General features: G+C 39.1%; 1 protein-coding gene across 4 annotated transcripts; it reads right to left on the reverse strand.

Annotated features, from left to right (window-relative positions):
• Positions 1 to 1,542: 1,542 nt before the first annotated feature.
• Positions 1,543 to 59,959, reverse strand: LOC121917516 (probable ATP-dependent RNA helicase DHX35). Of its 4 annotated transcripts, XR_006101052.1 has the most exons (24): positions 59,835 to 59,959; positions 50,636 to 50,769; positions 49,888 to 49,980; positions 48,497 to 48,574; positions 45,584 to 45,688; positions 44,326 to 44,387; positions 42,411 to 42,480; positions 41,754 to 41,813; positions 38,590 to 38,702; positions 38,142 to 38,366; positions 36,851 to 36,947; positions 31,194 to 31,352; positions 29,904 to 30,114; positions 28,749 to 28,873; positions 27,485 to 27,539; positions 26,676 to 26,771; positions 25,688 to 25,782; positions 23,903 to 23,980; positions 22,988 to 23,117; positions 21,149 to 21,230; positions 19,930 to 20,001; positions 17,871 to 18,009; positions 6,761 to 6,883; positions 1,543 to 5,402 (listed from the first exon to the last, which is right to left on the reverse strand). XR_006101052.1 is itself a non-coding variant. In XM_042443548.1 (23 exons), the coding sequence occupies exons 1-23, from the start codon at positions 59,872 to 59,874 to the stop codon at positions 6,839 to 6,841; spliced, it is 2,337 nt and encodes a 778-aa protein (XP_042299482.1). In that variant the 5' UTR covers positions 59,875 to 59,959; the 3' UTR covers positions 6,137 to 6,838. The 4 variants fall into 4 exon arrangements, 3 of the variants coding, with proteins under 3 accessions (XP_042299482.1, XP_042299481.1, XP_042299484.1); XM_042443548.1 differs by lacking the exon at positions 1,543 to 5,402 and having other exon boundaries at positions 6,137 to 6,883; positions 17,898 to 18,009; XM_042443547.1 differs by lacking the exon at positions 1,543 to 5,402 and having other exon boundaries at positions 6,137 to 6,883.
• Between the last annotated feature and the right edge of the window lie 8,641 nt (positions 59,960 to 68,600).

The following is a 68,600-nucleotide window of genomic DNA, read 5'->3' on the forward strand; positions in this document are numbered from 1 at the left end:
TGACCCCTCTTCATTGTCTAGCTATCATCCAATTTCTCTTCTTCTTTTTCTTCCTAAGGTTTTGGAACGGGTTGTTTATTTTCGCTGTCTTGAGTTTCTTGAAGCCAACTCCATTCTCGATCCCTTTCAGTATGGTTTCTGCCCACGGCATTCTACAGAGAAGGCTCTCGCTAAGATCTCGGATGATCTTTTGTGGGTCAAGGCTAATGGCCTTAACTCTGTTCTCATTCTTCTTGATTTGTCTGTGGCCTTTGACACCATTGATCACAGTCTTCTAGTTGACATACTTTCTGACCTTGGCTTCTCGGACTCTGTTCTTGACTGGTTTAGATCCTATTTGTCAGACAGATCTTTTGCAGTGGTCATGAGGAGTCAGACCTCATCCTCTGTTCCCTTATCTGTTGGAGTACCCTAGAGCTCTGTTTTGGGTACCCTTTTGTTTTCTCTCTACACATTGTCCCTAGGAAAACTTATTAGCTCTTTTGTTTTTTCCTCTCATCTGGACGCCGATGACACTCAGCTGTATCTTTCCACCCCTGACCTTTCTCCAGGGCTTGAACATCAAGTTTCATCTTGTCTTACAGCTGTATCTCAGTGAATGCGCCATCAGCGTTTGAAGTTCAACATGTCCAAGACGGAGCTTCTTGTCTTTCCTCCTAAGTCCACCCTTCAATACTCCTTTTCTGTTTCTGTTGACGACATCTCTATTCGACTGGTCCAGGAAGCCTGCAGTCTTGGTTTCATTTTTGATTCTTCTTTCGGATTCTACTGACAAGACTCTAGTCCATGCTCTGGTTGTCTCACGACTAGATTATTGTAACCTCCTTCTGGCAGGGCTTCCTCTCTCTCACCTCCATCCTTTAATTTCTGTTCAGCATTCAGCTGCACACATTATTGCATCCACTCACCGCTCTGACTATGTATCTCCTCTATTATCATCCCTTCACTGGCTTCCCTTACCTTTCCGTATTCAGTATAAGCTTCTGCTGTTGACTTTTAAAGCCCTGCATAGACTTGCCCCTCCTTATTTATCTAACCTTCTTTCTCCTCACATTCCCACTCGTGCCCTCCATTCTAGTAGTCAAAGTCTGCTGTCTCAGCCTAGGCTTTTCACTGCTCCGTCCCAGATATCCCTTTTCTTGTTGCCCCTCACTCCTGGAATCTCCTTCCCACACAAGCATGGGTCATCACTTCTTTAACCAGTTTCAAAACTGAGTTGAAGTCCATCATGTTCAGAGAAGCGTTCCCAGGCACTGCGTGACTTTTATTTGTTACTTGACGTTTTTAATTTGTTGCCTGCTTTACTTTATTGTACCCTTTCCTGTATTGTTCTGTATTATTTATATGTATTATGCTATTATTTCTTAGATTATACGCCATGGGCAGGTCTACTTTATTTATTTTATTGTTTGTATGTACAGCGCTATGTAAATCTACAGTGCTATATAAATAAAGCATAATAATAATAATAATAATAATAATAATAATAATAATAATAATAATAATAGATACATTCTAATTTAAGGGTCAGTTGATGCTAAAATAAATTTTCAAGTTTTCTACAATAATAATAATAATAATAATAATAATAATAATAATAATAAATATTTATTTATATCCTGCCTCTTCCGATAGGATTGAGGCAGGTAACAACAAAGTACCATAATGCCTGAACATTCTCATTACATTGATTAAACTGTAGCCCTTTGCATGCATTTCAAAGAAGACTTAAAAGCTGAAAGTGGGGACAGTGATGTACTCCCCTCTGCATGTCCCTGTGCCCTCCTTGCCACATAGTGTGGCAAGATCTGAATGGAGAGCCCACCCACATTCAACGAAACACAACCAAAATGCTTCACATGATTGAGGACCCTGTTTTATCACAGAAAACCTCCCCATTTGGTCAGATAGGATATCCTTTCAGAGTTCCTTGTTCATGTATGGAGACTGGAAAATGAAGGTGTGGAGCCAAAAGCACCCAGGGATTTGAGGGTGGGACAAGTTACACAGCTCATTCCACTTCTTATGCATTCTTTCAGAATGCCTGAAAAATGCTTAAATTTCCCAACAGTTCCCTTCATTAAATTCTGAACAGAAAGTCTTCATAGTGAGAACCAAAAAACAGCCAATATTGAAAAGTTCTGCAAAGAAATGTCTGAGATACAACTGTTTAGATTTTTTTTCTCCCAAGCACAATTTTCATTTTTTGCACCGCCATTATCTAACTCTACTTGCCAGTTTAGATTTCATCAAAATTTCAGGGCAGTGAAATGGCTGCTTGATTTGTGTAAAATGGACATGATATTAGTTTACCTCTACTGTGAATTCAACAGAAATGTTTAACATGCCAACATAAAAACTGAAATAAAAAGCAGATTTATGAAAATAATAAAGGGCAGTTATTCTAAGCTGTTTCTGTAGCTATAAACCTTTCATTGTCTTATTGCAAAAGGTTGCATATGTTCCAGTTTTAGTTCAGATGTAGTGACTTGACAAGTCATTTTGAATTCTTAAATTTCCACTTCCTCAGCATTACAAGAGGATTTTGATTTACATACTGAGTTTTGGCTTAATTACTCCTCTACAACAACCACCTGTGGTTTCATGACATATTCTGTATAGCTATTATGCAGCTGACACAAATAAATTTAAATTGGCCATTTCCTGTTTTGTATCCCGTTTCCTAAAACATTTTCAGAAATATGTGAAAACACATGTGTTCTAATAAACTATTCATGTAATAGTCCTGATCTCTTATGGAGACAAAATATGATTTTAACATTCACCTCTCCACAGACAGTGTCATCTACACCTCAAAACTCACGAAACCTCTTCAATGATACATTTCTGAATTAAGGCAGACAATATTGAATAATATGTCTGGACTTCAACATATATCCCAGTGTGTGGATTCCTATTCTTTTCTATTTAAATATTTTTACTTGAGTACCTGGATTTCCTTCAGGAATTCCAAACAGCAAGTGTTTAAAACCATTCTATATCATATACCAAATGAAAGACAGAAAAACACAGAATGTGGTAGCACAGAAACTATGCTCTTTCCGTTTTTAAAAGCAAAACTTGTTCAGATGCCCATCTTTTGAGTATTGTTATAGTCACATAGTATTGTTGTTAAAAGAGCTGGATGTATACATTTTTTAAATAAAAATGAAAGATACTTTTAGCTGTTTGCAGACAATGCATGACTATCTCCCTGTTCATTTCCTGGCATTGCAAGTGAAATGTTTTGTATGGCCTGTGTAACAGAATGAAAACCAAACAGTTTTTCATTTCATTCTCAATCCCCAATATCTATACAACACCAATAACTATCTCTTAAAACTATTTTTCCTGTTTCTTGCTTAGAGACACCACTGGGACATACGACACTTATACAAATTGTTGGGGAAAACCATCACTCCACATACACCCCTCAAAAGTAAACAGTTCCTATTGATCCAAAACTGTATCTTTCCTTCTGATTTCTTACATGGTTTTTAAAAACTAGGGTCACTTTTTTCCTATAATTTTCATAACTAATGTTCTTTCCACCTTCACCACTCCCCCCCAAATTAAGGTAAGCACATTGTTGGTGTTCTGTGCCTTCAAGTCAGTTCTAACTTATGTGGTTATTGCCTAAGGAAAACCTCTCATGGGGTTTTGTGTGCGTGTGGCAACATTTGATCAGAGGCGAGATGCATTTGTCCTCCTTTGAGGCTCAGAAAGTGTGACTTGCCCCAAGTCACTCAGTGGGTTTTCATGGCTGAGTCATGTAATACTAATGTCCTAGTTCATCACTCAAACTACACCACCACATTGGATCTCAGGATAAGCATATACTTTTTTCAAAACACATAAATTAAGACTCATGTTGCACCTATTCTTTTGAAATTTATCGGGCATAATTTTTATAGGACGAGCAAATAATACTATAAATGCCATTCATTTCTGCCTGGGAACTTTTAAAAATAGTTCACTTTGGGGAAGAGATATTGAAGAAATGTCCTATATTTTTCCCCCAACAAATCTATTGCCCCCCGGCCACCCTGGCATGTCTTTTGGTGCAAACACAAGCTGAAAATTCCTCAGCACAGAGGTTCTCCTTCCTGTGAATATATGCATTTGAATACAATGTAATTAATCTGATTCTTCACATGCAAACACTCCTGTACATATGCAGCATTTTATACCCAAAATACACTGGAATTTTCACTAGGGGAGTCAAAAAATTCTGCAAATTAAGGGACTCAATGGGAGGCTTTTGGATTGTTTGTTTTGTTTTGTTCTGTAATCTGCCTGGATGAAATATAGTGTATTTTGGTGATACAGTTTGTGGGTCATGAGAAGGAAGTGGTGAGCATGGCGGCTGAGTCTCCAGGACATTCTGTGACTGCTTGCTAGGGAGCACTGGTGATGCAGTGGTTAAAATGCCCATACTATAGCCACAAGTTTGTGAATTCAATCCCAGGGCCCCAAGGTTGACTCAGTCTTCCATCCTTTCGTAGGTCGGTAAACTGAATATCCAGATTGTTGGAGGTAATTGTAAACTGCTTAGAGAGTGATGAGTTCACTATTAAACAGTATAGAAATGTAAATGCTATTGCTATTATTTGGAAAAGGCAGTGTTGATTCAGATAATGCTGAAATTAACGTTGATTAACAGGCACACATTTCCTAGATTACTTGATTCCACAACTTTATTTTCCCCCTAGAGTGTGTTAACAGAGGACAAAACAACATGGATGTTTACACACTTTGCATCCAGGACTTTCTAAGCTCCTTTAAAGGGAAAACAGCTTTACAATTAAATGCCCATTATGGCGCACCAACAATATTCTGAACACCACACATTCCACAAGAATAAAAGACAACCCCAGCTCAAAAGAGCTCAACTACCATAGGGAAGGAGAAGGGAGGAGGAGAGAGAAAGAGATCTGCATCAGAAATCCAAAAGATGGAATGCATTTTGTGAAGCTGATGATATATACAGCACAGAGAAACTGCACAAACCACATATTGACAGAACAAGCTTTTCTGAAAATTTATGGAGAGCAGAATGAGAAGGAAGATTTGAAAAGGTGGCTTATAATGCACATCCAGGTCAAGGAAAACCCTTATTCTGTGTAAAAACAAAAACAAAACCCTTAATCATTTACATACATTTAAAACAGGGGGAAGAGAACAAGTCATTCAACAAAACAAATCTTCTAAAAACAAGCACAAATCCAAGCATTCAAAAAATCATCCTAAAATAAACAATATTTGAAAATAAATATATACTTATCTAAAACTATACTTCTGGTACAATGAAGGGAGTTTTTGTAGGAAGGCAAGCCGATGCAGTTTAATCAGTGCCTGCTGAACATATCATTTCACCTTCAAAGAAGGCAATCTGTGAACTGCTGTAAAAATTACAGTGTTTTAATAAAAGTTAAGAGGGCAGGATATAATTTTTCCAGATTTAAAGAAGCACATTTTGGCATGTATTAAACTTGGCAAAAAGCAGAACCACCAGGTAGACGTCACTAGGTTAAATCACATGGGCTAGTTCTATTTACATGAAAGGAACTGAATCTGTGAATTTGTTCTAAATCAGATGCCTTCACAGAACATCATTCTTTCATATATCACACTAGCAGGATAGGAATTTTCTGATATAACAGAAAATGTTTTTAAGAGTAGAAGGCCAAATAATCTAATACCAAGAGGTCTCCCACTGTTCTGCTAATCTAGAGTACCCTTCAGTGTCTGCACCCTCAAGAAAAAAGAATATCTTTTAAGAGAGTCATCCTGTCCCTGTCTAAAGGAAGCATTCTTTCTTCTCAATGCCATGCAGTTACCACTGTTTTCCTCTTATCAGACTGGTGGCAATCACTAATCTTAGCCCAAGAAAGATTCCACAAGACCATCCACATAGCACAGGTTTTCCCAAAGTCCATTATAAAATAAGTTGAAATAAATATGTACTGTATGGATATTTCTGTATAGATTGGACCTATATTGTAATTTCTTTAAAATTACTGGAGTGGAGAATCCACTAAGAACTGGCATCTAGCTTGTTTGTGAAGAGAATGTATATCTCTCCTCTATATATACCACTCTGAAATTGCTTACAGAATGACATTCTTGGTGGGGATTAACACAATTTTACATTTATGTGAAGAGGTTCTATTGAAAAAACAGAATCACTACAAAGGAGGGGGGAAGATACAAGGGAAAGAAAAATGAAATAAAAATTGGTAAAAGATTAGAAATCTATTGCTTCAGAGCAAAAGCAGAAAAAAATCACAGCAGTTAGGCACAATCACAGTTTCAAGGTTTTCATTACAATCATTAAAGTATTGCAAGGCTCGTGATCCTAAATCTGCCTACAATTTGCAAGTAGATCCAGGATGGCCAACAGCTTTCACAGTGATCTAAAGGATCCTGAGCTCTACTTTGTCACTCTGAAGACGTTACATCTTCCCCCTCCCCATCTCTGCCCTACGGATGCAAGGCAGCTATCCACACACTGCATAATCTCACACAGTTTTGTCAGTCTCCTTTTGCACTGATCATTTTTCTACTTAGTTTAAAAGGAGCAAAACACCCTGGTGAGCAGGAGCAGTCAGCACAATTAAGACTGCTGGATAAAATGTCCACAATGCAAGCTCTACTTCAGTTACAATGTATTGATCATGCATAAATTCCTACAGGAATCTGGCAGGCGGGCATTTCAAATGTTATAGTTGATATGGGATCAGGTTGCTAATCAACTAACTGTTGGATGGACAGTAGGAGTTTCAAATTGGTAGCAAGTTCAGCATCACACACTGTAGACTTGAACAGCAATGGCGAGTCAATGGTCATCAACTTTAGTCCTTTTGGCTTTCAGGGAAAGGTGCTGTAAAGAGAAAAAAGTATTGTTTTCAATTTTAGAATTTCATAAATGTTTGGATAAATAGACTCTTCTATTTGCATCTAAGGATATTATCGCAACATGAAATCCTGCCAGAATAGACGCAGGATTGAAAAACCAAAACCATGTGTTATCGCATGCAGATGCAGCCAGACAAGTACAACTCCTGTTTTTGAAAAGCTGCTGGATAAGCACAGCTGAGGTCCAGGCTGCATAACATAGTCCTACCACTTCTTACTGCTTGCTTTATGTTATTGGAAGGGGAATGCTTATTTTTGAGAGCACTTCTTGTACAGTGCGCCCTCGCCTTACGCGGGGGATCTGTTCTGGATCCCTCCGCGTAAGGCGAATTCCGCCTATGCTCGAGCCCCATTGGAAACAATGGGGCTCGTGCGCGGCGGCGCAGCAGCACAAGCACGCGTGGGGCGCAACGGGCGCGCGTGCCCATTCAATTGAATGGGACGCGCCGCCCCTTCTGCCCCACGCACGCGCCGCGGCTTAAGCGCGTATGCTCAAGGCCGCATAATGCGCGGGCGCACTGTATAATACATCTATTTTGTAACCTGCCCTCACTTTTAGCATTTCATTAGTACTATTATTTCAGTATAATTTTAACTTTCCTTGTGTGATTTAAAATAGTTGAATCTACATATTTTATTTTCTGTAAGTCATTGTGACATCATGGAAAGGTAAAGGGTAAATACCTAACATAAAACAAAGTCACCAGAGTCACCATAAGAAGCCATTTAAGGGAACGGGTGAAATAAACCCACCTTTATCTCCCAAAAAATATTGTTCTCCATTAACTACATGAGTGAGAAGTCAGCTAGAATTTCTAGTAAAACAAAGAAGGAAGCATCTCAGGACAACATGCTCTAATGTCATATAAGTAATTGCTACAGTAGTTGCCAATTGCTTCTGATAATTCATAGAATAATAATTTGTGTAACTGCTGTGCAGTTAAATACACTTCTTACGTGACAAACCTAGCCTGTAGGCACAAAGGAAGATACAATGTCAGCAGATTTTAAGACTACCTATTCATTTAGGCATCAAGACACTGGATTCCAAACAGATTTAATATTAACTGTAATGTTGGCTCATTTCCTTATCATACCATAACTGAAATATTTGGCCAAAAATCTTCTATTAATTTTTTAGCTTGCCATATCATCTATATGAATGTGAGGAATTTTGTATTATCTCAAGCCAGGTTCACCCCAGCCTCAATGTGGCAGCTTGAATAGAACAATCCTTTTGGTACTTCTGGACCTCCCAGAGATATTTATTATAATAGCTGATCATCAAATATTTGTAAACAGCAGGAGGCACTGTATTTCAATGGTCCCATTCTTGTCTGACCAATGGACAAGGACACCAAAAGATGTTTCCAATCAACAGTATTTTTACTATTTGGAGCTTATATACTAAAGGGGTACTGGTTGTTAGGCATAGTCATTTGGAGCATTGGAATGGAATGTCACCCAGTGGTAACAACCCGTCTGTTTTACTAGCCTTTTTCAGAACATTTTACAGTTGAGATAAGAACAAGAAAATGAGTCCCTGATTGATAATACAGACACTCAAAGCCCTTCCAGTCAATTTCATGATAGTTGAAGCAGTCCAGCACTGAAGAAGAAATCAAACTGACATAAGCTGTCAACAACAGAGAATGAGTTGTACAGATTCACCGATAACTACAGAAAAAAATCAGTTGCAAGTAAGCAACTTGCCCTTTTCCATGGTCTGTGTATCGCAACCATAGTGTATCACACACTGACAGGTAAAGAGCATAGTATGAATTATGTGTGTTTTCAATAACAAAACAAAAGTCTCTTGCATGATGGCACTGCAAAGTCAACACAGAAAGCTAAGCTGACTCTGACATCAAAAATTTACTTCTAGGTTGACGGAGGTACCATACAACCTGCACGAATAAAAAGCAGGGTGCACAAGAACAGGGAGCAATTTGTTGGTTGGGTTCAGCAGTGGAAAGTTTCGTATACAATAGTACGCAAGAGCAACAATCATAACTGTATCTCCTGTGGCTCAGTGAAAAATAATCCAAGTCATGATAAGAATCCTCTAGACCAGCATAAGTCTGGCAATCTCTATATAAGCTTTAGGTAAGTAGTAGTACACAGACCACCAGTGGATCTTTCAGGCATCAGAAGGTCAGAAATATACAGTCATTCCTCTGTTTTCATGGGGGATCTGTTCCAGACACACACACACGAAAATGCAAACTTGCATGTATTCAAGCTCCACTGGCACGGGCATATGTGTCATTTTAGCCAATGGGGCTTGCCACTCTATGAATAAACGAGACTGTGGACTTCAAGTCCATGAAAACGGAGGGGCTGGGTGCATTCAGAGGCTAGTGCCATGCACAGCCATTCAAGCCAATGAGTCTTGATTATATGAGAGTTTCCGTTTTTGGAGGTGGTGGTGGTCTGGAATGGATCCGCTATGAAAACAGAGGGATGACTGTATATGCCACTCCTTTTTGGAGTGGGGAAAAGGCATCCTTTCCATGGTGGCAGCGGCTTTTCAGCGTTACTGACTGCGTGTAAACGTTGCGCTGCAGAAACACTGTGATGCCAACCGCGTGATGCCAGCATGGGGCATGTGCCATGCATACGCCACGCCCCCAAGCCAAACAGAAGGTGGCATTTTTTGCCGGTCTGTTTTGGCCCCAAGTCAACAATTTGCTGCTTTCTGTCCAATACTGGTTTAACTGATGATTGCAACAATGGAGGTAGAGAAATCTGGAGCACAGCCTGACAGAAGAGGCATTAAACTGGACACTAATGCAGATGGAAACCAGGCTAGAAAAACAGTTCTCACTTTCTTCTTTCATTTATTTTTGGATGTAGAGATATTGAAAAAGAACTATGGTGGGATATAGACCGCCAATTTGGGGCGGTCTGGCCCCGCCCCTTTCCCCGCCGGAGCGGGGCCTCAGTGGCCAGAACGGCAGCCGCTGAGGCCCCGATCCGCCGCTTTTCGGGCTGCGGGGGAGCGGCAAGAGGCCACTTCCCCGCAGCCTGAAAAAGGGGTGTCCCTGGGGCTTCAAGCCCCAAGGACACCCCGCGGCGGCGGGGAGCAGAGAAAGGGGCTCGTTTAGTCCGCTGGGCACAGCCATCTGAAGGCTGCGCCCAGCGGACTAAACCCGGAAAGAGCTCCGAAATGGAGCTCCTTCCTGCTCCGTGTCCAGGGCGCACTAAGCGCCCTGGCGTGGAGCTACTACGTCATGGACGCGCCGCGCCGCCCCGTCTAGAGGCGGCGTGGCCATGATGTACTCATGGCGGCGGCCGTGTGGAAGGGCCGCCGCCGTTTAGTGCGTGTTCGCCACGCACTAGGGTTAGGGCGGTGCGGAAGCACCACCCTTTCGTAACCCTAGTGCGTGGCGAACACGCACTAAACTGCCGGTCTGTAACCGGCCTATGTGTTTCCTTGACTTCTTAAATCTCTCCAACCTGAGAGACCTCACAGTCAGTGACCATTCACTGATTTCCTCAAAACCTACCACAGGATCAGGGCTGGTAACTATGATTTCCCATGACTCAGCCACTGATTCTGAATTCATTAGTAATTGCAAAGTGGTAGGAATCATGTTTTTGCTATAATTCTGAACAAAGCAAATTCCAGCCTCAAGCAGATACCTGAGGGAAAGCAAGGAGGTTTTTCACTTATCTGTGTTAATGACAGAGGTGGAAGAAATGTGTACCCACAATTTACACAGTTGCAAAAAGGGGACCTTGATCACCATAGATTTGCTGGGTCACTAAAGTACAACAAACAAAAGACTGAGAGCAACAAAAGGATGAAGCCAATAACAACGAAACAAGAAAACAAAAGTGAAGTCAAAGGCTTTCATGGCCAGCATGAATAGTTTGTTGTGGGTTTTTCGGGCTATGTGGCTATGTTCTAGAAAAGTTTATTACTGACATTTCACCAGCACAGATGCTGGCGAACGTCAGGAATAAACTCTTCTAGAACATGGCCGCATAGCCCGAAAAACTCACAACAAACTAAGACAACAAAAATATGCTAAGGAGAGATGAACATTCTACAAATCCTGAACTCCACTCTATGAGTACACTTTCCCTCAAGGAAGTGAGTCAGATAACATATTCAAATTGTACTGCAGAGGCCATCAAGGCAGAACTAAATGCAAAGGCCAGAAGCATACTTTTTGAACATTGGTACTAGCGAGGGGTTGGGCCTGCTGACCAAGGTCAACTCCGCACTGTTCTGAAAGAGGTCTAAACAGCTGGAGAAATGTAATATACCAAGAACAGACTATTCTTCTTCTTTTATTCATAAAAACGTAATCTCTCATTTAGAGCAATATAATCCACTTGTGCTGCCTTTGAAAATGCCTTGAACACTTTTGCCAGTGCCAAACCTGGCAGATCACCTTCTAGTTGGAGTAGATTGGATGGTTCTGTTTTTAATGCAATAACAAGGGCTACCAAATTGGCTCCAGGGTAAATACAACTTTAGCTTTTACCAGATGGATGTTATACTACAACTACTTCTCTCTTGGGTTAAATGGAGCCTTATCCAATAGAATTGACACATATAGAGGGGTACGACAAGGGTGCTTATTAGCCCCCTTGCTATTTAATTTGTATATAAACGATCTACCAGGACATTTGAAGGACTCAGCACTCCATATGCCTTGTGTTTTACATACTTCCTGTAACATCTTGCTCTATGCTGATGATATGATACTGTTATCATATTCACAAGTTGGTATACGAAGGCTGTTAAGAAAACTTAGCTGTTATTGCCAGAATAATTCTCTGACCATTAATAAATCTAAGTCAAACATAATGGTTTTTGGTAAAAGACAGCAGAGACACAGATGGCAATTAGAGGGTGAACCAATTGAACAAGTAAAGTCCTTTTCCTATCTTGGTGTAACATTCAATGAGAATGGATCCTGGTCATGCCATCACCATAAAAGCTCACTTAGAACAAAGGCACGTATGAATCTCATTCTTAAACTAAAAGTCAACAAGTACCCAGGCTCCCTAGCCCCAATAATTAATGTATACAAAGCTAAGGTTACACCTATGCTTTTATATGCAGCAGAAGTATGGGGTCTAAATTCCACCACAGTAGCAGAACTAGCCCAGTCTCAACATCTGAGAAGTATCCTAGGAGTAGATAAAAGGACCTCAGCAGCTGCTGTGAGAGCGGAATTAGAAATTTATTCTATCTGCTCTCAAGCTAAAATCAGAGTGCTCAATTACTGGTGTAAAATTAATGAAATGGAGCCAAACAGACTTCCTAGACTATGCTTATTAGAACAGTTGCACTCTCAATTGCAATCTACATGGTCCTGGCAACTGTTAAACTTTATAAAGAGCTGTGGCCTCCCTGTAGCTTGTACTATGAATGATCAAGCAAGAAAGGGTGCAAGACAGAGAATTTTGGACATTGCGGCTCAAGAAGACATAACCACACTCAGTAGGGTAGGCAATTTAAAATGGTTGAGCCAATACAAACGGTCCTTTCAAATGCCATCTTATCTAAAAATACAGATCCCTAAACATCTCAGAGAGGCATTTACCCGAGCAAGATTCGACCAACTTGATACCATGGTAAGACATGGAAGATTCCAGGGTATCCCTTATAACGAACGAATTTGTATTTGTGGGGATCATGAAATTGAGGATCTAGCACACATTTTGTTTAGTTGTAATTTGTACCAAGCAGAAAGGGATCAATATCTTCATCCCTATATTAAACGAACAATATACTGGGAGACCCACATCAGAACATCATACTTTATGAGTGGACAAGATTCAAAAATCTCTATTGCTACAGCTCGGTTCCTTCATAAAGCATCGCTGTTGAGATCTAGATATGTTGGAATGATTGGTGTTAATTGTAAGGGGGATGAACAGATTTGATGTATGTCGACGGATATTTTATGTTACTTTTGCCTCCCATTTCAATTCCAATTTTAATTCTGTTTTATTCCCTATGGTAACTGTCTTACATACTATTGTTTAATTGTTAACTATTTTATTTTATCTGTTTACTAGTATATCCTTTAGCACATATTGTATATCTTTTAGATATACATAAGCTGTAGACAACTAGTGCATGTTCTGGTTCTGGTGCACGCTTAGGTTATGCATATGTATTTATATTGTATGGAGGTTTATTGCACCTAGTGCACTGTATTTACATTTTATATATAGCTGTGTGATACTGCTTTTTATTATGTTACTAGTATTTTGAAACGGCCCTTGGGCTACTCAATAAATTGTATTGTATTGAACTACTTCTCTCTATTAATTTGATCCCATCTAAAGTGACCTTGGTATTTCATTGTTGTAAGAGCTGAGAAAGTCTAGAGCAAGAGCAAGAGCAAGAACTATGCAGTGGTGGTACCTATAATACTAAATGCTTTCTCCATCCAGATACTGCTTTACAATTTCCATCATCATAGAAATATCTGTTTTCCAAGCCACACCCTGTTTTATGCTGAACTGTCCCATACCATTTTATATTTTTTAAAAGATATATTTTTTTGGAGAGTCGGCCCTCAGTATTTGTGGGGGATTTGTTCTGGGCCACCACCACCCTGTGGATTCCAAAATCCATAGATGCTCAAGTCTACATTGTCCCCAATGGCAGCAATGGGACTCATCCTTCCTCCCTCCCGGCTCTCACCGGCAGCAGGCAAACAGGCGGCTCCTTCACTGCCACTGCTTCCACTTTCTCTTCCTCCTCCTCCTGCTCTGCCTCTTCCTTCTCCTCTGCTGCTGCCTCGCCATGGGCTTGCCATCCGCAAATGCTTGAATCCATGGGTGACAAGTCCACAGATACAGAGGGGCAGACTGTATACTAACCTGAGCCATAGTATCTGAATGGGAAGATGTCACACAAATACTTTTACAGTCAGCCCTCCTTATTCATGGATTTTTATCCACGGATTCAAGCATCCAAAAAAAGTATAAATTCCATTTAGCAACCCTTGATTTTCCATTTTATATAAGGGACACCATTTTACTATGCCATTGCATTTAATGAGACTTGAGCATCCACAGGGGATCTTGGAACCAAACCCTAGCAGATAACAAGGGCCCACTGTAATATATTTGTTTAAATGCCCCAGAGTACCCACCCATGAATCCATTCTATACACTCGTTTTCTATTGCAAAAGGAAATAGAATGAACAGTACAAGTAGAGCCTGCATAGCTCAGTATTTCCAAACAGAAGAATGGTTTACATTTAAAGTTATATGCTCTGCTGACATGGATATACAAGTTGTGTTGTTGTTGTTATGTGCCTTCAAGTCACTTCCAATTTATGGCAACCCTGAGGCAAGCCTATCATGGGGTTTGTTTGGCAAATTTCTTCAGCTAGGGGTTAACATTGCCATCCTCTGAGGCTGAAAGATTGTGACTTGCCCAAGATCCCCCAGTGAGGCTCCGTGGCTGAGCAGGGATTCAAACCCTGGGCTCCAGAGTCATAGCCCAATGTTCAAACTACTACACCACAGTGGCTCTCATAAGGATGAAACTCATTGTCATACTCACACATTTTGTCATGTGTACAATCTATATATTTGGACAAGTGAACTAGCCCTAGAAGGCTTTTTATGGTAGAGTCAATGTGTACAAATGAGACATTGTCTAAATCTTAATAAAATAAAGGGGACTGATCATATGCTATAGCAAAAGGTACAACAGATTCTGTTAAGAAATCTCAATTTGTGTCTCACATTGCTTTTGGAAAATATATCTTCATACAGTGTAGTGAAAACACCCTTAAGTTTAGAGCCAGCATACCTATGAATGATAATTTGCAGAGAACAACAGAAACAGAGGGCATGTTCTCCTTATGGGCTTCCCTGCATGTAGTTAGTCATCATGCTGGACTAAACAGGCCATTGGTCTAACATCAGAGCTGTTAGAAAAACTATCAGCTATTAAACCACTCTCTTTCTGAATAAGCATGGTATTAATGCTTAGATTAAACTAACTAATTAATAAAGGCTGTCATCATGGCTGCAGGTAGGCATGCTAGCAAAATGCTTGGGCTTTCCACATTCAGTGAAGAACAAACGCGGTTTTGGATCATTTATGATCTATAACCAAACATTCATATACTATATATACTCATGTTTAAGTCTAGAAATTTAGGTCAAAGAAACTGACCCCAAAAAACCTGAGTCGACTTGTCCACAGGTTAATTTAAGTACTGTATCTTAACTCTTATTTAAAAGAAGGAACCACCTCCTGGTGAAAAGCAAGAGTATAATATATGAAGCACCAACTCTTTCTACTTTCTCATCTATCCAGTTTTAAGAGTAAGCACAAAGAGCTATGTTTGCTGGACTTTTTAAAGTTCTTTGACATTGTTTTGCTTTGTTTCACCTGTTAGATCCTCTGCTATATGCCCTTAAATTTTACAATCAACTTATCCACGGGGCATAGCAAAATCTATAAATTTGGCCCCAAAACTTGTCCTCAACTTATACATGAGGTTGACTTATAGTTGAGTATATACAGTAATCAAAGACTGATATATTATTAGGTGGTATATTATATCCTCCTTCACACCTTTACAAGGGGGCTATATGAGCCTTCAGAGAGCCAGAATGGAAACCCACTAAGTGACCGTGGGCAAGTCACACCCTTAATCTCTGTGGTAGGCAAGGGCAAACCCCCTCTGAACAAATCCAAAAATCCTGTGATAGGTTTGCCTTAGGGTAGCCATAAATCGGAAATAACCTAAAGGCACACAACAACAATAAATATAAGCCTTAGCTGTAAAACATTAGCAAGCAAAAATGCAATTAAATTAAATAAATCCATTAAATTAATGGAACAATTATTATTGGCAAGACACCAGTTTGCTTGGGATATTCCTGGATGTCATCAGAAACTGGAGTGATCACAATCTTAATAAAGAACTGAACTCCACTACAATTGCTGATATGTTCTATTTAGCACCTGGATTTCCTCAAAAAGTACAGCAACAATAATCCAGGCCACAATCATGAGCCATTGCCAAAATACATTTACACATTTATTTTAAAGCAAACAGTACTACAGGAGTAACACACAAAGGAATGCCAAGGTTGGATTAATGCTGAACATCAAAAAGCCAAAAATAATTACTGCAGAGCATCTACAAGAATTCACCCTCAACAATGGGTAAATTGAAACAGTTAAAGAGTTCCCATACCTTGGCTCAAACATTGATCAATCAAGAAATCAGAAGAACCACAGGACCTCAGCAGAGAGGTACAGGATAGGGGTTTTTGGAGATGTCTCCTCCACAGGGTCCCTATGAATCGAGGTCAACTCAAGGGCAGTTAACAACAACATCAACAAGCCACAGGAATTCCATAACTGGCATATAGCCAAAGCTATTTAACACTGTCAAATGATTTCCTGGAATCCGACCAATTATGACAAATTTATAGAGCTCATACAGAATGTAATGATAGGCAGATATGCATATTATACATTATTTTCAGTGTCAAATTCCACAAAGCTTATAATCAGTTAATGGCACTTCCTCTTAACAAACATGGGCCTCTAACCAGCTGCTCCTTCACTATTAATATACCCTAAACATCAGTTTCCATGTGCATAAGCATAGATATAGGGATATCATTTTAGCCTATGCTTTGGAATTCAACATTCATTATTCAGACAGTTCTCCTTGATTATTCTCTCTGTAACTTCATCTGCCATAAATACACACATGTCTATTTTGTTGCATGATAATGTTTAGACTTTATTATCAATTACTTCAAAATAGCAAAACAATTTACATTGAAGTTTCCAAAATATGGACAACTCATCTCCTAAGGCAGGTCACTGTAATTATCACACCATTCTGGCAAACTGGTAAGAGAAGGGGAAGAGGGAAAAGAGGACTGGCCTAAACCTGAGAGAGTACAGTTGCATGTCAAAGGCTGCCCAGATTTGATCAAGACGAAACAAACCCAAATTCTTAACCACAGGAATAAGAAGAGGACTGGAACATGGGATCACATTCACTTTCCCTATTGCATTTTCTTCCACAGAATAATTCCCTCACATGTTAACTATGGTTCAAGCCAGGGAGATATCTGGTTAAACTACCTCTAGCTGTCAACTAATATACTGAAAAATGTGTTACAATGGATAAACTAGGTCTGAATACATCCCACTCAACCATGAACAGCAATGGGTGACTTTGGGACAGTTATAGTCACTCAGCTAACCTTTGAAAGAGAGTTACTGTTAAGATAAAATGGGAAGGGGGAGACCCATATATGCCACTCTGTTATAGGTTGGAGGAAAGGCAAGACATAAATTTAAAACAAACAAAGAAGACCATGGTTGAAATAGGGAAACAGAAAATCTGGGTAGGGACTACAGGATCTCATGGGTATTTTTCTTTAAACTTCACTATTATATCTGCACCAATCTTACCAAAAAGAAAAGGTGGGACTCATACCCCCTGCCAATGTCACTGGACTGCAACTCACAGCAGCCCTAATTAATTTAGTCAATTATGAGGAATGCTGGGAGATGCAGTCCAACTAGGGGAACTACATGATTCAGACCCTACTAAAAAGGCAGTTACTCTGTAAAGTAAAGGTTTCAAGTATTAAATTACTTGTAAGTCTGCCAAATAGAGTTATTGTAAAGGATTTGTTGCACTTCCAACATGCACCAGATCTTTTGAACATTACTTCACAATGAACAGGTGAACTGCCAGATTAAAGGCCAAATTGTCTGTATGTTCTGTAAACTGAAGTTTAATGGAAAAGATTTCCATACCATAACAAACAAAACCGACACCAAGCATTAAATATATTGCGGCACCCATAAATCTAAGTACACAGACCAACAAGTAATTCAAATTATTTTAATGCAAAACATATGCAACAAGCAAAGGAAATCATAGAGTAACAAGAGCTGCCAATACGGCAATGGTACCGTTTGGAGTCTATGTCGAGTCCGTACCGTTCCTTGCTGGTAGAAGTGAGGAGCCAGTTCCAACAGCCAAGCAGATTCAATAGCTGTTACATCTCGCATGTAGTATCTTGAGGTCTGTATGACTTCATTGTATACTACCCTAAAATATGTCAAACAAAGCCATTATAAAGGGCAGCCACTAAGAAAACACTTGAATATCTGCCTTCTTGTTTTTCATAAAAAAGACTTCATGTCATAATGAGGCTTCTTACTGGGTGGGATGGGCTTGGCCAATTTTAAAATACTGACCTCACACTAATTCATTAATCATATAATTTGTTTTTGGAGGAGGCACTGCTTTATATTATAGTGTTTTTATTATTACTAATATTATCACAGGTATTATTTTTAATTTTTTGTCTGTAAGATGCCTAGGGACTTTTTTTTATAGAAAAGATAACTAAGGAATGGAATTACAGTTGGCCCTTCCCTTATGCGGGGGATCCGTTCCAAGCCCCGCCCATAAGGGAAAAAGCACGTAAACTTAAACCCCCTTAGAACTATGACGCAGGCACACTGTAATAATGACAGTAAGCCATAATAACAGAATAACTGTACAGTGCGCCCTTGCCTTGCTATGGGACATGCCACCCCTTCCTCCCCATTGTATATCTGCTAGATGAAGCACATGCAGATCCCACCGGATGTGAAGGAAACTGGAATATTTCTACTTTCAGACAGAGCATTTTTCATCTCTATGAGGAAGGAAGAATGAGGATCTGAGGAAAATCCAGTAGTATATGCAGACAACCATTCTCATATATCCCATTATCTCCATATAATAGTACTGGTAATACTAGGTAAAGGTAAGGGTACTCCCTTGACATGAATGCCTAGTCGTAGCCGATTGCAGGGGCCGGAGCTCAGCTCCATTTCTAAGCCAAAGAGCCAGTGTTGTTCGAGGACTGCACCAAATGCTGTTACCTTCCCACTGAGAAGTGGTACCTATTTATCTACTTGGATTTTGCATGCTTTTGAACTAAGTTGGCAGAAGCTGGGACTAGTGACAGGAGCTCACCCCATCATGCAGAACCTGGGCCTCAAACTGCAAACCTGCCAATCTTGCAATCAACAGAGTCAGCGTCTTAACTACTTGAGCCACTGCATCCCTAGGACTTGGACTTGTTAGTAAATTTGAGGTTTAATTCCCAATATTTTACACATAGTCTGGGATCAATATATAATGTTTACATTTACTTATGATAGAGATTATCTATCTGTACCTGCCTCAAAGGCATTACTCTCACTGTCCTCCTGCAAGGCAATACTATCATCTTCAGAATTTGAAAAGTAGCCGTCAAAGACTACTGAATTCACCACCAGAAATGCTGTATTACTAGTCAGTGATTCCAAGACTATTCTTCAAAAACAGATGGTGTGGAGGACAGGTTCTGAATTTTACAAGCACACTTCCAGAGAAACATTTCAAAAGCACTACCAAGGTTCTGGATTTCAGTATTTGGAGCAGAAAACAACTATTTAAGCTACCCATATAACAAAAGCTTTGTTCTGGCTAGTACTGATCCATCTACTTTTATCCTTTTCTGTGGAATCAAGAGCACATTGTGAATTCTGAAGCTACTGTCTTTGGATACACCACATGCTATGAAGAACACAATTCAAGCAGGTTTAGGCAGCCACATTAGCTCCAGCAATGCATTTTCTGCCCCAAAACCCTCTGGGAACTGCATGGAGTACCAAAAAAACCCCAACAATGCTTAGAGGCCAGAAACCCACTTATGGGTATTTTTAAATATTAAAAAGCACAGGGAACTCCACAATCTGTTTAAAAGGTGAACTGTCATTTTGGGGGGGGGGGCTTCCTTCCTTAATTAATTAATCTTAATTAATCTTCCTTCCTTCCTCTCTTGGAGGGGAGAGGGTAGAAAAAGGGTAGCCCAAGAAGTCTGGAAGGACAGAGAGCAATAGAAACAGTGGGGGGAGGTTACACTTTATCCACCCACCCCAATCTACAGTGTTAAACCCAACTAGAATATTTAGGAAAACTTCGTAAACTTACCAACGAGGGGGCTTCTCCGCATACAGCACTGAGGTGGGATGGATATGAAGTTCATGGTCATCACGAATAGTCCTTGAGTAAAGAGCAATATTTTGGACTCAAATAAATATTGTAACTATTTCATGACATGCCAAACTAAGTGAGTATGAGGGCCAATATAATCTATTCCCCCCAAAAGCACTTATACCTCAATAAGCCTCGTTACAGCTAGACAAAACTTTCAAAAATTTTAACATCTATAGAAAATTGAGTTGGAACCCTTTCCAGCTTTCATTTGAGTGATTGGAATGTCCTCTTTTTCCTCATATTTACTGTGACTTTACAGTTCAGAAGAAAGAAAGGGTTTACTCTAAGAAAATGGTGGATAGCTGTACATTCTTTGTACTTTCTTTTATCTCTTCCTGATGTCACTCATTTGAACTGTCAAGCAGAGCACTAATTTGTGTCAAAGAAAGACTATCTGTTAGCCTATGATTCTAGCTGATATACAGTATTAGCTGATATACAGTATCTTCATGGCCCCTCCTCCCCCGGCTCTGGTGCAAAAAAACAAGACAATGTTTGACCCATTCAGCACAAGAATCAGGGTAAAACAGAATAAAATAACTTACTATTTGCTCCAGAGTTTCCAGGAAGATGTGGCGCCCTCCGTTCTGATGTCAGGCAACTGTTTAAAACACATCCCACTGTGCTGTCCAGCATTGCCACTGCGGCTGCCACCAGTCTATCACTCTGAAATCAAAATGAGGCATGCAGTCATGTGATTGTTGCTGGGTGCCTCATTTGGACCTCAGAGCGAAGTGAGCTGTGGTGACAGTGGACGCACCAGGTGACTCAGCAGGACATGTGTATGAACAGCCACCTGGCATCAGAATGGAGGGCCTTTGTAATGGGTGAGGGTCGGGGCGGTTCCAGGGCCAGGATACTCTGGGCTGCCCCTGGAATATTCTGTCCAGTGCAAACAGGACCATAGAAAGCAAATCAATACTGTTTTTAACAGCTGTTGCCTTCAACAGGGCACCTTCACTGATCACAACTTTACCCCATATCATCCTCCTTAACTTTCTGTTCCACCACTGCCTATTGCATGACTGCAATTATTCACCACCCCCACCTTCTTCACCACATTTAGAGCTCAGCTACTGTATAATAATCACCACTAGGATATCAGAGTTTTCATGGACTGGGAGTGGGGTTATTGTAAAAAAATTCCACTTACCTGTAGGCCCCTGTAGAGTGAAACCTGGCTGCGTTAGCAAAGAATCCAGAAACTATGCACCTTAGAACAGGATCTGGATCACCTAAAATAAATAAGTAAACCCACTGTTTTTCAGGTTCTCTGTTGGCTCACACGGGGGGGGGGGGGGGGGAATGTTAATCCCATATTCTTTAACAGACGTTACACCTGTGAATTGACTCCTCAAACACAATTTGAAGATGCTCTTTAACTGGACTCTTAAATATAAAATAACTGTTTTCTTCTCTTTCACATTCAGCAGATGACTGATCTCTATGTAAAGTATCATTTATTTCTTCATCTCTACAACTCAGTTCCTGACATATGACAAAACACAGGCATCAGAAATGCCCAAACTAGGTGTTATGCAGCAAACAGATATAACAGGGGTATTTTTATTTAAAAAAGATCTAAATAAAACAAACAAACCAAAAGAAACTGTTGTGGAAGGCTGGCAAGGCAGAGGGATTTGAACTGTTTCCTTTTTGACTGTTTTCTACTCAAAATCATTGTATTCTCTCAACTGCTTTTGTATCTACAAAAGGAAAGTAGATGATACAGGTTATTTTTCTCCTTCTTCTAGGTTAAAAAGCAGCAGGAAGAGGAAAGATTTTAATTGGGCAAATATCCTATTGGAAAATGGCTGAGTATCACCCTCTCATTCAAATGAAATTGGCAAGTGCTCATTAAAACAATTTTAGAAACACCTGTTACATGGCATGTGCAATGGACACTGTTGCAACCATCCTGAGAGCTTCCTACATTTGATGAAAGAAAAAAAGCAAGGCATTCTGATGATCAGGAATAATTTTTATGTAAATAATTTCAGTAGTGAAGTCGAAGGCTTTCATGGCCGGCATCCATAGTTTTTGGTGGGTTTTTCGGGCTATGTGGCCATGTTCTAGAAGAGTTTCTTCCTGACGCCAGATGTTGGCGAAACGTCAGGAAGAATCTCTTCTAGAACATGGCCACATAACCCGAAAAACCCACAAAAACAATTTCAGTAATTTTAAAATATAGTGATCCAGAATTTGTAGAGTTATGAACAAACAATATAAAGAAATAATTTCCTATGTGCATTTCTGAACCTTCAGTTGTGACTCTGAGAAAGCTAATGGGGGATGTTTTGCACTGCTTTATCAACTTGCTGTTTTGAATCTATTTATTGATTGACATGACATGGCATTTTAGATGCTAACTAAACTACCTGATTACGCAACTGAAAACAGGGTATACATTTTATTAATAAATAAGAAATGTATCCACATGAAAATTATTTCCTTTATATTTTTGGCCATGAGTTATGACATCTAGAAGCAAAAATATGCAGAAGTTTGATTCATGTCAGGCACTGCTTGTGCTTCCATTAATGAGCACCTTTTTGATTAAGACAGACAAATGGTTGTCAAATTAGGTGTGTTCATTTCTCTTTTCAAGAAACACAATATCATTTGTTTTTTCTTAATGCAACACATAAGCAAATGAAACATGAAGAGGGAAGCCAGACAAAGGTGTGTCTACACAGTTAACAAAATTTATTCCAGATTCCCTGCACTCCTAGATATAAATATTACTAGCTTGTAGCATTAAAGCTGACAAGAACAAGAGTTACAGGCATACGGAATATGTTAGAAAACTTCCACCAAAGCTCCCATTAGAAAAAATACACCACACATCATCAAAACAACTTAAAATGAATGAGTGTTATAAGCTACTGCTAAAAAGTAAGCAAAGAAATCAATTATACAAAATGCCATGAAAGGACATGCAGGGAATCATCAACAGATACAAGGTAACCAAGCACTTCTCTCTTCCTCATACCTTCACAGGATTTTTTTGGTACTTTGAACTTGACAAGAAGTTTTTTCAGCTGTTCTCTGACAGCTGTGGCTCTGACGAGGCCTTTGTAGTTTAAAAAATGATCTTGGCACCACTGAGAATTCTTGTTGTGCTAGATGGGAAAAAACAAAAAGCTAAACAGTACTGGAAAAGTTTCAAATAAGTGTTAGCTCTAACTTCATTTCCAGGCTTTTATTTCCCTAACATTATGGAAAGAGGGAGTGGGAACATAAAAACTCAAATCTGTCTACAATATGAACAAAATACTGTATGTCTAAAATCATAAAACCCTCTGGGCAAGACAAGATGAAGATTGATACTTGAATCTGTGAAAGAGACTCTGATGTCCAGCACTGGAAGTCTCATGATTAATTAGTTTCTATCCAATATCAAATTTCTCTGCATTCCAAATATAAATTTCAGTTGACATAGCCATTATGAATTAGGGTGTTCTGCAGTCAAGGCAATATATTAATCACAAAAAGTGCACGTGCTCCAAACATAAGCAAGCATATCTGCAAGCAAGCATACTTTGAGTTCATGGGATTGCTGACAGGACATGGATTGTGTTAAGCTTGAGAATTTCATCATTCATTTTTAAATAGTATATCACATACAAAGTTCCTAGTCCCTAAGAAGAAAGAGGTACACTTGTGTGGCCATGATCACATGGATTGCTCCTAAACATTTCAAGTCATAAAAGGACCAAGCAGGGTTTTCAGGGTTTTGGAACAACCCCTCTGTCAGAACCTGTGTTGTTTTCTCTTGACCTTCAACACACAGCCAGTCCCTATGTTGGACTTCAGCTAGACTGAAGATGTAAAATCCACATCTAGCAAAACTGAAGATGTAAAAGCAGGCCTCGTGTGTTCTTTTGTTATTTGGCATGCTGCTTACTTTGATAAAAGCTTCATAGACATTAAGCATAGTGAGATGGTCACCCTCTTCAACAGCAAATTTTCTGTGTTCTCTGGTCTGAAAAGGAGAAATGATTACAAACTTAAATACTTTAAAAAGAGACCATACATCATTTTCTTGGAAGTCCCACTCAAGTCAATAGCATTACATCCATTTAAGAAATTTGTGAATCCCTCTGACCTTTGCAATTCTCCTGTTACCTACTATCATCTCTTTTTCCTTTTCAGTTACAGTGCCCCTTTAATTAACACTGTTCTGTGTTACACAAATCCTGCCTACCATTTATAATCGACTATAAGTTGACTTCATGTATAAGTTGAGGGCAAGTTTTGGGGCCAAAATTATGGATTTTGCTATGACCCATAGAAAAGTTGAGGATAAAATTTATGGGCATACAGCAAAGATCTAAAGGATAAAGCAAAGCAAAATAATGTCAAAGAACTTATAAAATTCCATCAGACATTACTCTTTGTGCTTATTCTTAAGACTGGATGGATGAGAGAGTAGAGGGGGGTCAGTGCTTCACATATTATACTCTTATTTTTCAACAGGAAATGGTTCCTTCTTTTAAATAAGAGTTAAGTTACTTTATTTACATTGACCCGTCAATAGGTTAACTCAGGTTTTTTGGGTCAATTTTTTTACCTAAATTTCTAGATTTATACATGAGTATAGATAGTATTTCATTGTAATTCTATCAATCATTTAAAAGTTAAAACGATAGGAAGCATTTTTAAATATACTGATAAAAGACCCCCATATTCAAAGACAAGGTGACAAAGAGCAGCAAATTTAAAAGCAATCACAATTAAACACAAATTACAAGAACATAGGCCAAAGCAGCAGATAAAAGCAACTGAGGTGAAAGGAGTAGAAATAATAAGAGTCAAGTGAAAACAAAAATATTTTCAGTGATCATTGCAGCAACAGGAAGAGGCCAGACAGGTTTCCTGGGCAGTGCTTTTCACAGGCAAAATTCAACAACAAAAGCAGGCTTTCCATATCTTCATATCAACCATATCTCACATGAAGTAAGAAATGCAAAAAGCCTTTTCCTGACTGGTCTCTTTGGGCTGGCAAGGTGTTTTTGGAGAAGATAGTATTTTAAGTCTATCCCAAGATGTTTAGAGCTTTAAATGTAAAAATGAATTATTTTGAATTGAGTGAAGAGAATGTCTTATAAAAGGAAACATACATGTCCCAAGAAAGTAGCTTATCAAAAGTTTAGCTGCAGTTTCTGTATCAGATGACGTTTCCATGCAGTATGTTTCAGGAATCCAACTTTGACACAATCTGAATGTGTGCCACAGTGACTAGGTCTACCTCCTCCAAAAACGAGTACATCCGGTATACAAGCCTAAGCTACTTAAAAGGATTCAGCATCACATCTGAACATCCCAGGACCATAGGCAGTGCCAGAAGTACTCTTAACTGCATATGTGAATGTTTCAGAGAGATGGAAAAAAACCCCAGGCTGAATCCCTGTCACTGAATATATCAGTGTCATCAGGTTTAAAGCTCAAATTTAACTTAATTATATACTTCTTACTCTGAGCAGTGAACAACTATAATTTCATCTTCTGATACAGAATGAATCACCAAATAATCAAGCTTCTTAGGACTATCAGATGTTAATTGGAGATGTAGTCAATGAGAAATAGTGAACAACATGAATTAAACAGGATACCAAGCTTTTTAAATCTATATGCAAAATAACTGAAAGAGGCTCAAACTAATGTCACTGAGTACAGAAATGACACTTACAGCTTGTGTCTTCTGGTTTGGAGGAATTGTAAAGATGTTCTGGATCTGCATCATGGCAGCAATGCTCAGAATCTCCTGGGAGCAACCAAAATTCCCTGAAATATTATCAAAAGGGTGAAAAGAACTTCAATTCAGTTTCCCAAACACTGAAATGCTAAATAAGATAATGTGCTGCACACACTCACCTGGTTAAAACTACAGCATCAGGTAACTTGTATTACAAAACAAGCTAAATATCAAATCTATAGTTATGTGAAATATGGAGAATTATTTTCTATTGCATTTCAACTTATACTCAAGAACATGTCTGCTAACATTCTGATTTCCAGCTTGTCCTATCACAAAGGGGTACGAACATATATTCAAACGCAGATTAAAAAGAATCATACCCATTAAAGTCAGACTGCACTGGCAATTTATGCAGCGATTAATTTATTAACCAGACAAAAATAGCTGACTTTCCCATTACGACTATAGGTCCCTCCACTACACTGAATCCTGTTCCAGAGATTCCCCTAACCTTTTTGGCAGATTCAAGGTGATAAAATGGGGAGATGGCCTACCAGAGTCCCAGTGCACACATATATATCATGGGTAATCACATAGAAACTAACCTTGGGCAACAAATAGTACAACTATTTCTTTGTTGACTTTAGCAACTGTAACAAATAGAGGAGGAAGATTAACTCCCTGAAGCTTCAGTCAGAATTTACTCAATAAATTGCAGCTATCACACTTTTGGCATATTTAGGCTTTGGTTTGTTGTTGTATGGACTTAAAGGAAGTGCACTTTCTTCAGTTCTGCTTTCTTGTCTCCTACATTCCACCATCATGATCCAAGTGTTATCCAAATATTTATAACATTAAGGAAAACCAAACAGCAAATAATTCCTTTTGATGAAAAAAGCAAGTACAGCATTCTTACCTCTAAGGTATGACAAATTGACTACATGTAGGCTGAATGACAACAGTATGACTTTGGAATTACCTGATTCTAGGAGCATCTTAGCAAACATGGGATTCAAAGGGAATTCTGCTATCCTAATTCCAAGAGGTTCAGTGAGACGGCAATATTTATCAAGCCCTGCAAGAGAAGCAAATACAAAACATAAATACGGATGATCCAACAAGTGCTTATAATATACTTTGTAACAAATAATTATATGTATGTTAGGTTGGCTGTTATATCTGTATTGATACAGCTTTAAAACCAATAAAATATGAATAAAAATTATGCATGTTTTAAAAACACAATTCTCTGCACAGAAGGATTTATGATACTGCACACACTATTCTTCAGAAGTAAGGGTCTAGCTAAACTTTACATGGAGTTTGTCAGTTGTCTGGATAACTACAAAAGGTAAAGGTTAAAGATTTCCCCTTGATGTGAATATCTAGTCGTAACCGACTGTAGGGGGTGGTACTCATCTCCATTACTAAGCCAAAGAGCCAGCACTCTCCAAATATGACTCTGTGGTCATGTGGCCAGCATGACTGCATGGAATACTGTTACATTCCCACCAAAGTGGTACCTATTTATCTACTTGCATTTGCATGCTTTTGATATGCTAGGTTGGCAGAAGCTGGGACTAGTGACAGGAGCTCACTCTGTCCCACACCACCTGGGCCTTGAACTGCTAACCTTACGATCGTCAGAATTGGCATCTTAACCACTAAGCCACCACAGCCCTACACTACAATGTAAACCTAAAAGCACAAAACAAACAGAAATTGAAAGATTCCAGGAGAAGATAATCCTTTATCTTTTCTGAAGTAATGAAAATTAAACCATCTTACCTCCTAATGCATAGAGTAGCTCCAAAGCTTGCACCATTGACTGAGCAGGTGGAGGCTGGAGGGGGAAAAAACAATTTGCTCTGCCTGCTGTAGAGACATTGATTCCATTTCTAGCTGCCTTTCCTCTGTCAAACACATGTACATTTAGACATTTCATAGATAAACATTTTTAGCTGTTCCTCTCAGTTGTATCGAATGGCCATCACTAATAGTAATAAATATAAGAATCTAGTGTTCTGAAGTAAAATCCAGAAAGATAACACAAGAACTCCAAATTCTATTGCAAGAATATTCCATATTCGCCGAGGGTAGGGGCAGAGGACCCTGTGAAAGTGGAAAAACCACAAATAAAAAAAACTTTTTTTTATCTGAGAGAACACCTTTCTAGGAATCTCTAGGTCCTCCAGGGCAATTCTATGGTCAAGATGGCAGGTTTTATTTTTATTGATTTTTATTGTATGTACAGCGCTGTGAATATCTACAGCACTATATATATAAAGTTTAAGAAGAAGAAGAAGTTGTTGAAGAAGTTGACTATGAAATTGTGCTAGAGGATCTACAAATGCCTAGAGAAGTGTTCTCTCTAGGAATCTCTAGGTCTTCCAGTGTGACTTCTGATGGACACTAACCACAGAGTCATGCTGGAAGACCTAGTGCTTCCTAGAGATAGCATATTAATCAAATCCATGAATAATCAATGAGTACCCAGACTGTTGGGGGCAAATTAGCTTACTTGCTAATTAGCTTACTTGCTGTTCACCGCTATGATCTTTGGAATAGCGGTATATAAATAAAACAAATTATTATTATTATTATTATTATTATTATTATTATTATTATTATTAAAGCTGCAAATGTGGATGGTCAACTGTAAGGAAATGTGAGGGGGGAGTATAAAATTATGTTTTCGCCTACAATCACTCTAAAAGAAAGGGGCTTCTCTTTCTTGGAGACCAGTGTAAAAATGGGGCAATCTAGTGGAATTGGGTAAAAAAGATCCATCCCTTCTAAATCAGCCTATTAGCTGACCTGGATGAAATTCTATGCACTCGCCTGCAAGGGATTCCTGTTAATCTATGACAGCCAATTAAATACTGAGGTCTACCTATCTGTGCTGTTTAGCACTGATCAGAATGTTATGGAGGTGTCCCAATAAAAGAAAAGCAAATCTTGATATTTTTCTTGAAATGTGAGTCATACTATGGAAGAATCTGGCAAACTAAATGGCACAAGATAAACAGCTAAACAAGAGTCTCACACTTACTGAGAGGAAAGGAAACCTGAGCACATTGTCAATTCCTAAAGCTTTCAGCTGGAGAATGACTGGTGCTAGGTTACTGCGCTGCATCTCAGGAATAGTGGATTGTGGCAACTTCTCAAAATCTTCCTCTATAAAGACAATAAAATTTCATTAATCCATCAGTCCTTTAAACCTGTATCCACTCATTCTGCTATAAAACTTTGGAACTCAAGAGTATAGACATTCATATACAAACACAGAAGCATTATGAGTGTAGGGAGGTCACAAGGCAACTGATTTTCCACAGATTACAACATGAATTTACCTCCAAGATAATTTTGCAGAGTTTGAGGAATGGGGTAGGGCTGAACACTGCAGAATCTAATTACCTAGATATAACCAGCTTTATCAGGTATGGTAATTATTAGGTTATATCGTATCTCAAAACCCTATGTATCTACACATCCACCGATCAAGAATGTCTGTTAACAGTTTGTCGTATCAGCCAATTTGTAACAAGATTTACTGGTCTTTTGTCCTTAGCCAATTAGACTGGATTTGTAATAGCCCATTTGTTCCAATCAACCATCTAGAAATGAGATTTCTATTGTCCTTTTGCACAGGGCTACTTCTCATCCAACTACACAACACTTTAACGGTAAATGTTTTTCTGGCTATCCAGCATCAGGTGACTGGATCATGTATCAGCATGACGCAGCATGATTAAGGGCAACTATACCAATTAAGTACACTTTTTCGGTTTTCCATTTTCCCCCTAACTTGACTAGCTTCTTACTCGTTTTACCATGCATCTACACTTAGGCTGTTTATACTTAGGTAGTGAATGCCCAACATTTGCTTCCTAGTACTCCTACTAACTCTATGAAGACACCACTCACAAAATACACTTATTGCCATTCATACGTCCAAAACACAGAGACTAACATTTTGCAAAAATACATACAATAACACATACAAGTGTTTGCATTTTAAATCGTGTTTACTTTGTTAAACTATATTACAAAATCTATTATAAAACTATTTGAAAATAGCTGAATATCCATTATAAAAATCTTATGACAGGATGATAAATCTTAATTACACTGAAGACAGCTAAAGGATTTTTAAGCATATACACCACCAAAAGGGTAAAAACTCTTTTTTAAAGCACTGCCCCACCTGTATAAAGTCTGTAGCATTTTCCTGAACGGTTTCGACCTGCCCGACCTGCCCTCTGATTCGCTGAGGCCTTCGATACTGGAACAACCACAAGGCATTCAATTGCTGTTTTTGGATTATATGCACGGAGCTTCACAAAACCACAGTCAATCACAAATGAAATGCCATTGATTGTAATAGATGTTTCTGCAATATTAGTGGCCACTATAACCTAAAACAATGAAAGAAAATCAGATTGTTTTGAGCTCATTATGCTCCATGATTACTAACTTGATAAGCTTGAGGAAATACCAATAATGTTTCCAATGAGTTCCATTTTTAAAAAATTCACTAAACCTTAATTACGTCCCCATATCTTAGTTAATAAGGTATTCAATTATATGCATCAGTCAAAACGTGCATAAAATACCTCTGAGGGGAAGTCAATAAGATCTAATTTGAAAACAACACTGAAATATCCAGCGCACATGTAATGGATTGGAAAAGTGCACAGGCTTGCTGTCAGATCAATCCACACTGCTGTTTTCTCCTTTTAAAAACTGTTCTTGCAATTCAGTTTTATCAAGGGCAGATTTTTGCTCTAATGTTTAAAACAAAAGTGCATAAGCATTCAAAGATTAAAATTAGATAAAGGAAAACAAAAATGGAGATTCATTACAAATAAATTGGTAAGGGACAGTCCTAGTAGACAAAATTGTAGTTTTAAGAACATAGGATCCATGTCAGATCTAACCAAATGTCTATCTAATCCAACATTCTATTTTCCACAGCAACCAATCTTTTACACATTCAGCATTTTTGGGAGAATGGTGTAGTAGATGGGTACTTGTGAGCAGCATAAAAGAAAGCATAATTGCTAAAACTGTCAAGCAGGGTGACATATGTATGGAGAGGTTGTTTTATCCCTTTAAACCATTTATGGTTTATGGTGACTCTAAAGTGAACCTATCATAGAGTTTCCTCTGTAAGATTTATTCATAGGAGATTTGTCATTGCCTTCTTCTGAGGCTGAGAGAATGTGACATACCCAAGGCCATGCAGCAGATTTCCATGGCTCAGTGGGGATTTGAACCCTGGTCTACCAGTGTCTAGTTCAAAACTCAAACTATAACAGTACACTGGTATGGTAAGAACACTGTTCAAAAATCTCTATAGCACAGGCTACCAAATAACCTGTAGGAAGGTGGTGCTACACTGCTAAATATTAATACATAGCAAGTTACTGTCAGGACATAAGCATTATGCCAAATGAAACTATATTAATGACAACAATACCAGAAGTGCTTTTACCTTTCTAACATTATGAGATACTCTCTCAAACACTTTCATCTGTTCAGAAGCAGGTAACCCTGCATACATAGGAAGAACGCGCAGGTGTTTCTTCATTCCTGTGCGAGCAAAGATCCGTGCCTGTTCTATCAGCATTGAAACAACAGTTTCTACCTCCTCCTAGAAAACCATAAAAATAAATGGAATATCAAAATATATTTAGTTCAAGACAGTATCACAAGGATGAAGGAATGCTCATAGACAACATCTAATTGACTCTTGCAAGCTCTTCTTCGTGTTTTATAATCTTAAAAAACAAAAGTTGACAGTTAAAGATATATTTCTTAGGCAGAATAGTAAACATTTTTCATTCAAATACAGACTTCAGAACAGGAATATAGCAGAACAGAAGACTACAAACATATAGCCATGTCAGTCTATAGAATCAGCACATAGAGAGATCTTGTAGCACCTTTGAGAGCAACTGAAAGAAAAAAATTGGCAGCATGAGCTTTCGTAGACTTCAGTCTACTTATTTTTTATTTATTTACGGTATTTATACCCCACCCTTCAGCCCTAACAGCTCTCAGAGCGGCTTACAATTATTTTTATTTTTAATCCAATGGTTCCGTTTAGGCTTACAATCTAAAAAGACGTGACACAAAAGGAGAAGGGAATGGTGGTGGGGAAGAGGATCATGTCCAGTGCTTCTTCTCTCCCTCTGAGGCTTGGACCATGGCAGATGGACTGGAGGGAGGGCCCTTCTGCTTGCTCTGGCTAGCCCTGATGGAGATGGGCCTGCCTTTTAAATAAATAATAATAAAACTTTTATTTATATCCCGCTTTTCTGTGACAAGACAATCAAAGCGGCCCTCCCAAGCCAAATGATGACAGATGGCATGGAGGGAGGGCTCTTCTTCTTCAGACTAGGCCTGATGGAGTTGGGCCTGCCTTTTCACTCCCTCCCAGGCCAGATGATGACAGGTGGCATGGAGGGAGGGTTCTTCATCTTTCAGGCTAGCCCTGATGGAGTTGGGCCTGTTAGTGACAATGGTCTGATGCCTGCAAATCACTTTGAGGAAGCAGATTGAAGTCTACAAAAGCTCATGCTGCCAATTCCTTTCTTTCAGTTAGCCTGAAAAATGTGCTACAAGATTTCTCTACAACAGAAGACTGTGTAATTTAGTATTTCAATTCTGAGTTATAAAATGTCTGCTTCAAACACAACAAATAGATGCCCAAAGCATAAGCCTAAGTGATTGATGTTTTTTTTAATTTTATTATTTAAAATTCAACAGAACATACATGTATGACAAACAAATACAATAACTTAACTAATAAACAAAAACAAATAACCATTCTATTATACTAACATACATAAACATTTAAAATCACTTCCCATCCTTCAAACTGAAGAAACCTGTCTTTTTATGCACTTTCCAATTACATCCTACCTTTTTCAGTTAAGTTTAAACATCCTTTCCTTTAATTGTTATATTGTGTTTATTATCTACCAAAATACAGCATCATATTAATCTTATAGTTTGACATATTAAACCTTTAAATGTATCTATTTTCCTGTACTCTATCCATTCTTCCTTCACTCGTACACTCTATATATTCAATATTTTATTTTTATTTCCCTTATACTGTAATCAAATATCACAGAGTATAAAAAAGTAAAAAGTATGAAAAATAAGATCCTATTCTCAGATTGTTGCACACTCAGGCAAACCTAATTGCGCCAGTGTAAATCAAATATTTAATAAGTTCATATCCATCCCTTTTTGTATTTAATCTGCTGTTTTCTTTGTTCTTTCTTTTAAATGTTTGGTAATAGGTGCCCATTCATTTCCCCATCTACTTTCATTCCCTTCTCTTAACATATCAGTAAGTTTATCTGATTCTATCATGTCATATACTTTTATGTACCAACCTTTTAATAGTAATTCATCCTTACTTTTCCATTTTTTTGCTATTACCATTCTGGCTGCTATTACCATATAGAAGATAATTTCCCCATATTTACTCTCCAATTTTGCATCACTCATCATCCCCAGTAAGAAAAAATTTGCTTTTAATTTTATTTTAATGTTTAGGATTTCTTCGATTTCTTGATGAATTTGGGTCCAAATTTTTTTCATTTTTTTTACATTCCCACCATATATGCATAAAATTCCCTGTACCATTTTGGCAGTTCCAGCATTCTTTCTTGTTATTTTTGTAAATTTTACTTAATTTTTCTGGTGTAAGGTACTATCTATATTGTATCTTAAGATAATTTTCTTTAACATCTGCACTCAGGGTGCATTTCAATCTTAACATTCCAGTTTTTTTCCCCATTCCTCTAAAAATATTGGGTTACCTAAGTCTTGTGCCCAATTGATCATATATTGCTTGACCGTCTCATCTTCCATTTCTAAATGTTGTAATATTTTATATAGTTTTGAGATTGTATGATCTGAGTCTTTACTTAGTAATGTCCCAAATTCCATATCCTCTTTTTCTATCTGATAAATTTTCCTGTCTGCTTTAAATCTTTCTATAATTTGCCTATTTTAGTGGTGTTGTTTTTTTAAAGTTTCCAAAGCTAGGCAGACATCATGGGCTGTATAACAGAGTTCTATGAATATGCTTTCCCACTTTGCAGCAGATGTGTAAATCACAAAAACCTATGTTTTACTATTTTTAAAAAAACTGTATGAAGTAGCCCATATAGTTTTCTAACTACTGTAACTAGAAAAAATTTTTCCCCATGACTGTAATATCATGTTCACAATTATTCAGACTTCAGTTATTCAAACACTTGGGTTGGTCATAGAAACTATTTCATTTAATCAAGAGGGACTTTGGAGGAACATTCTAGGTTATTTGGCAATTGGAAGTTTCAATGGTGTTGAGAAGTTATTAGATATTTAGTTATTAAGTTATTAGGTATTTAGGCATATTGGCTCCTCAGAATATTGTTGTTGTTAACTGACCGCAAGTCAACCTCAACTCACAGTGGCCCTATAGATGAGACATCTCCAAGACTCCCTGTCTTCTACTGCTCTGCTTAGGTTTGGCAGACTCATGCCTGTGGCCTCCCTAACTCAATCTAGCTATCTTCTTCTCTTTCGTCTCTTTCGTCTCCACTCAACCATTCCCAGCAATATTGTCTTTTCTAGTGAGTCATGCCTTCTCATGATGTGGCCAAAGTACAATAGCTCCATTTGATCATTTTGGCTTCTATGGGTATTTCAGGCTTGATCTGTTCAAGGACCCATTTGTTTGTCTTTTCCCCCCAATAACTTTATTCTTAAAACAAAAGATATACATAACACATAATAACAATATCTCTCAGTATTACACTCCAAATTTCACAATTTATGTTATATAATATAAATATATGAATGTCTTTGTTATAACTCATACCTTCTTGCCAAAAGAAAATAAAGTTTTTTTTAAATTAAACTAAAGAACATTCATTGTCTTACTTATTTTTTAATATTGTGTGGTTTCTTCCTCTCATTTTACCTATCTCTATTGTGGCTGGATTTTGTCCCTATCTATCTATCTATCTATCTATCTATCTATCTATCTAATATTCATTATTGTCTTCTACTTTGTTTTGTTTAATCACATTTTTTTTCCTTTTTATTCTTTGTCCAACTTCTTATACCAATATTTGGTTACTATTTCCCAATCATCTTGTCTTGTTTGTCTTTTTTTGCTGTCTGTAGTATCCTCAGCACTGTTCTCCAGCACCACATCTCAAATGAATACTACTCAAACTAAATTTGTCTGCATTGCTTGATGAAGTACCTCTGGCTTTGGATAAGTGGTGGACATCACTCAAATTAAATATTGGGGTAAAGTTCATGTAATTAAGATGAATACATTATCACAGATATTCCATGTTTTCTGAGGTATTTCACTGTATATTCCTCATGATTAATTTCAGAAAATCAGTACTATTTTCTGAAACTTTATATGGGATCTTTTACTGTTCTACTTTTTCACTCAAAAGTATGCAACCATTTTCATCCAAAAATGGATTTAATTTTTCAGACATGAGTTTGTATTATAAGGCATCACATCAAATACTCCTCCTAATGCAACCTTCGAATCAACTTACTTGAAAACTCTTTTAGATGGACTGCATTAGGTTCTGTTCATTTAAGGAAGCAAGAGACTTGCTCCCTGTGGTTTCTGCTGCTAGGGTGGCTTGGTTTACAAAATATTGCCAGTTACAATTTTATCCATACGGTCACATCAAAATAACTCTATGTGATAATTTTAATATGAAGATTGTGATGCAATCTTTTTCGTGGAACAGACGAAGTGATTGTGGAATGTATACTTCAGATCAGTTTATAGGTCCAGACAAAGATTTTTTTGCCATTTCAGTGTTACAGTCTGCTTATCAGTTACCCAAAGGTACACTGTGACAGTAGATTTACAACTACAAGATCTTTCCATGTCTACATATGGCCTATCAGAACTGAGTGCCTTAACCACTCCTCCTGTGTTGGAAACATTAATTATTCTCAGAGAAACCTAAACCAACTTGTCTATAGTATAGTGTCGGACAGTTGATGTTAATGAAGTCAGAGTTGAGTGAAACAAAGAGATAAATATTCCTGTGTAAATTAAACTATAGAAAACTGCCCTAGCTTCAGTATCTAAACCTTCTAGACCTAAAACTATGTACCGTAATTAAGATAATGATTCATTGTGGAATAAGATGTGGGCAAGTTCAGTGACTATTTATGGATTGAATGTTACAATATATTAAATTTTTATTAGAAAAATATTTAATTATTTGCAGAGACATATGTTCTTTGATTATTTGCCAGTGAAGCATAAGTAAAGAAGCACCCAATTAGACATGCCAAACTGTAGAACAGTTGTGAGTGCACAATCATTTGCACAACAGTTTAATCCAGTGCAAATGCAATAGTGGGGATTTTCATCTGACTAAGACAGGAAGGGGCAAAGAGTAGCCTGAGGCCACAGGCAGCACTCTCCAAGGATGTTTTGGTGACCACTGAACTATATCCAGATTCCCCAGAAATATATTTTTCTGATGAAAACAGAATGAATTCTTCACATGGAAGTAGTGATATGATTGCCTTGTTTAAATATTTGAAGGGATGTCATATTCAGGATGGAGCAAGCTTGTTTTCTGCTGCTCCAGAGAACAGAAACTGGAACAATGAATGCAAACTACAGGAAAAGAGATTCCACCTCAACATTAGAAGGAAGTGCCTGACAGTAAGAGCCATTTGACAGTGGAACACACTCCTTCAGAGTTTGATAGAGTGGAGGTCTTTAAACAGAAGCTGGATGGCCATCTGTCAGGGGTGCTTTGATTGTGAGTTCCTGCATGGCAGGGGGTTGGACTGGGTGGCCCTTGTGGTCTCTACCAACTCTATGATTCTAAGTGTTTGAGATAACAATTCACCATTTAAACATGTTTCAGGCTTCTATACCTCGATTAATAGCAAAAATATAAGTTTTGACCTATAGCCGCATCCATTTTTGGTTTGCTTTTTTAAAAAACATTTTTGACAGCTTATAGGGGTGAAAATAGGCCCTCATTGTCCACCCTGTCCTAGAGTTACACCTAAGATTTATACCAATGCCTTACATCAAAACAACAATTTCAATAGGACAAACATTTCTTTTGTGTCTACCTGGCCAGTTAAAAATGCCAGAATATCCCCATCACCTTCTGTCTGATGAATTTTCATGACAGTTTCCACAGTTGATTTCACATAATCTGGAACAGGACTGTTGGAAAAAATATATAGAAACATCTTAAGTACAAATACTTAAGTACAAATATAAGTCATCCTTTCATCAAAAGAAAAAAGAATATACAGTTGGTGTTTAATGGACAATATAAATAAGTAACACTCTTGTAAAATTCCAATTACGTACATGTTACAATATTAACTATATTTTACAGGTCTAGCTGGTCATTCCTGAATCCTTCAAAAATCATTCTCAGTTATTTTGCTTCTCTCTTTGATATTTGCACAAATTCTTTTAAAATCTATTTTAAACAAACATACATATTTCACAAAAATGGAAATACCTCAACAGAGTTCTATACAATATATTAAAGGATAGGGAGTTAAAGAATCTAATATTTCCATAGAAAGGGTTAATCATTATACAAGTACATATTAAAATGTGGGTTAACACAGGCTAGAAACAGACCTCCTTTTTTCAGAATTGTAAATAAAATTATGGCCTGGATCAAACATGAATGTTTAGCTCTCAATGACTGAAAAATCAAATCATCTTATATTTGTAGTCATCACAGCTGTAGAACTTCCATAACACATCATAAACAATGCTTTTCAGTGGTACCGGTTCATACTATCATCTGTGTGCACCAAGCATATAGTAATCAAGCAGTATATGTACATACATGTGTGAACCATTCCTATATGCACTACATACAATCCCATTTTAAAAATGGAATTCTGGTAGAATAAACCAGTTGTTTTCTATCACAGGCTTGCCCAAGTGTAAAGTAAATAAATCCTTTAAAAAACAGAAACTGGGGAAGTGGAAAACCCAAATCTCCAATGCAGCCATAACAGTAAGTCACCCCAAACAATTACTTTACTGTACAAATACACACACACCATGTCTTACATTTATTCAAACAGAGATTAACCTACAGAAGCACATTCTATAACAAAAAGTTAACTATGAAAAGGCCACAGGACAGTTTGTGGGTTTAGCCACTATATGATAATGTGGCTATTCTTTCAGAATACTTTATCATAATTATCTGAACATTCCTGTTATGTCTGATGCAAAAGGATTAAGGCTGCAAGAACATAAAGTGACATGATTCATAAACATATGATTATCCACCTATGACACCCACATTTCCTTGCTCAGCACAAGGGCAAAAGCAAGCACTGTGTGTGCAGGGGTAACAAAACGAGCCCACTTCCGCCATCGGACCTGTCCATCTCCTTTTGTGGAGGAGGAGAGAGGGCATGAAGATGCTGCCAGGTTTGCCCATATCCCTTCTGTGGAGGGGGAAGGGGAGGACTAAGATTCCAGGGGAGGAAAAGCATGAAGATTCCACCGAGTCCCCGTAGCACTCGTCTGAAGTCTGCTCCAGCTGGCCGGTGCAAAAGGGGACGGGGGAAGGTTCCCGAAGCCCTCCTCCACTGAAGTCTGCGCCTGTTGCTCACAAAATAGGAGAAAGACACATTCAATTGGAAAACATATTTAGGATTACATCCTTAATGTGTTGGTACCGAAGCCCATGTAAAACATTTCTTTTTTTAAAAAAAGTCTATGGTCCATTCAACGTTCCCTTCCCACCCAAACATTGGTTGACACATAGCTATCAAAGATACATGCTCCTCTAGCCACCACTTACAAGCATTAAACAGGAACAGACCTCTGAATGTAGAAGACATCCACTGGAAATGTTCGTCCTTCCACAGTAAGGATCATGCTGGTATCTTTGCTTGGGTCACTCGTCTCATTTTGATTAAAGAAATCCCTAAATTTCTAGGATAAAGATAGCAAATCATCATCACAATCACAAAAAAGAAGCAGACCTACAGAAGACCAGGACTCCAAGGATGCCCCAGGTAGATGTACTAGAGCAGACCCACTGAATCAATAGAATATATATAAATGTTGATTTAACAAATGCTCATTGCTTTAATGGGTTTACTGTATTTAGGGACTAACACCTGGATTTAGGCAATAAATATTAGTTGTTTTCTGAAATATGAGATCTTAGCAACATATGTTGCTGGGATGATCTATTGCTCATCCTACTTCTATTACTAATTATTATTAATATTATGATTTCTACTTAGAAATATGCAGCAAAGCTAGTATTAAGAGCAATGATTCTCGGCCTTTGGTAGAGAACATGTTTTAGACTGGAACGTCCAGAAGGATGAACCAGCATGACCAATGGTAAAGAATTATGGGCATTGAATTCCAAGACAGATGAAGGGGCATATGTTGAGAACTACTGACACAGAATGTATGGTGGTTCAGCAATAATTTAACTGTAGTTTTTGAAAACATTTTATATTATTATGAAACATTCCAGGGTATAATGTTAGAAAGTATAACAGATTTACCACACTTAACACTCAAATATTTTAAAAATTAACAATCAGTACAGATGATCTAAATACTCGAAAGGTACTAAATTGTGTCTGGTCTTGGAAGCTAATCAGGGATAGCCCTGGTTAGTACTTGGATGGAAGACTGCCAAGGAATACCAGGTGCTGCAGGCTATATATTTAAGAGGAAGGAACTGGCAGAATCGTCTCTAAGTATTCCTTGCATAAGAAAACCATAAGAAATTTATGGGGTCACCATAGTTCAACAGGCAACTTGAAGGCACATTATTATTAATTGCCATCAAGTCACTCTTGACTTACAGTGAATGAGAGACCTCCAAGTCATTCTGCTATGAACTGCCCTGCTCAGGTCTTGCAGACTCAGGGTCATGACCTCTTTGATTCAGTCTATCCATCTGGAATGTGGTCTTCCACTTTTACTACTGCTTTCTACTTTGCTAAACATTATTGTCTTTTCTAGTGAGTCATGTCTTCTCATTATATCGCCAAAGTTCAATAGCCTCAGTTTAGTCATCTTGTCTTCAAGGTAACATTTAAGATTAGTGTGGTCTAGGACCCATTTATTTGTCTTTTTAACAGTCTATGGTATCCACAGAATTCTTCACCAACACCACATTTCAAATGCGTTGATTTTCTTCCTGTCTTATATCTTCACTGTCTAGCTATCACAACCATACATAGAAACTGGAAATAATATACCATGGACAACCCCACCTTTAGCATTCAATGATATATCTTTAAAATTCTTGTCTAGATCCTTCATAGGTGCCCTTCCAAGTACTAGTCTCTTTTGATTTCTTCATTCTGATTAATTTCAGACAAGGTGTTGTAGTAAACCTTGAACTATTTCAATGTTCCCATTGTCTACTTTAAAGTTATGTACATTATCTGTGGTCATTAAAGTCTTTGCTATTTTCTGCTACTAGTGCAATGTCATCTTCATATCTTCAAAAGCTGATGTCTCTTAAATTTTTCACAACTCCTTCCTTCGAGTCTAATCTAATTATATGCAAACACGATATTTTTGGCATATAAATTAAAACAAATGGGGTACCAAGATGCAGCCATGCCTGACTCCCTTGCCAGACATAATCTTTGTTTTGTATATTCTACCCAACTGATTCTGTCCATTAATTATTAGCTGTTTAAAGGATAACAGATTATTTAATTTTTTGTCAGTGCAGTACAATCAATTCCCAACAGTTATTGTCAATATAGCATCTTTTAATTTATAAATAAGGAAGAAATTTCATTTCAACTGAAAGCTGTTACTTATGCAATGCCTCATCCACAAGTAAGTAAAAAAAAAACAAACCTAAATCCTGTTAAAATAAACTGATGAGCAATTCACAGGTTCTTTAGAATCTTAGAAAAGGGTATTTAACAGAGTTTAGATAACTGGAAAGTACTGTAACACACACAGGGAAAAATTAAGCTTATCCTTAGGTATGCTGACTTTCAAATAAAATGTATCTGACATTAATCTGGTCATATCCATCCAAACTCTCATTTCTTAGCTTAAAAATAGAGACTTCCATGAGGTAATTCACACCTCAATATTAGATAAGCATCCCATCTATAAAATATCTCCACATACAGTTAAAACACAAATCACAGAGAAACGTAAGCCCTTACCCCTTCTTAATTCTCTTTCTCCACCAACAAAATTTTCCTTTAATAAAGGGGTGGAGATTATGCAGATCATTTGTAATCCATGGAGGATAAGCATGTCTCTAGGGGCATGGTTCCTTTCTGAAACAAGTTGTCCCCATAACATATTTCAGTGGAACATAACGTCATCTCTGTTAAAACCAAAATTGGGTTGAGAGGTTTTGTTTGTGTTTTTGGTTTGCCTGGAAACCAGAACTACCATTTTGCTCAATTTCTGTTTCATCTTTTATTATGTGGCCCTTATATTGACATTTCTACACTCAGGCTTTAATAAATGTTCTAGCTGTAAAGAAAAGCAGGGAGTTCACACCCCTCCCCTGAAACACTGTTATGGCTACATGCCAAGCTCAACGTGCACCAAGAAATGTGCTTTTTTCTTGTGCTAGTGACATTTATGGGTAATACTAGCAAATCACTATTTCCCAGCTTTACATGTGTGAAACATGGGAATGAGAAGGGGGGACTTTCTTCAGTACCATTCCACTACTGGAGGAATAACAAGCTGAAGTCCTGTTGTGTTTCCAGTGACATCACAGGATACAAATTTGACTTGAATTTGACCATTCTGGGTTTTTAGGTAACTGCCATTTATTCAGATGAGACTTAGGTCTGATCAACCTATGTTCCCAGTAAATTGCACCTCTGTAATTTAAAAGGGTGATTAGGCTATGGTGCTCTAAAGGGTACAGAACTAACTACAAGACAAGAATGATAGCTGTCTCATATTTCTACAAGAAATTAACAATTCCACAAGTATTGCTTAAACCAATTCTTTCAGCTCTACCTCTGCATCCAGTGTTGCCGATGCTACAATTAGACGAAGATCTCCTCGTTTCTTTTGAACCTGTGAAATATAGTAGAGGAGAATAATATAAATTTGCTCAGCCATGGTCAAACATCATAATATTTTGGAACTAACAGTATGATGTATGAAAAATGCTAGATTCATCCAGTATATACCAGGGCAGAGAAGTGTGCTATCCCTAAAACTGCCTTCACTGTTGATTTATCTTTCGTAGATGTATTAGTCAGACCTGTAGATAATCCAAAAAATGTTTTATGAAATAATCCAGTTGTTTATTTTGAAGCCTGTGTGAAATAACATCTAAAGTCAAAGGACAGAGTTTTCCATTTCCATTAAACACTATTTATTCTAGCAGTGTTCACTTTAAAAGGAACAAATTCTGAATTAGTATCATCTGCTATCTCTCAGAGCAGCAAAGGTTCAGTGATTTACTTCAACCCTGGAGGCGAAAGGAACACTGCTAAAAAAATGGCACATTGTAACATGTTCATAACTGTTGGCAACTACATACAGCCTAATAGCAGTATTTCAGGATTGTAGCTACCAGAGTATTACAACTCCAAGCTTGTCCTCCCCATGGAGAATTCAGTTGTTGGGGAATGGAAGACAAACAAAATGCTATTAGGAAATTCTGACCTTTTTTAGCAAACCAATGGCAATGTCTGTATACAACGTTCTTTCATGAGCTTCATCCAACATGATTACACTAAAACAAAGCAAAAATAATAAGATTCTTTCATGAAATAACAATTAGCAGATGTTAACTATTATACTATGACTATTGTATATTAAATAATTATAGAAGAACCATGCAAATTGTTCTTGGAAGTCACATATTTTTAACTCAAAGAATTTAAAAACTTCAGTTGATCTGCAATAGTCATCAAGGTAGCACAACTATGTACATACTCAGGAAAGACAAATAATGGAAGGTGAAGATCCAGGACTTGACAACAGCATGTGCCTATGTGTATTACCAACTATATACAGTACTGTATGTCTGACCTTTCTGCTTATTCCACTTTGGGTGGGAAAAGAAGAGGTTTTCCTCTTCAATTTTCACATCTTCCTAGTTGAGAACTACCTGAGTCTTAGGGCTAAACATGCCCATTAATTAGCTCTCAAATGGACATGTCACTTCCAAGTTTTCTCTTTAATTAAAAATTAATCCAATGTCTGCAATGCTCTTTAAGTTTACTTTCTGGGTTTGTTTTTTTTTTAAAGTGTCCTCTGGGCATAGAATATGCTGGAGAACCCACAGAGGGTATGCAGGAAAGCATTTTGAGTTTTAAATGCTGAAAGAAATTATAACATTGGGATGGGTATGACATCAGTATGACTTTGGGAGTTCCTATGTAGCCCAGAGAAAATTAATTAATAGATAAACAAACAGACAGTTCTCTTCCATAGCAATTATGCTAAGATGTTCAGCAGAACCCCACTTTGTCTCCCACAAAACTTCTGAGTTCCTGTGGAAAACAGAACTAGAATCAGGATATCCAACTGTGTGTTTTACCTTTTGAAATCAGAGGATTCTCTGAAGTATTGAATTGGTACTCAGACTCTGTAACAGAACCCTTAAAGTCATAAAGGGTTTGAGTTCAGGATAGATCAAAACCTATTATATGATTATCAATATCCTCATCAGAGCCCTTTTGTGAATCCACTTGCTCAGTGAGTGAGACAGGTAGTAATCCCTCAGTTGTGGCATCCCACTTGTACAATATCCTTGTCAGAAAAGCTTTTGTGGTACTATGTGTCATTTCTTCACTGCCATGCAAGTGCCTTTTTATTTAGTCATGTATTTTAGCAAGTTCAGTTCAATGTGAAGTTGAAGGCTTTCATGGCTGGCATCCATAGGTTTTTTGGGTGGGAGGCGGGGGTTCGGGCTATGTGGCAATGTTCTAGAAGAGTTTCTTCCTGACGTTTCGCCAGCATCTGTGGCTGGCATCTTCAGAGAAAGATACCAGCTACAGATGCTGACGAAACATCAGGAAGAAACTCTTCTAGAACATGGCTACATAGCCCGAAAAAAACCACAAAAAAACTTCAGTTCAATGGTTATTTCATTTCATTTTCCATTTTATCTGTTGCACTTTCTTTGTAGTGTGTATTGTGTTGCATCATCTTGAGGCAACAGTTTTGTGAGGCCTTTAGCCTGAACAGCAGTCTAAAATCAAATAAATAAATAAATAAATAAATAAATAAATGTAGTAGGGACTGCTAAACAAAACATAGTGACAGAATACTGGGACAGGGGGGCAGTTGGAGGAGAAGGAGAGGACACACTTAATCTGGGACCTAAAACTTCAAGAATAACATTTTAATAATATTTCATATATTATGTATTGTTTATGTGCTATCACTGTGATCTATTCCTGAGTACCATGCAAAAAAACCAATTCCAATGCCAATCAAAATAGCCTCTATCCACAGAAGCATCCCTTCTAAAACTTAACAACAGGCAGGAAGGTAACTATGGATGAATATGAATGAAAGAGGTTCACATCATAAATACATACATGATTAAAATCACTTGTCACATATTTACCTATATCTTGTTAATAATGGGTCAGCCATCATTTCCCTCACTAGCATCCCATCAGTCAGGAACTAAAACACAGAAACAAAATCAATTTGTGATCAGAAAGGTGGAAAAGGAAGGTGTTCTAACATAGAAGATATTTTTGCATATATGTTTTTTAAAAAATCCTAACTGGGGAGGAGCAGGTTCTCAAGAACAGGCCAATGTTGACTGCTTGTTGAGTAGGAGAAACTGGGTTAGAGGAGAAATGGGATGGAGAAGGGCATGACTGGTGCAGTGAACAGGAGCAATGGATACTGCAACTATCTGCCTTAGGTCCCACTTGCTTCTTGCACATCTTCTCAGCTTATTAAATATTACCTCAACTTCTGTGGTGCTGTTTATAGAAGACAGAATTTATGTCTTTTTTCTGCTTTAGGAAGCACAAGAATAGATGCAAATTTCTCTTGTTGTAAGGGAAATTATACTGTAATTCTTATGGCATTTTCAAAGGTACAAGCCACAAGAAATATGATGGGGGCCTCTGAGTTTTCAGGCTCAATGATTGTTCATAAACACTGCCCATGAAGCCCAGAATGCTACATCCAAACCAGGCCAAAGGACTTGGTCACTGTCTTACTGAGGTCTAACTGGTATGGAAAAGGTGATGTGAAAAATCCAGTCTCCAACTATATGATTGGCTGGTTCTAGACAGGGAAGTGTCCCTTTCATGAACTACCACTTGCATCCTGCACTGTCACGGTTTTTCCTTTACAGCCTCAGTTCTAGACAACAGAATATACTCACTTTGAAAGGTCAGAAAGGAATAACAGTGAATCTTGCCACTAGCTTACAGAACCATAAACATAAATGTAGCCTGTGTCCCTCTGCAGGGTATTTTTCCCCTTTCCCACTTTCTACTGACCCGTAATTTGGTTCCTCTTCAAGAGTAAGTAATAAGAAGGAGGCAAAATATGTTCTACTGTCTATTCACACACCCCACTTTTCTACTAGACCACAGTCTCTGGGCTGCCAGACTCCATCCCTGGAACTACTTAGGTGCTTGTGCATGAGTGCCCCTTATCATCTGGGGAAAAAATGATGTGTCCCATCCAGATACTTCACAACCATCAGATGAGCGTACAATTTTCAGTGGTTCAGGAAGCAATCTACTGCCCATTCCAACCAAATATTGCAAATCTCTCCACTACTATGTTTTCCCCTTGAAAACTAATTAAAAACAGTCACAAAGAGTTGATACAGCCATTTGTTTAAATATTATTACCTTGATCCTTGTAGTCTGTGGATCAGTACAATCATCAAATCGGATGCAATACCCAACTTCATGACCTAGCAAGGCACCCCTCTCCTCAGCTACTCGGCCTGCAATCTTGTAGAAAAAGTCATGTTTAATACTGCAGATATCAAGTATATTTTTATTTTCTGGATATAACTGTTTGACTAAAACCAAGTAATGTTTCTGAACTGGACAACTAAAGCATCTGCACAGTAATGATCCTTTACATGGTGTGGGGCTTATATCTTTTGAGATTTCTGGAGCTGTAAATCCCTACACAAGAAGGCCAGGGTTGCCAGACCAGCCTCTCAGAAAGCTGTAGACCAGCTCATTTTATTTCCTTAACAGAAGTGAGCTTTGCAGCAATAAAGCAACTCCCCCACCCCACTTTTTTCCCATTGGTGATGATTCAGTTATGCAGTGCCCTCCCTAGAGAGCTGCACATGATGGCTAAACCAAAAAACATTGCACTACATTAAGTGATTTTACATAATCAATGCTTAAGTTGTTTTATTTTATATTTTAGCATTTAATAATTATTTACATTTGTTATTCACCACTCTGGAATGCAGCAGACAAACATTTTAAATAAATAAATAAAAGGAATGCATATTTTGGCATTTCGGTGCAGCATAAAGTAATTTATTCAGCAGGCAGGTAATTTATAATGAATGTATTCTCTCTATTACTACTCAGCATTTTGATTCTGGCTTAACACCAAATGTATCAGATGTAGCCCTAGGACACCATGATCTACAACAGTATTAAAAGTTATAGTAAATTGCAGATTACTATAATACTATTCAATGTCTTACATACATCTTAGGACTCTGAAAAGGGTCACAAATAATCATATTTCCTCTCTGGAACAGTCTATACAGTGTAGTTAGTAAGTCAATCACAACAAAGAATTGGTGAATGGTTAGAAATTTTGAGAATACACAATACCATACCCTTCTGGCTGAAAGAATGAGAACTTCTATCCTAGTTTGGATGGAGGCAGGGAGGAGTAAGTTTAGTGATAGAGAGTGAAGTGACTTCAGGAATCCTTGTTGTTGCTGTGTACCTTTCAAGTCATTTCCAACATATGGCAAACCTAAGGTGAACGTAAAGGTAAAGATATTCCCCACTGACAAGGTTGTCAAGTCATGTCCAACCATAGGGGCATGGTGCTCACCTCCGTTACAAAGCTGAAAAGCCAGTGTTGTCAAGAAACTACTCTGTGATCATATGACCAGCATGGCTGCACAGAACGCTGTTTACCTTCCCAAATATAGCACTGGGTTTTCTGGGGCTGAAAGTATGTGATTCATCCAAGGTCACTCATTCCTTTGCCAAGCAAGGAATCAAACCCTGAAGTCAAGAGCTGTAGTCCAATGCTCAAACCACTACACCAGGAGTGGGGAACCTGCAGCCCTAAACATTCTCACACATAATCAAGTTGTATCTATGGCACATAAGGTAAATCAATTGTCCACACAATACAACAAATATCCCCCCTCCCTCCATGATAACTGTCATCCTTCGGCCTGCGAGGGAGTGAATAGGCAGGCCCAGCTCCATCAGGGCTAGCCTGAAGAAGAAGAGCCCTCCCTCCATGATAACTGTCATCCTTCGGCCTGCGAGGAAGTGAACAGGCAGGCCCAGCTCCACCAGGGCTAGTCTGAAGAAGAAGAGACCTCCCTCCAGTCCATCTGCTTTGGTCCAGGCCTCAGAGGGAGAGAATAACCACTGGACCTCTTCCCACCACCATTCCCTTCTCCTTTTGTGTCGTGTTTTTTAGATTGTAAGCCTAAGGGCAGGGAACTGTCTAATTAAAAATAATAATTGTAAGCCGCTCTGATAGCCTTTAGGGCTAAAGGGTGGGGTATAAATACCATAAATAAATAAATAAATATCAGCTTTTTTTCTCTACAGGTATTTAAAACCAATTCAAGTTTCACAAGATTGGAAGGTAATATTAAGGACTCACGCACAGCCACACACAAGCTTACACCGTGTCTGCGCCATACGCAGGCTTGCCATATGTGGACTTGAGGTCATGCATATGGCAAGCCCTAATATGGGGCATGGAGCATGTGGCCATGGTGCGCGTCTTGCTGCATGCCACAAGGCCATGCCCCATTCAAACAAATGGGACATGATTTTACACAGAATTTGCCTTATGCGGGGAGGGGGGGTCCAGAATGGATCCCCCATGTAAGGCGAGGGTGCACTGTACATACCCACATAGCTGCACCTTCTCATTGTAATCAATTTCACTTTGCTACACAATCTTCTATTGCTTGAGTCATACACACACTTCCTAAACAATGAGAAGATAAAGAAACAAAAATCCATGAATTCCGCTGTCCTCATAAGTTTTTTCAATAATATCATACAAAGAATAAGCAAGGGTAGGGTGAGAAGCCTGCAAGACACAGTGGTTTGAGTGTTGGACTAGTACAAGTCTGAATTCATGCTTGGCCATGGAAACTCACAGGTGACCTAGGGCAAGTCACACTCTCACAGCCTCAGAGGAAAGCAAAGGCAACACCCTTCTGAAGAAATCTTGCCAAGAAAATTTCATGATAGGTTCACCTTAGGGTTGCTGTAAGTCAGAAATAACTTAAAGGCACACAACAACAGCAGGAGAGCATATCTAAGATCTTGACACATAATTTTCAAACTTGAAGCATACATCCTACAGCAGATTCATTTGTCAGATTCTATGCCAGAAACAGTTCCAGAACTGAACATTTAATGAAATTCAAGAGTGCTTAACAATATACTGGATCATGTTAAACGCTGGCAAAACAGCTTGCACATGTCAAGTATGATAGACATGATTAAAATATTTATCTTATTTGTCAAAGGGTAATGTGTAAACAAATTTCAAAAGTCTGAACTAGAAATACTCACTGAAACACATGCAACTCTGCGAGGCTGTGTTACTCCCACTACTCGACCTTCTGCAGTCCAGCCAGCTTCCATTAGATACTGTGATTGGGAAGAACATATCATTCTAATTTAATTTCTGTTTCATACTACTTTTTATTTATTTCTTCTTCATCTCACAGTTATAGGAGGGTTACAGACCGCCGAAATGCGGCGGTCTGCTGCCGCCGCCGGTTGCTACGTCCGGGAACCACAGCAGCCAAACGACGCAGTTCCCGGACGCAGCAAAGAAGGAGCGTGAAAATCGTGCTCCTTCTTGCTCCCCGGAAGAGATGCCACGAGGCGCTAGTCGTGCACTCATGGCGTCACTTCCGGGGCGCGACGTGCAGACGCAGAGCGTCCGCTACGTCAAAATGGTGGTGGCCATGTGGAACGGCCGCCGCCATTTGTTACAGACTCTGTCCGTAATAGGAGTAGGGGTGTCTAGAAGAGACGCCCCTTTTTCAAACTGGGACGTCCTGAGGACGTCCGAAATGGCGGTCTGTAACCCGCCATAGTTTAATAAAATAGCAGAATTAAGGCAATGAACCTCTATACACCGCTATAAAGAAATAAAATGGGTAAAACTACATTTGACATTATTGTCAAAATCAAAAATTAATTACATACTTCCCAAAAGGGTGACAAAGATTTTTAGAGAGGAAACTATATCTCCTTCCATCACATTACAATTAACATACCATTAGAGCAGTTACCATCTTCCAGCCTAACTTTCCTCAAAGGGGACTGAATCTAGACCAGAGAATGAAGGATCTCAGACCAAGGAATGAAGGATCTCAGAAATCTGAATTAATAATAAAATTTAATAATAATAAATAAATAAATAAATAAAATTTGAATTAATGGAAAACATTTTAAAATATTGTATGCAGCTGTGCCAGACATCTGGCTTCAATTCCAGCACAAAGGAATGGATCCATATGTAGTTATGCAAACAGAAGATTAACTGAAATCCATCGGACACATTAGTCATAATGGTGTTGAGTCTCATTGATTTCAATTTATCTCCTCTAAGCATGGCTTAGACTGGATCCAAACTAATTACTGCCAAAGTCAAAGAGTGCTAATCCAAACATCCAACCAAACATAACATGTGTTTGACTTCAATGGAAGAGAGCTAATTATGAAGGCTGACACAGAAAGGGAGTCTTTATACTGATAGTTCCCTAATTGCAGAATGCAAACAGTGGTCTAACATCTAGTGAAGTTTTTATTTTGATTTGATCTGTTTATTTTTGGCTAGAGTGCTTTGTGCTTACATTGCTCTTACATACTTTGTAACCCTGGGGATTTAACTGAAGTACAGGATGTAAACAATTTTAATCCATATTAAATATTATTTATTTCATACTAACCTGGGGAATCTGAGTGCTTTTCCCACATCCTGTTTCTCCAACAATCACCAGTGTTTGATAGTTTTCTACCAGATAAAGGATGTGATTTCTCAGCTAAAACAAAAAAGATGTGATTTACAAGAAAACCAGATTTAATACAGAAATTAAAGCAGCATGCAATAAAATAAATTGTATAGGGAAATTGTTTCCTTACTACACAGTCTGATATGCATTGACTAAAAAGTAAGCCCTGGTAATTTCAACAGAGCTTATATCCCAAGTAACTGTGCACAGGACTGCAGCCTGTGACTATTAACTATATCTCTTAAATGCCTCACAAAATAGGATTATCCTAAGTGTTATACAGCACAATTAAAAATATAGCATTATCAATACTATAAGATCACAACAGAACAATATAATACAACAGAACATAAAGCTAACAGATATACAATGTAATCCAAGCAGCCTGCAATCCTGCACAGAGTTCTTAAATCTTACTCAATCCAACATAGCCCTAAAAGGACAGTAGAAGATAGTAGCATACATGAATTTCAGTCCTTTTATAAGGATCAAGAACAATCAATGGAGCACTCTAGTATGCATAAATATAGATAAGAAAAGTATGTCATCTATCTCATGATATTATTAATTGCCATGCTGCAAAATTTTTGCCAGTTCCTGCCAGTTAAATGGTGACATGGCAAATACACCAATAAACAATAAGGTTTACATTAACTCAATTCAAAGTAGCAAAATAAGTGCATACCTTAAAAACTGGTAGCTTTTGCCTCTGTTGTTCAATAGAAAGAGAAACATATGGGTTGTAGATGACTGAAACACTAGTACTTTCAGCAGGACTCTGCCTTTCCTCTGAGAGACTGGCACCTGGTCCATCTGTACCTATACAACCAAATAAATAATTAAGAGCACTATTAGGAGAATGGCTAGACCTTTAGCCACATACAAAGAAGGAAGAGGAGCAATTATATACAAACCACACTCTTCTATTTACAGCACTTTCTCCAATGCTAAAGACAACTTTTGATACAAAGTATGAGTAAGCCATTTTGGTTCCCATTAGGGAGACAGGCAAAATGTGAAATAAAATAATCCATTTTATTGCAATTAAACACAACATATATAATTAAACAATTGTAGGCTGATGGAAGTTACTAGAGCTCCTGGATGGAAATGCTGAATCATCTAACTGATACAACAAGGAGAAAAAAAGTAATTAAAGATATGCATAATTTGCAATTTCCCTTATGCAAGTTCATTATAATGTCCTTCACTTTACAGGAACCATGCCGCAAATTTGTTGCAGACAAGAAAGCAAATGGGTGACTTAGGCTCAGTATTTATGATGCATTTTTAAGGCAGCATGAATAGGTATTTCTTCACATTTTACAGTTTTGAAGTTTGCCACACAGCCAGCTTTGTTCATATGCATGATCTATCCATATACATGGTGTTTCCAACCAATATGCATGTGTCATATTGCAGGCAAAAAAATTACCACAAAGTAGGATTTGTATCCACCACCATGAGTTAAACAGTGGATCAGCACCAAACAATGTCATCTGTAAACTTAGTATTGCAAGATGCCTATTGACCTATGTCAATCACATGAATATCATAGGGTTTTCTTAGGCAAGGAATGCTCAGAGGTACTTTTACCAGTTTTTTCCTTGAAAATATAAATAATAAATAAATAAAAATAAAAATAAAAATTTTATTTGTATCCTGCCTCTCTATCAAAGATAATCGAGGCAGTTTACATAGTAAAACTCTATACAAAATCCCAATCTCCCCTTTCCCTCCCTCCCGTAAAAGAGAATTAAACAATAAAATATTAAAATATCTAAAGTAAAACATCCAATTAAGATAAACAACAAGGGACTAGGCATAGAACAGTCGATGGGATAAACATATTAGGTGTGTGGCCAGGATTGCTATTTGGGGAAGGCCTGCCAGAAGAGATCCATCATGATGGCCTTTTTAAAGCTATCAATGGCCCAGTACAGACGGACCTTTTGCGGCATGCCCATGACATGCTAGGGTTGCTCAAGGGTGGGGCGTGCACACATCCCGCAACCCTAGCACGTCATGGGTGCGCTGCAGCTGCACTGCGCCGTACAGATGGCATGCACAATGATGATGTTGCAGCTGCAACGCATCCAAATGGCATAGCGCACCTGCAACATCACCATGCCATCTCTAGCGCTTTGCAGCAGCGCAGCACCGCCGCAAAAAGAGCCACTTCCAGGCGCTCCTTTTTTGCTGCACAGCAGCACTGCACAACTGGGTTGCTGTGGCGCTCCTGCGGAGCAAAGAGAGATGTCGGGGAGGTGCCTCTTTTTGGCACTCTACTGCGCCTAAGCTAGTAATAAGCTGGATCTCCTCCAGCAGACCATTCCATAGTCTGGGCGCGGCAGAGGAAAAGGTCCTTTGGGAGGTTGCAGTCAATTTGGTCTTTATAGGTTGCAATAGTCCCCCCCCCCCCAGAGGATCTCAGTACACGGGGAGGATTGTATGGAAGGAGCCTGCAGCACCTGATATTCTTTGGTATTCTCCCATCCATGTACTAGCCAGAGCCGACCCTCTGGAGATCTGATGTCTTTAGGGTAATTATATACTAGTCTTAAATTTACCAGGTGGCTTAGTGGTTAAGACGCCAATTCTGATGATTGTACGGTTGGAAGATTGAGACCCAAGTGCAGCATGATGGGGTGAGCTCCAGTCACTAGTCCCAGCTTCTGCCAACCTAGCAGTTTGAAAGCATGCAAATCCAAGTAGATAAATAGGTACTACTTTGGTGGGAATATAACAGCATTCAGTGCCGTCATGCTAGCCACATGACCACAGGAGTCGTCTTCAGACATCGCTGGCTTGTCGGCTTAGTAATGGAGATGAGCACAGCCCCCTACAGTCGGTTATAACTAGACATTCATGTCAAGGGGAAACCTTTACCTTTAGAAAGCCAATAAATACCAGGTGTTGTAGGCTATATTTCATAGGAAGGAATTGACAATTGAGTATTGCTTGCCATAAAAATCCCTATGAAATTCATGGGGTCATGCATAAGTCAACAGGCGACCTGAAGGCACCCACTCACAAAGCAGGGTGGTTGGAGTACCACTGATGACCTCTGATGGAAGGAATTTTCTCTAAATCCCTTTTCAGGTGTTTTATGACAGAAAGTAATGGTAGCCCTTGACACTGGAAGAAAGAGAGGTTAGTGCTGGCCTGATTCTCTTGAAGCTGCTGCCTGTTTACTGTGCCATCAATCCTAGTATTTTATTGGATTATGTTGGGAGGTCACTTTCATCAAAGGCAAGGTGGTGCTAAAGGATTTCTGTTCCCCTTCTGGGAAGGCTTTCCTATGCAGTTTAATTTTATCCTCCATGGATTTAAATACAGACATACCTCAGTTAAGTAAGCAGATGTTTTCCTGGGCATTTCCTCTTTAACATATACTGTACATTGGAACCAGAGACAGAAATACTGTAAAAAGGAAATAATAGGGATAGGTTCCTAACCCCTATTCTTAAGAACACACACAGAAAATAGCAGTTCAACATGTTTTGGCAAATTTTTTTATCCAAAACTGACAATATACTCATGTGAAATGCAGGAACCAAACCAGGTATACCTTGCACAAGAGACCACTTCAAATGTCTTCCAAAATGCATCCAGGGATAATTGTTTTCTTTCACCAGGCTGCACTTTTTTATTACAGTATTTCCATTTTGGTGGAACGTAGTGGTCTATGCTTCTTTAAAATGAGAGTAATTGGTAAGGCAGGTTTATCTGCTTTTCTCTTTCCTCTCTGTTTTCCTGTTGCACACTCAGTAAGGAATTCTAGAGGCAGCTGCTGTTTACCTTATCTGTTGCTGAGAGGTACACACAGCAATAGTAGGACAGGCTAAAGGCCATTCTTTCCCATCTCAATCTTCATTGCATTGTTTACTGCAGACACACTGCTGCAAGATGAAACAGAAAATCTGTTTCTTCAGCCCTCCTTCACTATCCTTCCAATGTTGACACTGTTTTTTAAAAAAAATCCTCAAGCTAGACAGAGAACAAGGAGGAAAAGGAAGGGCTGGGTGTATAAACATTTTGTAAAAAGGAGGTTCTTTCTAAGAAGGTTTGTTAAATGAAGTAAGCCTGTATCTTAATAAAAGTACTTACAATATGCATTGTAGAAATGATATTAAGTACAGAATAGCCAGCTGTTTACTGGCAGATATAGGCTGCTGAAGATATATAATGTAGTACGGTACGGACTAAAGAAACTTCCAGCCTTTAAGTTGTTCATGGATTCCTACTCCCACTAGCCTCAGGGTATACAAAAGGTAACAGTTGAAGTCTGACAACATATCGAAGTTCCTAGCTCCCCACTCTATATTATTACTATATATACTCATGTATAGGTATAGAAATTTTAGTTTAAAAATTGACCTAAAACACGGAATTGATTTATCCACAGGTCAATGTTAATACTGTACTTTAACTCTTATCAAAAAGAAAAGAAAAGAAAAGAAAGAAACCATTCCTTGGTGAAAGGCAAAAACATAATCTGTCCTGGAAGCACCAATCCCCCCTGTGTTCTCAGCTATCCTGCCTTTAGTATAAGCACAAACAGTTAGGCCTCCTGAAATTTTGTTAAGTTCTTTGGCATTGTTTTCTTTTGATTTTCTCCTGAAATATTTGCTTTGTTACATGTCCCTAAGTTTTCTCCCTCGATTTATCCACGGGTCATATCAAAATCCATAATTTGGGCTCCAAAACCTGTCCTTATACATGAGGTCTATAGTCAAGTATATATGGTAGTTGAAAAACAAACAAAAATCCTTGTCTGTTAAATGTATTTCCCTACCAGTGTAGTCCTGAAGATACCAGCACTCCCCACATATCAAACAGAACTTACTTGGAAGAAGAACTGATATAACTGAGACATTTGTCTGTTGGGGACAAACATAATTTGAAGCTGACATTACTCATTAGCTGTACACCTGCTATCACATTCTACAGGCAAAAGAGGATTTTTAGCAATCATATAGTAATAGGTCATTTCCAAAATTACTTCTGAAGAAGCAATAAGAGCCTATAATTCTACTGCCTATTTCTTGTACTCATTAAGAATATCTAAGAGCTTCTCAAGCTCAATCATCATTACAGTTGGTTCATGCTGACAATCAATGAGAACCTCAAGTCCAAAGATGATGAGACAATTGAATTGAAGCAGAAGTAACTGTGGTTACGATCTCCTGACGTAAATCACATATATCAATTCTTCAAATACACGCTTTTGTCCACTGCCAACAGTACTGGCAAAGACTGAAAGCCAATCAAATTAAGTTTTAGGATCATCTGGGAAGGTTTTCTCTCAGTCCTGCTACCATCACAGACTCACCTGGTGAGGACACAAGATAAAGCCTTTTCAATGGCTGTTCCCACCATCTGGAATGCCACATATCAGACAAGATTTACAGTTTTATTTTGCCAGCAGGCAAAAACATTCCCACCTGTTGGGGATGCTTTGATTTGGATTTCCTGCATGGCAGGGGGTTGGACTGGATGGCCCTTGCGGTCTCTTCCAACTCTATGATTCTATGATTTAAGCAAGCTTTTTAATGCTTAAAAAGGGAAAGGTGTATGTTTTATCTGTTTTTCACTTTTGTATGATATTTTAATCAGCTTTATAGAGTTTTAATGTTGAGTTGTAAATTGGTCTTAAACATTTTGTAAGCACTTTAATGTGTTATGGAAGCTGTCTTGGATCCTGGCCTGGGAGAAAGGCAGCATATAAATAAATAAATAATGATTTCTACAGGAGTCAAGGTCATGTGAACTGAAAGCTTTCATGTGCAAAACCCTGTGGTAAATACAAACTGCAAGACAATACAATGAAAAATGCTCTTTGATTATATTTATCATTCATGGAGATAATTCTAAAAGAAGTCTGATTTGAAAAGTCAATAGTAATTTTATCAACAGTAATCAGTACGTGAAGATTCTGCAAATAAGCTTAAGTCCAAAGCACACTGTAGAAATGATCCAGTTTTAAGACCAATTAACAGCCCTGGCTCAACACTAGGGAATTCTGGGAACTGCAGTTTTGTGAGATATTTGGCCTTCTCTGTCAGAGAACTCTGATTATCTGTGGTACAACATATATTTTAATGTAAAATAGAAGTTTCTAGATAAGACTATTTTATGCAACCATCTTACCTGTCATATTTTGTACAAGTATTTTCCTGACAATATGTAATCTTTGATTAAGGTATTCAATTTATAAATAAGCAAAATAATACTATTTATACATGAAAAAAATCTAGAATGGCCATCTAATATCCTCTTTTCAACAACAATAACAAAAAAGGAATCCAAACTGGAGAAGAAAGAAGCCATAATTACCATGCACCTTCCTAAAATCACCTTAAAGTGTGCATGAGAGATTAATTTATCTAGTAACAGGAACTACTCAATGTGTATGAGGGAAGTCTTTTATGACACTGTACCAATTATTAGCTAAAATTTGAATCTAAATTAACCTGCCACTGCAGTCATAGTGACATTTAACTAGTTTAACTACTTTGTTTCAGAGAAAGCATATCCAAATACAAAGCTGTGTTGGTGGCACAACACCCCATGATTATTTGACTCTTTGGTTAATGATGGCGGGATACAGACCAGCCAAAAAGGGCGGTCTGCTCGCGCCTTGTTTTGCTGCGTGAGGGAGGCGCAGCAGACAAACCACGCGGCTCCCTCGTGCAGCAAAAAGAACCTGCAAAAAGCAGGTTGACGTCCTTATGGGGGCGTGACGTGCGGACACTAAGCGTCCGTCGCATCAAAATGGCGGCACCTATGTGTATAGGTTGCCGCCATTTTGATGCCCTCGTCACGTGCTAGGGGTGAGGCACGTATGGGCGGTGCACCCTTGCCCAAACCCTAGCATATGATGGGGGCACCGCAAAGGTCGGGCCGATATTACCTTTGTGGCACAATGACCTTCAATATACTCCAAAACAACTCAGATCATGATAATTTGTTGTGTTCCACTTACAACTTCTGAAAGTATTTTGTCACAAACATAGTTAAAGTTTGTATAATCAATTATTTTTTGGATCACAAATATAATATAATGTATACATATTGAATATAAGAAACATGTGAATACTATCCATGTTCAATAATTTGCAAAACCCATAGAAATAGGCTGCTATCTGTAGCCAACCATATAGAAGCATCCAAAGTATTACTATAAACTTTATTAATGACACCCAACTGTTATGTATTTATTTCATGTAATACTTTGCACCTATCTCTACAAAATCCCTCCCAAATTCCAATGGTGAAGGTTACTGAATCTGTGAAGATCTATGGCCTGGTGACGTTTCACAGCCAGATTTACAGTCCAGTCCTATGTATAAAAATGAAATTCTACTGAATGCAATGGGGATAAGATTTAGTTAAATGAACTACAACTGCAGCAAATCTATCCCCACTAACAATGTAACAAACACACAAATAAACATTTAAAGGATAATTCTGTAGAAATACAACTTGTAACTATGTACAAATAATCATACAATAAGGGAAGCTACTGTCACATAGCCTGTTCAGTTAAGAAAGCTGCACCAACTCCGGAAATGAGCAATTATTTAATTTAAATAAATATTTATTGGCTAATAAATTTTCATTGCGACAGAAAAAACCTGAACTAATTATCCTTCACACAAGGACAATCACCTCAAGAGCATCATGCAAATATTAGAGGAAGCAAGCATGCAGATTGCTTAGCAATGCAGAACAACTACATCAGCTAATGTACATATTGCTCTGCAAGCAGTGAGCTAATAAGACCAGCATCTAATTTCAAAGCAGAGAAGGTTGGCATTTTTTCCCTTTTTCAGTCATAGGCAAGCTTTCCTTTTGCATTTCTGAACAACTCTTGTTGTGTAGTGTAGGCTCCAAATAATCACAGCTGTCAATGTCATTATGGAAAATATCCCCACATCAACATTACAGTTCTGTACAATAAACACATCATATGGTGCATATTTTTCCAATTTGTTTGAACCACACTGGTTGAACTGTCATTAAAAAAAGCATCTTTTAAGATACACATCGATGAATTCCTCATGGAAGAGCTTCAAGCAGCCATTGCTATATCTGAGTCAAATAATGATTTCCTTCCAAGTGAGATTGTTGCTCAAAGGACAAAAGTATAAGAACTATGAGTATGCTTACAACTGGATTCTGAACATATCAATTTACTAAGAAGTAAATGCCAATGAGTTACATAAATGTCCAACCACAGAGATACGGTCAGAACAGACAAGCCAAAATAAAGCTGTTTCAGGTCACTTTGGAGGTATGCTGTTTAAATGACACATGCTTCTTAAGAGTCCGGAAGCTGCACCAAAGCTGCGCTCCAGTCCTTAGGACTGGATCGTGGCTTTGGCATGGCTTGGGACTCTTAGAATGCATGCATCACTTAAACAGCATATCTCCAAAGTGACCAGAAGCAGCTTTATTTTGGCATGTCTGTATGGGGCCTTAGTCTCAAGACTGTGCCTCTTGAATTACCAGGAAACGTAAGGTCAATCACCTGAATGTAAGTGTAAGTCCCATACTGCAGTTAAAACACACACACACACACAGAGAGAGAGAGAGAGAGAGAGAGAGAGAGAGCAACAAGGGGCGCCTCTAAATTGTAGAAATAATGTGGTTTGACACCATTTGAACTGCCATGGCTCCATCCTACAGAATCCTGGGATTTGTAGTTCTGTGGTGTAGTTTCTCTGGAGAGCAGGGTTCATAACCCTCAGCCACCAGAATGCCAAAGGGTCACTGTCCCAGCAGCCACCCTTGAAAAAAGGCTTTGGATTTTGGGACATTTAGGAAGTCCAGATAAAGGAGACGCAACTGGTATCTGGCTTACAACCTGAGATAAGTGTAGTGCTTTGAGTATTAGACTATAGGTATAGACTCTGGAGACCAGGGTTTGAATCCTTCCTCTGCCATGCAAACCCACTGGGAGACCTTGGGCAAGTCACACTCTCTCAGCCTCAGAGGATGGCAATGGCAAACCTCTTCTGAAGAAAGCTTGCCATTAAAAAAAACAAGAACGATAGGTTCTCTTTAAGGTCCCCATGAGTCCCTGCTTTGTCTATTATTATATCCTTCAGATTCCTTTCTGCTGTTTGGTGAATCCATGAACTTCGTGGATTACATTTCTCAGAGACTGCTATTCTGTAATGCGCTAGAAAACATGCCTTATACCAGTGGGACGTAATTATCCCTTCAATTTTATACGTCTCTGTATTTTTTGGCTGTCAAAATGTGATTTTAAAATGCTACATTTAGAAATCAGTGTTTTGTGATATACTCTGTGTGTTTGTATCATCTCAATCATATGGGTTAAAAAAACCAGTGAATTAATATAAAAATGGGAGAATAAACTAACTAATATAATACGTACGTATCTACAATGACAAAACATGTATATGCCTAGCCTTTACATCTAAAGGTGACACAGACCAGAAATGGATCTGGACATTTTCAGGGAGGAGGTGGCAAAATGCCTATTGATGAAGAGCATGCTTCTTGTCCCCCATAAAGAGGAGCACTAGCTTTCAGGTCTGTTTTCAAGCGAAGGCGAAGGTGCTCTGGAGCATGTGCAGAGTGCCTCCTCTCAGCCTTGTCCAGAGAGACTAGGCTCAACTTGTGGCCAGGAGGGCTGAAGCAGCCACTGAGTCTCTGAGACACTGCTCCAGAGACAGCCTCTCATTCCCTTCCTGCCTTCCTTCCTTCCTCTGCAAAGAGGCGCCCAGGGCCCCGCCCCCTGCTCCCTCGCCGACAAAAGCGGGTCAGGGAAAACCAAGCCTCGCTCCGCCACCTTCGCCTTCCTCCGGACCTTCACTCCTCCTCCGAAAAGAAAAGGGTCCAGCCTTTACCTGGTTTCCAAAACTTCATCGGACCGACGGGCGCCGCCATCTTGGGGTGAAAGGTCAACTCCGCAGCGCCGCCGAGGAGGAGGAGCACGTGACGAAGAAGAGGGGCGCTCCTATTGGGCGGCGGTTGCCATGGTTACCCGACCCCTCCCCCCTCAGGCCTAGGCAAGGCTGCTTCCACTCGATGCCAACCAAGGTCGTGTTCCTGCTGTTCCTTGAAGCCCTCACGTTCCGAATGCACTGAGTTAGCCATAGAATCATAAGAGTTGGAAGAGGCCTCAAGGGCCATGATTCAGTCCAGCCCCATTCTGCCATGCAGGAACTCTCAATTAAAGCAGATGGCCATCCAGCCTCTGCTTAAAGACCTCCAAAGAGGGAGACTCCACTGCACTCTGAGGGAGTGTGTTCCACTTTCGAACATCCCTCAGGAAGTTCCTCCTAATGTTGAGGCGGAATCTCTTTTCCTGCAGCTTGCATCCATTGCTCTCTTTCCTGTTCTCTGGAGCAGCAGAAAACAAACTTGCTCCCTCCTCAATATAACATCCCTTCAAATATTTAAACAGGGCTATCATATCACCTCTTAACCTTCTCTTCTCCAGGCTAAACATCCCCAGCTCCCTAAGTCCTTCCTCATAGGGCATGGTTTCCAGACCCTTCACCATTTTAATCGCCCTCCTTTGGACACGCTCCACTTTCTCCACATCCTTTTTGAATTGTGGTGCCCAGAACTGGATGCAGTATTCCAGGCGTCTTCCCCAAGGTCGCCCAATGGGTTTGAATGGCCCAGCCTGGATACAAACCCTGGTCTCCGGAGCCATCGTTCAACCACATTTATAGCACTACACTCTAAATAGTGCTGCTGTTCCACTTTTACTGCTCTGGCTGCCTCCTGTTGCATTCTGGGGTTTGTAGTTCAGTGAAAATTCTAAATGCCCCCCCTTAAACTGCAAATCCCAGAATGCAACAGGAGGCAGCCAGAGCAGTTAAAGTGGAATAGCAGCGCTACAAGAGTGTGGTGCGGTAATCCAGTGGCATCACTAGGGGGATGCGGACCGCACCAGGTGGCACCCTAAAAGGGGGTGACCCTACTGCTCCTCAAACACCTACATTTTGGCAGAAACAGGCTGTGGCATTCATCTGCTTCCCTTTAAAATGCTGTAAGAGATGGGGGAAGTGGGGGGGGCAGCTCAGCAGGAGAAGAAAGGAAAGCCCCCAGAAATTTTTTTAAATTAATATTTCAAATTTCAATTTTTTGAAATTTTTGAAATTTTTATTCTTTTTATATTTTCTTTAACAACATCACATTTTAACCAAATCTTCACTGTGTATATGTAAATAATATGCTATTGTAATTTGAAGGTGTGATTTTAATTTTGCTAGTTGTTTACGTCAGAACTATTAACATTATATTCAGTTGCATATACTGTATGGGAATTATGATTTATGAGCAACATTGGTACAAAAAAAGCATTACTAAGGATTCTGTATAGTGTGAAATGGGACGAGGTCCATGGGGGGGAGGTGACACCATGAGTTACTGCACCAGGTGATGCCAACCCTAGTAATCTAGCATCACTCCAACCACTACATCCTCCGCTTTGCTACCAATGCTCCTTTTCTTTGAAGCCCACACTTTCCTAACACACAGGACGACCAGACGTCTTCCTTTCCCTGCCCTACATTTCCAACCTCCTTCTGTCCAGGAGGAAATCCAAAATGTCCTCCATTCTGAGCATCGCTAAGAAGCATGAATTTGCATTTATATCAGTGCTTTTAGCTTTCATCTGGTCACACCTTCCATTTTTCTTGAATGTCTTCCATTTCGTGGTGCCTTGTCCTCCTTTGCGGTCAGGACATCTGGTCACCCTGCCAATCTATGGTCTATGCAGAAGATAAAGACACTTTAAATACTAAATAAAGGCTTCGATTTGCCCAAGTGTGGCTTTTGGATTTTCTCCCAGTTGTGTCTGTACTGCAAACGTCCTCCAGCAAGTTAAAAGAAGGAACACATATTAGCAGCCCATGCATAATGCTTCAGAAATAGGAATTCCAGAGTGAAAACTGGAGATGGCTCCTGTGCCTGTAAAGGTGGTTTAAAAGGGATTTCCAGAAGGTGTTGCTTGTTGGCTACTTGTGCTAGAAGCAACATCTGCTGAAAGTCCCCCTTTTGCATAACCCTCTCTATTAGTGCTGTTGTTGTTATTTTCAGTGAGAGAATAACTTTAAAGGAATCTGAATTCAAAGACATCACCATATTAGTCTGGAAAATCTATGCAGAAGGATCTTGTAGGACCTTTGAGACTAACTGGAAGAAAGAAGTTGGCAACATGAGGTTTTCTAGTCTTGAGACTACCTCATGCGAGGAAATTGGTTCAAGTCTACAAAAGCTCATGCTACCAACTTCTTCATCTGAGGAAGAAGGATCAAGTTTATGAAAGCTCAGTTCCAAGTTCTTCATCTGAGGAAGTAGGCTCAAGTCTACAAAAGCTCAGGTTCCAGGATCCTTTTGCACTGTGATTTAAAGAAGTCTGAAGAGGTGCCTTGTATATTATTTTTCATGCCATACAGTTGACTGATTGGGATTTCAAAGAAGAAGAAACCAGCCTCGCTTGTTTAGGCATAGGTCTGTTTTGGGTTACCTAAGTGAAAAGTAGAGATAGCTCCTGTGTATTATGTGCTGCAGTTTGAAATCTTTGGGGGGAGGGGGGCTACTATCTTTTGCAGCTATGAAAGAACTAGCTAAGTAGTAAAGATATACAACTGAGCACTAAAGTTAGAATATTCCAAGCCTTTGTGTTCCCCATTGCCATGTACAGACGTGAGAGCTGGACAGTGAAGAAAGCAGACGGGGGGGGGGGGAAGCAACTCATTTAAGATGTGGTGCTGCGGAAGGCTGCTAAGGACACCATGGACAGCCAAAAAGACAAACAAATGGGTCCTTGAACAGCTCAAACCTGAACTCTCCCCGGAAGCCAAGACTGAGCCTTTATTAGTACTGAGACTATCTTACTTTGGTCACGTAATGAGAAGGCATGATACATTAAAAAAGACAATAATGCTAGGAAAAGTAGAAGGTAGTAGAAACCCACACACCAGCTGGATAGACTCTATCAGGGAAGCCACAGGCCTGAATTTGCAGGACCTAAGCAGAGCAGTGGAGGACAGGAGGTCTTGGAGTTGCCTCATCCACAAGGTTTCTATGACTCAAGGGCCAATTAAAGGGCAGTTAATAACAACACCTTTTGAAAAGTTAGTATAATTTTAAAATAATGGCTGTTTCAATCACTCTGTCACTCTGAAGGAAAAAATAAGTGAGTCAAAAACTGTAGTGTTTACTATTACATGTGATTCAGGATGGCTAGGTGGCCTGCCTGGGACTCAGGTGGCACAAGAAGCAGTAGGAGTCTGTGGCATTTCTGAATTGCAGCAGGATGACCAACAGATCTTCCTACACGATAGTTAAGCTTCCATTTCTGCTTGCCTATCCTGTCCTGCTACTTTCTGTCTCACTCAGTAAGTAGAGGCAAAACCGTTCCAAAATGTGGTGTAACAGGATGGCGTGAGTGCTGGAAGTAATGGTGACACATGTTGAAAAAAAGTTAGTCACTGATGACTTAATAACAACCCAGCCTTGAAGCACTGAAGTATGTCATTACATTTCTGCTATCCATAAATAAAAACATGCTTGATACATATAAAGATTATAAAGGAAGCCATATGTTCAGTCTTCCTAACATCCCTTTATTGTTACCCGATTACACCTAACATTAAAAATTGCAGTTACTGTAAATACTCATGTATAAGTCTAGAAATTTTAGTAATCCAAAGTTATAGATCCAAAAAACCTGGGTCAACTTGTCCTTGGGTCACTGTATGTACTGTACTTTAACTCATATCAAAAAAGAAACTATCCCATTCTTTGAGTCTAGTGGCGAAAGGCAAGAGCATGGTCCATCCCAGGAGAATTTAAATGAAGCCCTGTCCCCCTCTACTCTCGACATCTTGGTGCCATTTCCGGCATTTTTGAATGCCTGGGTGGAAAAATAGTTGTGATCATTCCTTCTTCATCCATTTAGCCTTTAGGATGACCACAAGCAATTATGCCTGTCAGAATTTTGTAAGTTCTTTGACATTGTTTTCCTTTGTAATATGCCCCTAAGTTTTACACTTAACTTGTCCAAGGGTCATATCAAAATCCATAATTTTGTTGCCACTGTGTTAAATGCTCTCGACTTATACATGAGGTAGACTTATATATGCTAATTGGCAGGGTTAGCTTCAGGCCACAAATCTGAAAAATGTTAAGTCAAAAGTTACAGTAAGGACTGCATTGGACTTTAGGTACGAAACCCTATAATAGTCTCTAAACAATTTAGTTTAAACCAGCAGTGGGTAACATGTGGTCTTCCAGATGTTTTACTGCATTTTTCACCAGTCTTAGCTGGCATAGTGAATGGTGAAGAATTGCAGTGCATTAACATCTGGAAAGCCATACCTTCCCCACTCTTGAATTAAACATAAAGCAGCTGAAGTGTGTAGCTGAAAGTGTGATGGGAAAGAGTAAGGTGCATTAAAGATGCACCGAAGGGGCGTGCTAGGGTTAGGAAGGGGCGTGTTAGGGTTGAGAAGGGGTGTCCCTTCCGGACGCCCCTCAACCCTACTACAGACCGAGTCCGTACAAAATGGCGGTGCCCATCCACACGGGGGCGCCATTTTGACGTCGCGGACACATAGTGTCCGACGTCACACGGCGGAAGTGACGGCGCAAGTGCGTGTCTAGCGCCTCACGGCGCCACTTCCAGAGCGCAGAAAGAAGCACAATTTTGGCGCTTTTCTTGCTGTGTCCGGGAACCATGCGGTTTGGCCACTACGGTTCCCAGACATAGCAACCGGCGGTGGCGGCAGACAGCTGCTTTTAGGCGGTCTGTAATGGGCCTATATCTGACCCTTCACCATCCTCATCCCAAGATTTATTTATTTGTTTCTTGCTTAAAATATATTCATCACTCCTCCAATTGATTTTTTATCTATGGGAGAATAGGACATAGGGCATCTTGAGTGTTATGTGGGTGACACTTTTGAAGAAGCAAACCTATTAGCTCAAATGTATTTAAATGTACCCTTGAGCACCTGGATGGTGAGGGGTTCAAAGGTCAGTTACAAACAGATGAAACAGTTAGCCATGCTTATCCCAAAGAAGAGCAGCTTCAGGGGAAACATAATAATTTTCAAATATTGAAAAAATTATGAACACTTGTTATTCAGAAGCTGGAGGAAACTTGTGTCACAGGGCAGAACTGGAATAAATGGATGGAAATTTCAGGGAAGCATATTTCAGCTGAAGTTAAACTTCTGAATAATATGTTTGAAGATCTTGTGATCAGCACATTCCTAATAGATGCCATGTTAGGAATCCTGCAGTTGCATCCAGCATTGTGTAGATATTTAACTAAATTACCTTTAATAATAATATACATATCATAGACTCATAGAGTTGGAAGAGACCACAAGAGCCATCCAGTCCAACCCCCCTGCCATGCAGGAAATCTCAATCAAAGCATCCCCGACTGATGGCCATCAAGCCTCCGTTTAAAGACCTCCAGGGAAGGAACCTCCACTACCCTTCAAGGGAGTGTGTTCCACTGTTGAACAGCCTTTACTGTCAGGACGTTCCTCCTAATGTTGAGGTGGAATTTCTTTTCCTGTAGTTTGCATCTATTGCTCCAGGTCCTATTCTCTGGAGCAACAGAAAACAAACTTGCTCACTCCTCAGTATGATATCCCTTCAAATACTTAAACAGGGCTATCATATCATCTCTTAACCTTCTCTTCTCCAGGCTAAATAGCCCCAGCTCCCTAAGTCATTCCTCATAGGGCTTTATGGTTTCCAGACCCTTCAACATTTTAGTTGCCCTCCTTTGGACACGCTCCAGTTTCTCAACATCCTTTTTAGGATATTTTAGGTGCGGTACAGACCACCCAAAAAGAGCAGCCTGCTTTTCCATGTTTTTCCACCAGAGGGAAGCCTCAACCGCCAAATCGCAAAGCTTCCCGCTGGCAGAAAAAGAACCCACAAAAAGTGGGTTCTTTTGAAGCCGTGGTGGCAGCCTAACAAGTGCACCACTGGCGGACTCGTTAAGTGCTGCGCGGCACTTACATAATAATGGCAGCACCCATGTATCCAGGGCATCATCATTATGCCCTCATCACATGCGAGGGTTGCGGGGTGTGTGAGCGCTCAGCCCTCAGCCAACCCCTAGCATGTGATGAGGGCGCCTAAAAGGCCCATGTGTACTGGGCCCAAGGTATTCTTCCTAAAACTGTGAGCCTATTTTTTCTTCTCTCTCCATTCTTCTAAAGATGAAGTAGATGGGGGGGGGGCTGCTCTTTCTCAGCTATACAGCTCTATAAAGCCTTCTCAATCTCTTTTAATTTACACATATTTATAGAAAAAAATGTACCCCAAAGTATCATGTCATTGTGCTTAGTTTGGGGCAAAACTAATTAATTTGGGGCGACTGCATGTATTTGATTTTAGTTTGTGTACCTTCTTTTAATCAATATTTTGATTGGTAGAAAGGAAGGATATAAATTGATTTTGACTTATGTACACCCTATGAACGAGAGATTTTCAAGATCCTTGATCATCAAATGCCCTCCTCATGTTTTGCAAATTCAATGCTGTGGCTTCTTTGACTAAATCAACCCACCTGTAATGTGGTCTCACTCTTTTCCTACTGCTTTCTACTGTGCCCAGCATTATCATCTTTTCCACGGACTCCTGTTTTCTCATTATACTGTATGTCCAAAGTATCACAGCCTCAGCTTCTAGCTGGATTTCAAGTTTGATTTGCTCTAAGGCCTGTCCATTTGTCCATGGTATCTGTAAAACTTTTCTCCAGCACCGCATTTCAAATGAACTGATTTTCTTCCTGTCAACTTTCATCACTTTTATAACCATACATAGAACTTGGAAATACTATGCTCTGGATGCTTCTGACTTTGGTCTTTAAAGTTATTTCTTTACACTTAAGGATCTTATGAATATAGCCAGATGAAAGCAGTTTGATGCAATGCTTTATAACCCAGGCATCATGTTGCAACAGGAAAAGTGCTCGCAATTGTATGTTTAAATAATCATCTATAATAACGATTCTTTGCCTGCAGGGAAACACATTCAGCCTAATCCTTTCCCAGGAACAGAAGATCTTTGCTTTACTTTTTCTCCAAATGCATATTTTTCTATTTATTTATTTAAAGTGGGAAATTGGCAATTTAATCATGTAATCTACTTCCCAAGTGCAACTTTCACCAGTACAAGGTAGCAACCACTAGGGTGTTAAATCCAGGGCAACTAACACAGGAGCATTAAACCCGGGGTACTTAGCAGTAAGATTTTGTACGTGTTTATAGGACAACTACTGGAGGAAGGGGGAATGAAGGCACTGCCCCCCATAAGAATTTCACTCCTCAAATTAAAGTTTAAGTCATCCAGTTTCTAAGGGACTGACCCTTAATTTGTGCCAGGCTACTGTGGTTATTTAGTGGTAAGGGAAACAGCATGCTGCACATGCTTAGAGGCACTCTTCCTCAGACATTCCAGGTCTCAGTTGAGGACTGCCAACTTTTCTTTCTAGCAAGGTTGCAAACATTTCAAAAGCTAGCTTTGCAAGACTGACAGAAATCCAAACAAGTGCATATTTTTGTAATACACAGCTGCATAACTAAAGAGTACTGTGCTGTTAAAACTGAACTTTTTTCCAGCACACAATCTCTACAGAGAAATGGAAATACAAGTCACACATCCTGGTCTTATGCATGTTTATTAATAGAATCATAGGCTTAAATTTCCTTGTCTGGAATGCAATTCAGAACTTTGCTGCATTCAGTAGAGTTCAACTCCAGGTAAATATGCATAGGATTGCAAACCATGCACATATTTCAGGGAGCAAATCCCATTGAAAACCTCTGATTTATCTCTGAAGTAAAGTGTATGAGTGCAGTACAAAACCAGGATTGGAAGTAAAGTACTCAAGAAGTGAGTGAATGGTGACATCCAAGTTCATCGCTTGCCTCTTTGACCAACCAGATCTGTTTGTCTACTGACACCTTGTGGTAGTAAATGGTTTCCCCAAAGCTGGGATATACAGTAGGTCTCTACCAAAGTCAGCCCCTGAAAAGAACCACTGGCTCTGAGGCCAACCAACCCAGCTCCAGCACCAGCTGTTCCATATCAGATTGCACCAAGAAGTACATGAACTACAAGCAATCTAGAAAGGCACTGAGTGATTGATTGGTGCTTTTATTCATAAGGGGTGGCAGTACAGCAGAATGAGGATGGCTTAGATTTCAGGGTCTGAGAGGAATGTGTGCATCTTCATCTACCACAGGAAAGGCTGGAAAGCCAGCCAGCTGCAAGCAATGAGCTCTTCCAAGGCCAGTCCTGCTGTAAGCCTAGGATCACATTTGCACAGCCCTGGAAAGTGCACAGAGATGAATGCAGCCTCCCCTGAAAAGAAAGTTGAGAAAGTCATTCCCTTTATATATGGTGTTCGATGACCGCTCCCACTGCATCACCGTTTTTTCTTTCATTTTCAAAGTTTCCCACACGAGTTACTGATGATTATGAAACTTCAAAAATGTAGGGGACACTGAATTCAAATAACTCATCCATGAAGAACCACACTCCCCCTATCAGGAGTGTCTGTATTTGACTCTTTAACATATGACTGTTACTTAACAGTTACAGCCTGGGGTGCTTCTTCTGGG

The sequence above is a fragment of the Sceloporus undulatus genome, unplaced genomic scaffold, assembly GCF_019175285.1.
Source record: "Sceloporus undulatus isolate JIND9_A2432 ecotype Alabama unplaced genomic scaffold, SceUnd_v1.1 scaffold_22, whole genome shotgun sequence".
Lineage (NCBI taxonomy): Eukaryota > Metazoa > Chordata > Lepidosauria > Squamata > Phrynosomatidae > Sceloporus > Sceloporus undulatus.

What these genes read in the sequence shown, in the direction of transcription:
- LOC121917516 (XM_042443547.1), bottom strand. Translation starts at nt 59,874, where the DNA reads ATGGCGGCGCCCGTCGGTCCGATGAAGTTTTGGAAACCAG. An exon ending in GATGTCTTCTACATTCAGAG is followed by an intron (nt 38,367 to 38,589) that starts GTCTGTTCCTGT and finishes TGTGAGCAACAG; the next exon opens with GCGCAGACTTCAGTGGAGGA. An exon ending in ACCAAAAAAATCCTGTGAAG is followed by an intron (nt 21,231 to 22,987) that starts GTATGAGGAAGA and finishes TATTTATTTTAG; the next exon opens with GTGATCCAGATCCTGTTCTA.